At 52.7% G+C, this 72,089-nt stretch overlaps 2 protein-coding genes and 1 pseudogene across 2 annotated transcripts in view; 1 reads left to right on the top strand and 2 right to left on the bottom strand.

Moving 5' to 3' along the window:
• Positions 1-6,667, top strand: part of LOC119109942 (uncharacterized) — a 10,139-nt pseudogene extending 3,472 nt beyond the window's left edge.
• Positions 6,668-13,953: 7,286 nt separating this feature from the next.
• LOC119109941 (neuralized-like protein 4) lies at positions 13,954-45,699 on the bottom strand (the record flags this gene model as incomplete). Its single annotated transcript, XM_037233687.1, is given in 27 exon segments — positions 13,954-14,012; positions 14,751-14,919; positions 15,214-15,393; positions 16,038-16,199; positions 17,736-17,905; positions 18,243-18,414; positions 19,042-19,208; positions 20,241-20,373; positions 21,786-21,912; positions 22,400-22,559; positions 22,785-22,935; positions 24,037-24,066; positions 24,068-24,184; positions 24,687-24,831; positions 25,891-26,015; positions 26,017-26,109; positions 26,754-26,844; positions 28,711-28,887; positions 30,211-30,383; positions 30,888-31,028; positions 34,395-34,595; positions 36,477-36,655; positions 39,840-39,978; positions 40,384-40,455; positions 40,457-40,498; positions 44,061-44,162; positions 45,517-45,699. Coding segments are annotated over 27 exon segments (3,660 nt in total), but the record flags the coding sequence as incomplete, so codon positions are not given.
• A 7,684-nt stretch (positions 45,700-53,383) lies between these two features.
• The window catches only part of LOC119110421 (mitochondrial enolase superfamily member 1), a 23,695-nt gene continuing 4,989 nt past the window's right edge, over positions 53,384-72,089 (bottom strand). The window contains exons 3-10 of the mRNA XM_037234244.1: positions 71,757-71,872; positions 66,119-66,273; positions 65,690-65,808; positions 64,106-64,263; positions 62,639-62,773; positions 61,997-62,168; positions 57,428-57,609; positions 53,384-54,060 (exon numbers count right to left, since the gene is read on the bottom strand). Of these exons, the coding sequence (XP_037090139.1) occupies positions 53,941-54,060; positions 57,428-57,609; positions 61,997-62,168; positions 62,639-62,773; positions 64,106-64,263; positions 65,690-65,808; positions 66,119-66,273; positions 71,757-71,872 (1,157 nt within the window). The 3' untranslated portion in view covers positions 53,384-53,940. The remainder of the gene's footprint in view (positions 54,061-57,427; positions 57,610-61,996; positions 62,169-62,638; positions 62,774-64,105; positions 64,264-65,689; positions 65,809-66,118; positions 66,274-71,756; positions 71,873-72,089) is intronic.

Below are 72,089 nucleotides of genomic sequence, written 5' to 3'. Positions count from 1 at the left end.
TTTTGGGACGTTTATCGTTTCCCCTGTTTTCACTGCCTGCCATTTATTGTCATGCGCGTTGCGTGACCTGATCGAGTGATGCCAAGTTTTATGCATCTCATGCCAGTGATATATGAGTGCGATGTAGCCCGAGTTACGGGAGGGATCTCTTCCCAAGTTGGGGGAGGCAATCTCTCCCAAGTTGGGGGAGGCGATCTATCCCAAGTTGGGGAGGCGATCTATCCCAAGTTGGGGGGGAGGCAATGTCTCCTTAGATGGGGAGATATACTCCTAGTCTCCATCAGGAGTGCCGGGGCTAAATGGGTTAGAGGACAATGTCTTCAGCTTTTTGGCAATATTACAGTGGCCGTATGCGAGTTGAATGGGGAGAAGAAGAACCAACCTACCTGTCTGTTCATCAACTTAGGGGATTCTTGTTTGCCCCTGGACCCGTCATCCATTTTGATCATTTATTCCCTGACAATGCTTATTGGGCCCTGTTAATTTTCCGAAGCCTGCGGGCCCAGTTTCACCCTGAATCTCTCGCCTCTCTCCACAGAGTTTACCGGAAAAGTTTGTTTTTTTGGCTTGCGCCATTTTTTCGTGAAGGCCAACATTCAGTCATCAGTCAATACGGCAAAGAATGATATTCTCAGCTTACCCCAAGGGCGTTTTATTAAGTCGCCATCTACTTCTCCTACGAGCCTAGTCCAGGTGTTGAGGTCTTAGCCGCCGCGTCACCTCGTCCTTGCCTCACTCGCTCCCCTCCTCTGCTCGTTGCCTCACGCAGAAGCGGAACTTCATGATTTGCGGACATCAGCGCCAGTGCCAGGGGCGCGTGCATACTGTCACTTCTACAACGCCGACTCGACCGTGTGCTTCGCCGACGGCAAGGACGGCGCCCACCGCCGCTACGACTGGATCGAGTTCGAGAACGGCCAGAAGCTGGGCCGCGTCGGCCGCTGCTCCGACTCACGCAAGGTGACCGCTCGGGCAGCCGGGGGGAGACGAAGGCGTACTGACCGGCAGGAGTGCGTCCTGAAATGATGCGAATGATGTAGACAAAGGTGATATGGTGGCTGCCCGCGCCTTTATACGGTGCACGCACACGAAAAGTGTGCGTGCAAGCACGAAAGTGAGGTCAGCCTGTCTATTCAGCTGCGTGGTATGAACAGAGTGAATGTGTCATGGGTCAGAGGGGCTGCCAACCTCGCACACCGCACAGACAGACTTTTGTCGAGGCGTTGCTCTCAGGAGTTATGTGCGGCAGAAGAGATAACGCAACTGTGGCCTGAAAGGACTCACGGTGTCCTGTGTGACTCACGGTGTCCTGTGTGACCGCTGTTCCGCGTTCCGCGCCGACCGTGCTGGATGGCGTTGATAGTTATACCGCCAGCAGGATTTCCAATTGGGCAGGGCGTGCAGAACAGTGAAAATGCTAGCGGCGTAGATGTTATTCTGATATGCAGGTGTGGAGTATGCCAGCGCGAAACGAGCGTAGTTGAGTCACGTGTAGCTCATCTACCTGCCACCAGGTGGACAGCTGGTGGCGCAACCTGTTCTGGCACTGCTCGTACTGCTTCTGCCTGTGTGACGACCCCACCAACTCGGAGCGGTACTTCAGTCTGCAGCCAGTGGTGGCCGACGTCGCCCAGAACAAAGTGTTGACCGGGGTCAGGTGAGCCGTGGTGTAGGGCAGCCGCGCACGCCCGCCTTTCACTGGGGATTTGAAAGACGATATTGGGGATATATATATATATATATATATATATATATGTGCGATTGTATATAATATATATATATATATATATATATATTTATATAAATGTATATACATGTATATTTAATCGGTGGAAAGAAAGAAATATCGAGCTGTACTTATTGTGCTCAAGCTATTGCGATTTGTTTGGTCTCTGTGACGTCATTTGTGTTGCCATCTGAGCCTCGTTAGCACACAAATGAAAGCTGGTTTTGTGACGTCTATCACATATGTACATGGTACCTGGGAAGGCTATCTAACTAGGGTATGCTATCTAGGTACCTGGCTGCTGTACGATGAATAGCACGTTGACCTGTGACTGACAATCATGGACATATAGGTGAAGTGTTCTTAATAACAATAGTGTTCTCAATAGACAGCTATCGACCATCCATATACTACAGGTACTGGTTGAACATTACCAAGCGAGCATTGGATATGGTAGGAATACTCGGCGTTCGAAGAGCTGTGCGTAGGATTGCGAATGATCAAGACCAGGGAATGGTAAACAGTGTTTTACATTTTAGGGGCCAAGACAAGTGAAGCCGGAAACTTTTCATAACCTGTGCAGGCATTGTCACTAAAAAATGTCAGAATGATAAATAATCCAAGGCTCTCTCATATAAATACTGGATGCGCGGACGACGCTTTGGGCTGCGTAAAACACGACGGCCAGACCGAAAAGGTTACGATAACCCACACCGAATGCTAGGTTGGAAAATTACTTGCCGCGAATATCAGGCACGTCGAACATTGCTCGAAACCCACAAGGATCCTGAAGTTCAGGGTCTCGGGTCTTAGTGCCCAATATGCGGTGCTGCTGTGGGCTTTCCGGAACACAAACGGCTAGACCGAAAAGTTTGATTACCATTACCGAAAAACAGGACAGAAAATGATTGCCGCCGGTCGTCGATATTTATCACAACGAATATAATATACAATTATTTCTTTATGTGATGTATTTAAGACCGCATGAACTAATCGGTGAAGTTTTGTTGTTTAGAGTAGTGTTTTTTCACTTAAACGCATTACTAGTTACGATTTTTTTCATTCACATCTGATGCTTGTCTCAATGTCTTCAAATGCGGAGCAGTCCCTGTAAGCGACTGTGGAGAAGATTGACCGCAGACATGCCGCACTGCTGTGGATAGAACAAGAGGAAAACTTACAACACAGTTGCCTGCCAGTTGTATGACGTGGGACACGACGCAGTTGACCTACGCAGACACGTTGAGATCATACTGCCTTGGACATGTGCTTTTCTGCTACCTTCGTACACAAAAGTTACTTGATGTTCTCCAATGTAGGTTCGTGAAGAAGGACCGAGTCTTCTACATCCAGATTGAGCAGGGGACAGCGAACCAGTTTGGCTTCGTCAATGCTTCTTCCGTGGTAATGGAAGCCAATCTCCAAGCTTATTGACATCGACAGGTCAGTGTTGGCGTGCCCCCACTGAGGTCAGCCCTTTGTGTATTTTGTTTGGGATCCTTGATTTTCTAGTAGTAATCGACGCGACCGAGTGTGCAGAGTGCGCGTGCATTCAAATGTGATCCCATTAATAACTTGTGGCCATGACCTTAAAGTTTGCTATGATTGAAGTATTGCTACACATCGAACTCCGGGAGTGTCAATTTTTGTAAGTATTGGGGGGGGGGGGGGCGAACCGAAGGTCCGACAACCTACCCTCCTCCCCATTTTTCTCACCGGATTTAGCCCACTTTGTTTTGATTAAACAAGTGGGCTAATTCTTCTATATGTTGTTAAGCATACATTATACGTTTTCAATATTTGTATAACTGATAAGTCTTTAATTTAAGCAGTATAAGTCATGTAGGGTTGGATCCAGGGAACAGGCACTGATCGCACGCGTCCCTTCTGATCGGCACGTGAAGGTACCCCTAAGAGGTCACCTTAGGGCGCCGATGGCGCTCTTCCATGACGGTCATGGGAAACGGCACGCATTTTGGTTGTGGGGGACGAGGGCGGGGCCATCCCCATATTCAAGAGCTTTTCACTTTAGCCTCACAGACCATTGCGTGTCTTGTGGCTTTAGGTATGTGAAGTTTATTGCATCGTTTATCCGCTCAGCTGTTACGATTTGTATCTTGTGGTAAGAGCAACCGCGACTTTTTGTTATGAGAGGTACTACACGCCACGACGCAGAAAGATCCACGGAGATAGCCTTTGTGTCATGTATCATCTTTTACCCACGTTTTGTAGTATTCCAGTCAACATTGGGGGGGGGGGGGTGGGTGGTGGGGCAAGCTCAACATTGCGGGGGGGGGGGCAGGGCCCTCAAAAAGAATACAAATCGACACCCGCGTTGAACTCTATAACATAGCGAGTAATATTGTTCGAGCCATGCAGCATATTATGTGTTAGTTCCGTCAGTCAGTCAATTTTGCTACTTATACAGCTACAGCCAACTTTGTGAAGCTTGGAAATTATGTTTGACGGTCGAAAGCCATCTTTTCGTTTCCTATTTAGAAGGCGCTGGTAAAACTTCAGGTGCCTGCAAGCAGAAGTCCGCCTTCTGCTTGCCAACAGATTAAGGTCACTCCTTCAAACGTGGGTGGCAAAGTCCATCATTAGACAACCAAGAATCATCAAACCGTTATTTTCGAGCCAATGGGGCCAATTTTGAGTCAACAACCCCGTTTGAAACCCTCGTACTTTTAATCGCATGCGAATCAGCTCCTCTGGTTATCATAGACGCAGAAGCCAGTGTGGACAGTGAAAAAAAAATCAGAGCAACGGCATGTCGAGATGTAGGCTCTGGCAATTTTCATAGGTCACATTGACCGCCCTTTTTGTCAGTGTGTCATTAATAAACAATTGGTCAAACCACGTTGACCCCTATATCATTGAACTTGGAATAAACCAAGAAAGCTTTTGCTATCCCGAGAATCTCACTTAATAAAACTTATGACGCGACTTTGTGACCTAATTGTCAAAAATGTTCTTCACGTGTTTGGCAAGTGAAAGTTGTATGATATTTAAAGGCGATTTAAGCTTTACCAGTGCACTCTGAAATCAACAAAAACGTGTTTTTTCGTGTTTGTGTTTATTCGCAATTTGGCTGTCGGGTGTCTAGCTGTTCGTTCACCTATGGCTTGTTCGTGTTTGTTTTATTAAGGAAAATTGACAAATGTCCAACTATACTTAGAACCACTTAAATAAATACTGTGTTGCCATGCAAAGGCGTAATTTCACTTGACGAGTTGGAGCTAAACGGTGAAAAATGACCCGAGCTACCCCAGAATATGCCATCAAACATGTTTCTCACGGAACTTTGCCCACTTCGCAAAGTGAGGGGGCTTCAGCTCCCCCAATCAAATGAGAAATTACACCCCTGCCGCGATGGTGTTCCAGTTGCTGCAATGCGTTTCGCTTCTGATGAGTTCCAAGACATTGTACAGCGGTCACCATTAGTACATAGGCACCATTAGACAGGGCTTCGATGAAACCCGACCCAATATTATCGAGATCAAATGAACGCGATTTGTCAACAAGAACTTTGGTGGAACAACGCGGAGCCAAGGGATTCATCGAAGAGGAAGACAATAATGATGACATTTTTTGGGTGAATGGAGATTTTTCAGAGCCCAGAAATAAAGGCCCTGCGCTCCAACTTGGCCAGTGCAGCCCTGGCGCTCCAAAACATGACCGTGGCAAGGTACACCGCGTTTCGTATAAACATAACAGTAATGGCTGGCTGTGTCACCAGCGTTTGTTTAGCTGTTGTAAGCGGATCGCTTTCGGTAAGTTTTGACACGCTGCTGCCTTCCATCAGGGACATCCCCAATCGCGACTATCTGAAGCTGAGCTGGGCGAGACGCAGCATTGACTTGGACGACCTCCGCGCCCCTGATGGTCACGTGATCACCGGAGTCACGTTCAGGAAGCTGGGCGAACACCTCAATCTGGAAGTCCAGGTACGAGTTGTCATGCATGTGGCTTAAACGCGTCTGGTTGCCTGCTTGGCCTGTGGGCAGGAGTAAGCGTTCTGGTTGATCATCGATGGAATGAATGAGTGATGGTCAATGATTGGCCCAGCTGAGGCAGGTCTTACAGGTTTTACAGACCGGAATGGTCAGCGTTTTGTGCTTTTATCGTCGGGCGGAAAAAGCTGACGATGATGTGCCACCATTTCCGGTTACAAGCCTCAGAATCAAAGTGTTATTGTCACCATGTATCATTTTTAGTCTCTTTTAACGCGGAAAGAAGTGTCGCAGTGAGCACGTGGCTGGCATGTTTTCTCAGTGGCTTCTCCGTGTTGTGTCCTGCGCGTTTCCGGACCCCGCAGGTTGCAACACGACGGCCATCCATGTCGCGGCTGGTAGGACTTTCTGTATGAGGGTCGCCGCCCGACTCACGGTGTCGCCCGCTCAGGTGACCCCGATTGCGGCTCGCACGGCCCAGCTGAGTGTCTCCCGCGCCTACTGGATCTCCAACGACAACACGCCGTCGGCACTGCGCACCCCGCGCGCTGAGCTGTCGCTGGGCCGCGACCCGGACGTGCCGACGCGGACGGGCGCACCCAGCTGGCCCGACAGCGCGCCCGACACGTTCGTTCAGTTCGGCGCCAGCTCGGCGGCGCGTGACGCGGCGCAGACGACGCTGCCGTTCCTGACAGCCAACCGGTGGCACCGCGGCCGCCCGTCTGGCTGACGGGCCTCGGCTTGTACCACAAGGGCCGGCCCGGGCTACGGGGGCTTCCTGGGCCTGCGCGTCGAGACGGTGGACCTGACGTCTCGCGTGGCCGCCGACTTGGGTGGCGGTGATGGGCTCTCGCCTGACGGCACCATCACCTACGAGTCGCACGAGGTTGGGGACGTCAACATCGTGCTGCAGTGACGGAAGGCTCGACGTGCGGGGAAGGCAATATACAAAAAAAAAAACGGCCACAACGCGCGATGCAGGCTCAAGGTCGGGAGTGTCAAAATGTGGGGAGGACACGCCGGGCGAGTGCATTTCACCACAGCGAGCTGAGGGGACGAAAGAGAAAGGGCCGTTTTTGGCCTTAATTGGGATGAAAAGAGGAGCCTGTCTGCCGAATCCAGAATTTCTGCAGAAACGGCGAGTTTTACCTATTCAAGTGAAATGTGTTGAAAGCATAACATTGGTGATGAACTAGGAGCTCAGTGTGGCAATTTTTTCAGCTGTGCTACACGAGGTGGAAGTAAGACAACAGTGTGCGATGTATCTCATACAGTGGAAGCTTGACACCTAATGCGATCTAATGCAATCCACGTCTAATGCGATCCTTACGAAGACTGCAGAAGGATCAGCGAATCGTGCACATTTCAGGAGGACGCGGGTGCTCATTCGAATTGTAGTAACCGCGCCAGCGAGCATTGCTTCCGTGCTTGGGTGGGCCCATTATTAGGCTTTGCGGCTGTAGTAGAGCCGCAAAGTTTGACTGTTTGCACTTTTGCCTGCTTTTGCGTACTGGTTTAAATCCATAACATCGCTTGATCACCATGCCAAGGGGCATTTCACCTGGAATCCAGTGCTATGGCCTTCGCTAGTTTCTGAGATTAATAATGGCGTCTGCAAGACCGCTGACATGTCCTTTTTTAAATGTTGTTAAGCTGTGACCGCACGAATCGGGGTAGGTTCTGACAAACTAAGTATTGTGATCGTCATACATAATATATCGGAACATATTGTCACCGATCCATTCAATCGCAACGGATCTCGTCTGCTTCCATCGCTGACTCGTATGAGTACGGAATCATCTGTTTCACAAACGACTGACTAGAGAACACAGTCGTGTTGTTTGCTCAACTGTATAGCTACTCGAAGCGCCGTTCGTTCTGGACATGATGTCCGAATCAGCAAGGCCAAGACATCGTGCCTCGAGGCGAACGCTCAGGACAGTGAATGGGGGTCGATCGCTTTTGCCACCTAAAACACGGGGTTTCCGGTTGTTTTGTTCGCTGCTGAGGGGCGTATCTTTGGTCGCCTTCACTGGCTATCACCCACTGGTCACCCCGTGAGTGACGCACCTATGGTCACCTTCACCGGCTATCACCCACTGGTCACCACTGAGGGGCGCACTTTTGGTCACATTCACCAGCTATCGTCCGTTGCTCACCTTTGTCACGCTGGTCGCGAATGAGCCAAGTTTTACACGCGCTCCACCTGGGGCCTGATTTAAGAGGGTGTGCGTCCAGAAGACAACGCCCATGGCCTAGGCTTATCTAGGGATTATCTTTCTAACTACATAGATAGCATCCAATGCCCAACTATCTTGGTCATGCGATGTAACCACTTGAAGCGATATTTTGAGCCAAAATGTAGATCTGCCATTTTTTCGTCTTCTGACTGCAGACGAAACAAGCTGTGCGACGTTGGCGCCCCAGCTGTCCGAAATCGTTACTTTTTTATAAATACCAGCATCCTCTCGATAAAGGGGGTCACGGATACAGCCAGATAAAGCCTTCAACCATTGCCTCATAACATGAAGAAAGACCCTTTCCACAAAGTACTGAAGATTCAACCGACGAATTGAACAAAACTGAAGTGAATTCACTTCTGTCATTGCTTCGATAAAGGCATGTTGCTGATGCATCGACCCATCGATATCTTCATTCTCCTGGTTCTTCTCCGAGAAATAAGGCTATCACTGCTGTCTTATCTATGCGAATAACACTCGTCGCAAACGCACTTAACAGCTTGAGTCCTGAAAATCCACGAAGACCCCTTGCGGATGCCGCGTGAACGCTTAAGCTCCCTTAACTCGAAATATAACGGAGACGTTGGCAAAGTTCAACCAAAAGTTAAGCCAAAGTTCAGAGCTCAATTTTGAATGCGACGCGATCTTTAAAAAAAAATATAATTTTATACTCCCATAGGGCTGGGATGACCCTATTGATATTTTCCCTTTTCATATCTGGACTTGATCCGGAGAAACACGGAGAAGTGTTTAAAGAAGGACAGTGCCTTTACCCGGACATCAGCGCAATGGGTCATTGGAAACAGTTGTTTTCAAAGGAAGAGATGCCTGCAAATACGGCTGGACTTAATGCTGTTGCAAACCGGACACAGGGCATTCCATTTGCATTTGCAAATACTATCATCCCATCTCTGCCTGTGCATCATGTAGATGAAGTAGAGAATAAAGTATGCGACGTCGTCCCAAGCTGAGTTAAGTTGCTCTGCAACGGACTAAAAATTCGCAATCTGCATAGGAAACAAGTAATTTAGCATACCGCACTGCATTCGTGACGAAAAAATTCAACTTTGTGGATGAATAGCTTGAACGATATAGTTTGACGATCAACTAGCGAATTTATTTCTCTAGCCTATTCTCACCGGGGTCCATGGCCCCAAAAAGGAGCTGAAATCGTCACGTGTCTATTATGCAGTAAAAATTGGCGAAAGCGCGCGCAGCGCCACCTTCAGCAGACGGCGGCAGCCAACAGCGACAGCAGGCGGCGGGCAGTGGCCGGCTGCAGCGTCGGCGCACAGTGCGGGGCGGCGTCCGAACGACAGCCGCTGGTGGCACAGCCTGGCGGGCCACCACTCACACACGGGCCGGCGCCGTCCACCGGTGGCCGGCTGCAGCATCGGCGCACAGTGCGGGGCGGCGTCCGAACGACAGCCGCTGGTGGCACAGCCTGGCGGGCTGCAACCCGTGCACGGGCCGGCGCGGTCCACAGCCGCAGCGCGTGGTAGGGCTGGAGCCACCTCTGAGCCGAGCACCGCACAGAGTGCTCCGCCCTAGATGGGCTCCAGGCGGAGTAGGAGGGCGGCGAGTGCCGTGGCCGCCCGCTCCTTGGTGGCCCAGCGTGGCCCGTCGCTAGCGCCCGACAGCACCGTGTAAGAACCGGGCCGCACGCGCAGCTCCAGCACGGCGCTGCACGCCACCCGGCCCAGCACCGGCTCCGTGTACCTGGCGGCAACAGGGCGCGGTCAGTGGCGGCGGCGACGCAGAAACCACAGTTGTCACACGTCAGTTGAAATTTACAGACAAGTTATTCGGTGTACGCATACAAGTTATTCGTATTTTATTGTATATCAGTATCGTATTTTATTATATATTCGTATCGTAAGTATATTAAGTATTTACAGCAAGTTATCCGGTGTACGTGTACGACATGTGTAACTGATGTATTTCGTTCGGGGCAAGGGCGCTGCCATGCTGGCCTACCCCCGGGACCGACTGGCCGACCGTCTGTAGGCAGGGGCGCTGAGAGACTGGCCCGCCGCCCGGGTCGGCCGGCCGACCGTCTGTAGACAGGGACGCTGACAGACTGGCCCGCCGCCGGGGCTGGCTGGCCGACCGTCTGTAGCATTGTACTATGAGCGGTCACGTGATCAACAGGTCGCGTTGGAGACGGGCGTTTGGCTGCTTCTGGTGATCTACGTGCAGGCTGGTCATGTGCCAGCTCGCCGGAGATTTGCACGCTTGCTGATGATCTCCCAGCTGGCTGATGGACTGGGTGCTGCTGATGCCGCTGCTGCACGGATGTAGACTGCTGCTGGTGCCTGCTGTACGGATGTTGACTGCTGCTGGTGCCAGCTGTACGGATGTAGACTGCTGCTGGTGCCAGCTGTACGGATGTAGACTGCTGCTGGTGCCTGCTGCACGGATGTAGACTGCTGCTGGTGCCTGCTGTACGGATGTAGACTGCTGCTGGTGCTTGCTGTACGGATGTAGACTGCTGCTGGTGCCTGCTGTACGGATGTTGACTGCTGCTGGTGCCTGCTGTACGGATGTTGATTGCTGCTGGTGCCTGCTGTACGGATGTAGACTGCTGCTGGTGCCTGCTGCACGCATGTAGAGTGCTGCTGGTGCCTGCTGTACGGATGTAGACTGCTGCTGGTGCCTGCTGTACGGATGTAGACTGCTGATGGTGCCTGCTGTACGGATGTAGACTGCTGCTGGTGCCTGCTGCACGGATGTAGACTGCTGGCGGTCGGCTGCATCCTGGCGGCTGCTGTCTGCTGGCAGGTATCTAGCCGCCACCAGGGCCGTTGTATAATGGTGACGGCTCCTTCCCCTGGGGTTGATTTAGCGCGACCGGAGGCTGCCACGTGCCCCTGGCTGCCGGGATCCCTCCTGGTTCTGCAGCTGTTGTGTGCTGCTGGTTGTCAGACAGACTCCGTACACTGCAACTGCTGCATGGCGCGCTGGTAGCCAGAATCTGACAGAGCGTGATCGGCGTCTGCTGCCTACGGGGCTGCCGTCTGCTGACTGCTGCTTACGGGGGCTGCTGCCTGCTGCCTGCTGCCTGCTGCCTGCTGCCTGCTGTCTGCTGCCTGCCGCCTACGGGGGATGCTGTGTGCTGTCTTCTCTCAGTTCTCTTCTCTCAGATCTCAGTACCTTTCTCTTGTATGCCCGTAATTGTCCTTGCATACCCGTTCGTCATGATTTACGTCGTACTTATATTGTCATTTGCTCGCCCTATTTCTGTCATCGAATCTCCTGTTTCTTTTCGCAATGTGCGAGATGTTTGCGAGGTGAAGATGGTCCAAGCTATTAAAATGCGTCGGTGTAATCTCTTAAGTGCCCCTACATACGTACCACGTTCCGACTTCTCATAAAGCTTTGCATTGTATTTTACAGCCCACCATAATATACAAATTTCAAGTCACCTGAAGAAGAAATGCCTGCCGAAATAAAACGAATTTTGCGACTTATTTTCGCATTTCATTTCAGTGTAATACTGCAGTTAGGAGTGTACGGTGTCCTAATGAGCGCAGGTAAAGTCGAAGACCCGCCCGGGATCACGTCAAGACGGAGACTGACCTGAGGGCAGGCCAGGTGGCGCCGAGACCCGCCTGAGATCATGCCACGACGGAGGCTGACCTGAGGGCAGGCCAGGTGGCGCCGAGACCCACCTGGGATCATGTCACGACGGAGACTGACCTGAGGGCAGGCCAGGTGGCGCCGAGACCCAACTGGGATCACAACACGACGGAGACTGACATGAGGGCAGGCCGGGTGGCGCCGAGACCCAACTGGGATCACCTCACGACGGAGACTGGCATGAGGGCAGGCCGGGTGGCGCCGAGACCCGCCTGGGATCACGTCACGAAAGACTGACCTGAGGGCAGGCCAGGTGGCGCCGAGACCCGCCTGGCGGAGGGACGGGAAGAAGACGAGCTCAGCCCGGCCCGAATCGTCGTCCTTGCTGCGGCCCATCACCAGACCCTGCATACCCAGCTCCCCTGCCGGCCAACAGCACCAGATGCAGTCAAGGCACTCACCACAAGGCGGTGAGCGTGAAACCAATGCTAAACAGGCCGATGGGGATGACACGATGAAGTCCGGTACAGTCTGCCTAATTAGTATCGCAAGTCGCATTCAGGTGCGGAACGCGGCGACCAGCCCAGGTTGAGATCCTCAGCACCAGCCACCCTAAGTGGTTACAAGTCAGCGGCGAGAGGTCCACTCGCGCGTTCGCGGAAGGCGGGGGATGCGGCCGAATACAGCGTCCGGATCAGTCCAAGTGTGGTAAACTGGATCTAACCGACTTCAATTTTACTTCTGAGGGAGTGAGACGAGAGCCCACCGATCATTTATCGATTAAATAGTTGCGGTTTCATGGCTCGCTGAAAATATTTCAGCAAGGAGTCTGGCAAAGCCGCCACGCGGGCTCGTTATAGGCCTTCGTCATGATTACTACGCGGTTGCCATCCTGTCAGATCCCTGAATGAATCGTCCGTCCATTCATTTCCTTCGCACGCATTTGCGACCAGGTTTGATCGCAGCTGGGTTTGTAGGCCGTTTAATGTTTTGAACGCATGATTCATTCTTTCGAGCCACTCGTTTGGACAGATCTGTTAACGACGGAGTAGAGCATTTTGCGAAGAATTGTTAGCAGCATCGTTCAGACCTGTTGAAGTCGTCCGAACTTGACCGTGCGGAGAATCAAAACCAAAGCACGCATATGGAGCAAGTTATGCCGAAACCGTTCAGTGAAAAAACCTTATTTGTGACATTAAATATTAGTTGTGCGTAAATGATCGTAGACAACTGACAACCACCGTGTAAATACTTTTTTTTCTGAGGAAAAAATATGCTTAACACTGCCGCACGTTGGTAGCATCTTTGGATGAGCACGTTTTTGCTTGTGAGTGCTTTGGATATCAGCATGTTCTCTGAGTTCGTATGGGCATGACTTCAAATGGTTTTGGTAAGCACTGGTGGTCGTAAACGCAAAAGACACACATGCTTAAGTTATTTCTTTTGATTGCTTGATCGGCAGGTTCGACCACCAACTGTCTCCATATTATCGAGGCATCGCACGATAAAACACCGCCCATGCTGCGTACTGCTGCTGCGCTCTCCACTGCCGCACATGCCACAGAACTGATAACGTCTCTGACAATCCCCCACAGCCAGTCCTGAAGGATTGAGTGCCCTTTGTTAAAGGCTTTCGCCAGATATTTAAAAAGATTTTCCAGAGGCGCTACGACTGACATTCCTTTCAGAGCAGCCCTTCTTTCGCCTGGAGCAACCGACTCTCTTTGGCAAGTTCAGCCGCCCCACCGCACCCTCGTCCCCCGGTCATCCCCTCCCTTCTTTTTCAGGTGGCGCTCAGTTTGGATGCGACGGTACCACCGTCTGCTGAGACTTGCGATACTTATAACAAAGGCTGCATGCTCAAGTGTTTGACCTCATCTGCCACGCTAGCAGCCGCACAGGCAAATGCATTCAAGTCTTGCAACGAATCGATCCACAAACATCAAACGAGATCGTCAAACTCAACATCGAATCGGATGCCACAGAATGTCAGGTGACAAAATCCGGTGTGAGCGCGGGATAGCCATACGGTGTTGTGAACTATCTTTATGGCCGGACGGGCCATCGAACGTAACCCGATGGGAGTCTACGTAAGTATGCTCGCGTGAGACCCAGCATTCCACCGCAAAACACGTTTGTGCCAGATTCCATCCAAAAGCGATGACCGCCACCGCGATCGAGCCCCGGTGCGCCGACCGGCGCCCACCCATTGGGGTGGCGTCTAGCAGCCCTGGCTGCCAGTGGCGCCAGCAGTGGCGCCCGTCTCCCTCTCCGTCGGCGTCGCACCTGGCACCAGCAGCTGGCCGCGGTCCAGTGTGCGTCGCACGTCGCCCAGCCGGAGAGGCGCGAAGGCCGCGTGCCAGCCGGGGTCGACGGCGGCCGCCAGCGGCAGGCGGCACCAGCCGGCGGCGCGGCCCGGCTCGGCCGTCGTCACAGCCGCCGCTGCCGCAGCGCCGCGCAGCCGGCAGCACGGCTCGCACAGGCACTGCGCCGGCTCCGACGAGAAGTACTCGTCTGCCGGCATGAGCGCCGCTCGTCAGGCGGCTGCGTGGACACATGGCCACAACCACGGCATCAGCAGGCGCACACCAACCCACCGCCAGCGGAGGAACGCACTGCACTGCAGCGGGTGCATGCACCTCTGCCCCCAGACAGGATCAGGGGAGAAAGATGATCTCCATCTTTCCAGCCGCAAAACCATGCTCCGTTGAGCAGAAAACAGCTTGATTCAGCTACAAAAGATTTCACGCCAGTATCAAAAACAAATCCGTAAAACAGGTATAAGCATGCTAACAATAGCCCAATGACAAAGAGTACGGCCAAGTACCAGGCGGGCAGCCCGATGACTAACAGTATGGCCAAGTACCAGACAGGCAGTCAAATAACTTAGAGGATGGCCAAGTACCACATAGGCAGTCAAATAACTAAGAGTATGGCCAGGTACCAGACAGACAACCAAACAACTAAGAGTATGGCCAGGTACCAGACAGGCAGTCAAATAACTAAGAGTATGGCCAAGTACCAGAAAGCCCGATGACTAAGAGTACGGCCAAGCACCAGGCAGCACGCCCAACGACTAACAGTATGGCCAAATACCAGGCAGGCAGCCAAACAACTAACAGCATGGCCAAGCACCAGGCAGGCAGTCAAATAACTAAGAGTACGGCCAGGTACCAGGCAGGCAGCCCGATGACCAACAGTACGGCCAAATACCAGACGGGCAGTCAAACAACTAAGAACACGGCCAAGTACCGGGCAGGCCGAGGGCAGCTTTGAAGCGTAGGCAGGCGTTCTGGAAGGTACAGTTCTTCATGACGGCGGGCGCCACGTCGGCAGGGGCGCGCTCGGCGCCATGCAGTCTGCGGAGAGGATCGGCCGAGGGCCACTCCTCCACCGCCCCGTCCGACTGGCACACAGACACCTGGCGGCAGGCGCGCGTCAGCGACGGCGCAGTGCACCGCACGACCGTCGGCCCGGCCTTCCACCACTCCAGGACAGGCTTCACACATTGTCTCGGCAAACTCCTTGATCACACGAGCAGGCAATGACAGCGTTTGCTTCGTCATGGACGGGCAGCAAATCGATACATGGAACTAGCTACGGCTGCGCCCAAAATGTTACCCGCGCCGATCGAATCTGCCCAGCTGCCGGGCGGCCACGGCCCGGCTCCTGTTGGGCGCCGCATCAGACGCGGCCGCCGCCCGGCACCCCTCACCTGCACACACTGGCCGTAGAGATCGAGCAGCGCGTGGCAGGGCGTGCTGACGGGAGCGGCGGCCACGCCCTGGTCCGCGCCGTTGACGTACAGGTGGAGCCGCGCCTGCGCGTCTACCATGACGCCCACCAGGTGGCCCGACGACAGCGTGTCCAGGTCCACACCGTACCGGCTGCGGACCTGAGCAGCCCACGTCCCGTGCGGGTTCAAGGGGGGAGGGAGCGGTACAGTAAGCGGAGCTCTGACAGGGTTCAGCAGACGAATTTCGATTTCGATGGGGGAGGGGGGGGGGGCCGTAGGAGAGAGGGGCCTGTAGCACAGGGGTGTTTGAGACATAAGTTGGCTCAGACAACACACACAAGTTGGATCGAGAGTCGAGACGCGTGACAACAGCGAGAGTCACAGGTGATCACAGATCACAGATCGGGCAGAGATCGCCGGCAGCACACGGCGAACGGCAACTGCGACGTGGCCACTGTTTGATTTCGCCTTTGGGGCACATCGCCTAGTCCAAGCACTGCCTTGCCACAACCAGTGCGTTATACTACGGACAATCAATGGTCACTGCTGGACTGCCACGGTCCTGACCTCTGCCAATGACATGAGATGCCAAATTATTACAATCAGGCCTCGCCCGTTAACTCACTTCAGAAAAGTGAGATAACATGGCGAGGTCGTCTCGCTCAGGTCGTGTCCGGACAACACGATACAGTGGCGGCCCACTTCGAGTACTCGCAGGACAACCACGACATAGCCGTCAAGTTCACGGCATTCATAAGTATCCGTGACGAGTGTGGCGGAGGTTCTGGCCACTAGGCGGATACCTTGACGCCGTTGTGAAAGACGGCATCGGATGCGATGTACCACGCAGCTCGGCGTAGTCCTAGGGCCGACACGGGCAGGCTGGAGGCCCGCTCCGGACTCAGTCGGCACACGCCCACCATCAGCGACGAGCTCCAGCACGGCAGCAGCCGCTCGATCCGCACCTGCCCACCACCCGGCGATGGTCACACCAGACTCACAGAGCACACCTGACGCAGCCGCTTGATCCGCACCTGCCCACCATCCGGTGAAGGTCACACCAGACGCACGGAGTACACCAGACGCAGCCGCTCGATCCGCACCTGCCCACCATCCGGTGAATGTCACACCAGACACAGCCGCTCGATCCGCACCTGTCCACCATCCGGCTATGGTCACACCAGACGCACAGAGTACACCAGACGCAGCCGCTCGATCCGCACCTGCCCACCACCCGGCGATGGTCACACCAGACGCACAGAGTACACCTGACGCAGCCGCTCGATCCGCACCTGCCCACCATCCAGCGATAGTCACACCAGATACACAGAGTACACCAGACGCAGCCGCTCGATCTGCACCTGCCCACCATCCGGCGATGGTCACATCAGACGCACAGAGCACACCTGACGCAGCCGCTCGATCCGCACCTGCCCACCATCCGGCGATGGTCACACCAGATACACAGAGTACACCAGACGCAGCCGCTCGATCTGCACCTGCCCACCATCCGGCGATGGTCACATCAGACGCACAGAGCACACCTGACGCAGCCGCTCGATCCGCACCTGCCCACCATCCGGCGATGGTCACGCCAGATACACAGAGTACACCTGACGCAGCCGCTCGATCCGCACCTGCCCACCATCAGGCGATGGTCACACCAGATACACAGAGTACACCAGACGCAGCCGCTCGATCCGCACCTGCCCACAATCCGGCGATGGCCACACCAGACGCACAGAGCACACCTGACGCAGCCGCTCGATCCGCACCTGCCCACCATCCGGCGATGGTCACACCAGATACACAGAGTACACCAGACGCAGCCGCTCGATCCGCACCTACCCACAATCCGGCGATGGTCACACCAGACGCACAGAGCACACCTGACGCAGCCGCTCGATCCGCACCTGCCCACCATCCGGTGATGGTCACACCAGGCGCACAGAGCACACCTGACGCAGCCGCCCGATCCGCACCTGCCCACCATCCGGTGATGGTCACACCAGGCGCACAGAGCACACCTGACGCAGCCGCTCGATCCGCACCTGCCCACCATCCGGTGGTCACACCAGGCGCACAGAGCACACCTGACACAAACGTACTGGCGGGCGCTGCGCCAGCCGACACCACACTTTCAGCAACACCGGGCGTCCAACAAAACATAGTAACAACTTGAAGGAAGAAGCAGGTTGTAGTTCACAGCAGCTGACAACACAGGAGTATTCACCGTGGAGTGCCTTTTCCGCACGGACGCAATATAAATATTCAAGGACGAGGCTCGCCACACCAAAACTGCATGAAACAAGCGGCAAATTGAGTAATTTTTCCGGCATCGTAAGCAGCATACCGCACCTCCCATGTTGTACACACCATCACATACATACATACCATCACCTCCCATGTTGTACATCCCATACACACCATCACAGCACTGGGTGTTGATGCCGGGCGTGGCCCACCACGGAGTGTGAGCGTCGCTCTGACCCAGCCCTTACCTCGAACAGCTGTCCGGGCCGCAGCGGCTGGGCCGACAGCACCAGGCCCTGGTTGTAGCTGGCCACGCGGCGCGCCACACAGCCTTTGTTGCTGAGCGCGATGTTGCGGCCGTGGCAATCGTGGAAGCGGTCCGCGGCGGCGGCGACCGGCCCGCCCGGCCGCGGAGCTGCTGCACGGGCCGGTGGTGTAAAGCCACGTCAGAACGACCCGGCTCCAAACGAGTAGCACTCAAACAAAAAGGAACACTGTAAGACATCAACAAGAAGGATTTCGAGCAATCAGCATGACATGGCGCGAATTAGCCAATACCTGGTCATTCAACCCCAGGGTTCACCAGTAGGTTGTTCTGGCTACTCACTTGGTGTTTGCCTATGACTCCGACTGGGCCCAAACGCCAGTGAGCTGACCGTGCTGTGTGTCACGTGTGCAGCGGCACGAGCACCACCCAGGTGCATACATCACGCCCGTGAAGCGGCGCGCGCCGATGGCCCGCGCCCCGGCCGTACCGGTGGGCCGCGGTCCGCAGAGTTCCAGCGAGTCCTGCATCACCGAGCCGGGAGAGTCGGCAGCGACAGCGGCCGGCAGAGCGCCGCCGCCCGGCGACGCCAGCGCCCGCGACGTGCTGACCGCCGTCACCGACTGTGTCCGGCCGTACAGCTCGGCCACGCCCCACACCCGCTGTGGCAGGGAGAGAGCGTCTTACAACCCGAGAGCACGCTCTCGCCGGCTAGGGAGCGGTCCCAACGCTCGGGCGTCTCTCTCGAGGGCATTCAGGCAAACGATCGATCAAACAGTCGGATATCTCATGACGGGATGACACTCCGTCCATATCCAACGCCTTCGCTTCACAGTAATTGATGCTTGGACACAACTCAACACAGCACGATTGAACCATTCCCTGAAACATTCCACCTCGAATTCAGAAGGCCCACCACGAGCCGTATTTCCGGGAGCATGACCTAGCGTGACGTAGCCCAGCAGCACGTCAACACGTCAAAGTCGCTGAGGGAGATCACGTCCGGTTCTCAACTGTCTTGCTTCAAGCGTCCGGCATCCGACCCTATTCCGGAACTATAACGCCATAGCATACCTAAGCCAACCGAGGAAAGGGTTTCCGGTCACGTGCCAAAAGCACGATCCGTACCTAGTGTCAGGTGCCAGTGTGAGGCCAGATGCCTCCATCTGGGGGGGGGGAGGGGGGGGGGGGGGTCAACTGCCAATAGTCGCGCAGGGAGCAGTGGCTTGGAAACAGAATCCAGCCGTACTGGCCAGGCCGTGTCGGGGTGCGGGCTCCGGCCGCGGTACCTTGGGGAGGCCGGACGAGGCCACGCCCATGTCCTCGCCGTTGATGACCAGCTGGAGGCAGCTGTCCGAGGTGCAGCGGATGCCGACCCGGTCCCCGCGCCGCAGCCGGTCCAGGCTCGGGCAGTAGTTGAGCCGCACACAGCCGCCGTCCCTGCGCACCTCACTCCCTGCGACAAGCACCGGCCGCCTCACCAACAGGCTACCGCGGTCACAACACGCCACACTGCCGCCGCCCCTGCGCACCTCACTCCCTGCGACAAGCGCCAGCCGCCTCACCAACAGGCTACCGCGGTCACCACACGCCACACTGCCGCCGTCCCTGCGCACCTCACTCCCTGCGACAAGCACCGGCCGCCTCACCAACAGGCTGCCGCGGTCGCGACACGCCAAACACACCGACGGCTTACAAAATATGCGCTGTCAACTGAAGCCCACGCTATACCGTGCCACCATCAAACTAGGCACACTTGGCAGCTTCAAAACCAGAAAACAACGCAGCAGCCACCGAGTCCAGTGCTGTTATGTACTAACTATAACTACGTCAACTGAACGCTAGCAGTCCTATTTTAGGAAATGCCGTGTAAGATCACACGAAATATAATTAAATAGAACTGGATACCGTTAAGCCACATCACAAATACGAAATACCTGAATTAAAAACCCAAATCCACCCAGTTTCTTCTCAAAGTTAGGGATGGTGCTCAGACCCACTGAATAGGATGATACATCTTGCTGTGAATTACTTCATCTGCACCTGCATCCAGCTCAGTCAGTGACTTCAATCATAACTGCCACGCTTAATGGTCACCAACCACATTAAATTTTGACGGTATGTCCTAAGTGCATGGCCTACGGCCAGGACCTTCTCGCAGCCGGACAGATGGCGTACTATACGACCACTGGCCGTGCCGTGTACCGTGTGCATGGCTCCCGCACCGCATTAACTCGTTATTTAACAGAGAGGGCGGCGATCCACGTTGTTTGTTGCCGGTGACGGCTCATCTCTCCCTGTCATACATAGCGTCACCAGTGTGTCCCGTCCTGTATAATGTACCTGGTACCCTGTTCCTGCAGTGTAGCTACGACGGTTCCTGTTCCTATTGCTAGTGTTATCCGTGGGACCAGCCGTACCCTAGCCCAATCATTACCTTCTATCCACTAGAGGCGGTCAGGTATCGCGTCCAGATCCCAATCATTACCTTCTATCCACCAGGTGTGGTCAGGTATCAGATCCAGGCTGGCAGGCATGCAGCCCACGTTGTTGGGCGAGAAACATGTAAGACCCAGTCTCAGGGAACCAGAGAACTGATCACACAGCTGCTCAATCCGCAGCTGAAAACATTCACAGGCGTCAGACTCGGACAAACGTCACCGGACGGCATTGTTGCAAAGATGACATGGCCATAGTTGCACTGCAACTTGTACGCAACATCTAAAGCACACTTAAACAAACTTGCCTCCGGCGAGTCGCACCAATGATCTCAAGCGAGGTCGGCGGAAGGCGCGAGAAACTTGTAGCTGCTCCAGACGAAAGAAGAGTTGTCCTTTTAGCCTCACATCTCGTCGATGGAAAAATCGTGAAAATACAAAATAAAGGCATCCTGATATTTCAGCCCAAGCTTTTGTCGAAACAGCACAATGCATGGACGAGCAGTGATTTAGCCTGCCTACGGCTCCACCCCACCACCAACATTCCGTAATTTATACGGGTAGATTGGCAGCCATCATTTAAAATGGTGGTCCTACGATTCAGTATAGCGAACTAATGGCACAAATGTCACAAATGTCACAAATGTCACAAATACACAACCACGCGAACACATTGTTCAGTGACCACACGTGGGGGATCAAGGCACTTATGACACTCGCAAAATAAAGTATGATAAGCTAAGCACGTTTAAGTCTGGTCGCAGACTTGTCATCCGAGATGCAGTCTAAAGGATCCGTGGCTGCCTCGATTCCGGCTCATTAAAAAAGGTTGTCAAAACAACTTTCTATACCGGTTTGTAAGCTGCGCGCGGGTGTCCAATAAACCTCAAAATAATAGTGCATGGACTAACTGACGTGGGTCCTGTGAATCCCATGGCCTTCAAGGTGCACAGCATATACATATTCATGCACCGTTAAAATATTGAGCTCTACTTCTTGCTTCTCCCCTACGGCATCCAAAAACCTATAAGGATAACTTATCACATTATCAAAATTACACCCATAACGCTCGAGCAAATCGGCATGAAATTTGTATGAAATATGCTTGATAACCCTAAGGCTCCAAACAAATTCACACGGAACAGGAAAGGGAGGACATGTCAGACAAGTCGCCTAAAATGCTTTTGCCCGTCCGATAGCTCAGTTAGTTAGAGCGCCTACCTTCCGATTCATCCACCCGTAGTGGGGTGGGTTCAAGTCCCTCAATGCAACGGCTATTTAGCCTTAACTGGGATAGCCTGCGTCCGCTGCGTTGGGCCACATTGTCCCGGAGAACACTGAGGCACGTTTAACCTTCGTCCAAATTCTTCCGGCGACCCGCACTCTTAAGACTGGATGGTCGTGTCGGAACTCACGCAATAAGAGCGGCGTAAGTGCCGATCATAGTAATCCACCCGAACAACGATTCCGACCAAATTTTCAAAACAATTAATTATACAAGATGTACACAACTTATACGAGGAACTTTATCTGCCGGCCACCAAAGCCCCCGCTAAGTGAGGAAATTTACTGTCAGTCACGCTTCCAACACTTACCTCGAGCAGTTCGTCCGGAAGCAGGGGCGATGACGTGATTACCACGGAGTTCGAAAAGCCCCGCAGACGGACGGCTGTCGTATTATTGTTGCGCAGGTTCACATTCTTCCCACAGCACAGGCTAAATCTGTGAACGACAATAGAGCTAAGAGAAATCGAAGCAGTTATTTGGCAGACGTGCACCATACAGGAGTCATGAAACTTTGCTGAAGCAGCGATTCGTATATTTCAGTAGCCGTCCATTAAGCTTTTCCCCCACCACGTTATATAGCGTTACCTTGTATTCTTCCGGCCACCTATGAAAGTCGCAGGTCCTGGCATGAGTATCATGCGTCCACTCCGTTCTTCCCGCCCAGACAGTGACCCTTGGCCCTTGATTTTCCCGCTGGCCCTAGATGTGCAAATCAGTGGAGGCTGCAAGTTCTGAATTGTACTTGCCGTGATCGCTCACTCAAACCAACATCAAACGCGTGACTTATAAATGTTCTGAGGACCCAAAGATAAACGCCCCCAATTTGTCCTGGCGGCCCTGACAGTGACCCCCCCCCCCCCCCCCCCCCCCCCCCTCCCCGGCAGCCTCGGCCACCGGCGCCCGAGCGTCAATGTCGCGTCACCTGTGTGCTATCTCGTTGCCGAGCAGTATGCTGAGCGCCTGAGAGCTCTCCAGGATCTGCGAGTCGGAGCAGAGCAGGCTGTTGTCCTGCAGCCGGGTCACGTGGTTGAGCACGCTGACCTGGGCGCACTGGCCGTACAGGTCGATCACGGCGTACACGTCTGCAGCACAACGCGCCAGGTCAGCGCGTCGAAAATACGACTCGTCGTTAGTTCGGCCCAGCAATCTTGAATTCTTGGCCACCCAACAGTCAGCCACAGACTCCCCGCATCCCTCTCGCACTCGGCCACGAACGAAGCCAGCAGTTTAACACTGAATACTACTGAAACAGGTGCACTCCACCGGAACTGGCCTTGATAAGGTGCGACAGTGTCGGCGCCACTTACTGGGCGGCACGGCGTCACACGCCACGCCCTGATCCTCGCCGTTGATGTAGACGTGCAGCGTCGAGTCGGCCAGGCGGGCCAGGCCGATGCGCGAGCCCACGCCTAGCGCGTCCAGGTCACACTTGTACCGGCTCTTGATGGTGACACCGTCCTGCCGGCCAGAGCGTTGACGCGACGGTACAGCAGCGGCGGCGGTGACGGCGGCCAGCAGGACGACAGCCGGCCGCCGACACCGCGGACGGTGTGGCGGCGCGGCGGCAACTCTCTTACATAAACTGTCTCTGTCTGTCATACACTTTCTCTGTCTCCCGCGTACTCTATTACATGGGAATCGATTCAAGGATGCCACGCGCTAGAATGGGAGCTAACATTTTTACATAACAATTTGATACAATTTTGCCTGAGCAAAATCCATTTCAAATCGTGTTTACGGGAGGAAAGACAGCAGACATCCAGACATCTGAAAGGAACTCTTTAGCATCAATATATACCAGTCTGGAATAATTACGGACGCAAATGTGGCGCAAAATCACACAGCTATTACTGTCATATTCCTCCACACACCCCTGCTATAATGATCACCCTCAAACATCACTGAGCACAAACAAAACCTCTTGGAAGATGTGCGTGATGGGTACCATCGATAAAGAACAACCATGTAATAAATGATAACACCTTTCAAACATTACTGGGGCCTAATGTAAAGGTATATTATAGCATATTATAGCATATCTTGGGTCTAAGACACAAATCAGCATTCTTTCAGAAACGCAGCGGGAGGAAAAACAGAATGCAAAGTGGTAACATGAATGGAACTAAGTGAGTGTGCCTATGCCCGAAAAGCTCTGCGCGCACCGGGAAAATCCGTCCAGGCTCCGAGAGCTGTGTCACCCCTCAGGCCTGCGGCTTACGTGTGGCTGCCATTGGCAAGGTCAGAAAAATAACACCACGCAAAAATGCGTGTACGCCCAATGACAACTGTCGCCATGATCGCATGCCTTGCGGCCAAAATGGGAGCCACCGGGTACGAAAACGCTCAAACATGATCTGTTTAAATGTGGCAAACCAATCTAAAACGTCTACACTCTACGAGATGGTTACATCCTGAATATATGGCCGTCATTTCCTCCCCAGGCGGGCTGACTGGTGCCTGCTCAGCCCACATCGGCTGGGGCCAAGGTCCACGGGCCGGGGATTATCCCTCAGCTCCAGTGCGGTACAGAGCCGACACTGGTGAGCCCCGGTCGCTTACCTTCATGACGGCCGAGCCGGAGATCATCCAGGGTGTCGTACTCGATGTCGGTCATGGTGCGGGGGAAGCTGAGACTCTCGGGCGGCACCAGGGTCACCCCGGCCTCGATACTGCCGCTCCACCGGTCCACCATGCGCTCGATGATCACCTGCAAACGCCGCCCAAAACCCTCTCATGTAACTGCTACATATTCTACAGCACAAACAGCCAGTGGCATGAATCCCTTCAGCTTTAACAGGGTCACTTTTTTACGCTGAAAACGTAGCATGCAAATAATCGCAGCCTGCAGTTATTTACCACCGCTCGCTTGGAGCCGTATGCACGTAAATACCAATCGGGAAAAGCATGAGACCTTCCGTAACGCCTCGCCCGGGTACCCGACCGATCCGATGTTCTTACCATCCACTGCTCATAAAGCATCTGAACTGTACCACAGTTTTAACACGTAACACCCGCATTCGGAGAAAAGGCATGACATGAATAGCTTGGTGATGATGATTTGGGCTTTGGGGCGCACCGACTACGCTGGTCATATGGCGCCCATAACCTAATGAAAAGCTCGCACGCGCCCCAAAACATCGGCAGCGGCCCCTCATCCGCAGCTGCACGTTCGTCCCCTCGTCGCACACGGGTGAGGGGCGCGGCCTGACCTCGAACACCTCGCCGTCTCGCAGCGGCCGGTTGGACATGATGATGGAGCCGTTGAACTCGCCGTGCGCGTTCGGTCGGCTGGCGGTCATGCCGTTCATGGACACCCGGGCGTTCCGGCCGTGCAGCTGGTGGAACTTGAGGTCGCTGTCGGACGGAATAGACGCTCAGTGGCACGGACGTCCGAGGGCTAGTCTGCCAGCCTTACGTGACGAACATGTAACTCTAATGCATCACACGTCAACCTTGCTAGAGCCGGCCACTCTGTTGTTAGCCAACTGAAATACCATAATCAAAATACTCCCACTTATCTTATCTCACCTCAAACATGACTGCGGAAGTGTGCTCAGATCGATATCATACGCATATTTCCTACTTTCAAGCTTCTTTTAGCTTCATTAAAAAAAAACACCGCTGGCATGACATGGTGCGTTGATGCATGTGTCATGTCCTATATCAGTGTCAGCGTCGAATACACAGAGCCCCACGTCAGCGTCGAATACACAGATCCCAAGTCAGCGCCGAATAAACAGAGCCCTGTGCCAGCGCCGAATATACAAAGCCCTGCGTCGGCGACGGATACACAGAACCCCACGTCGGCGCCCAATGCACAGAACCCTGTGCCAGCGCCGAATACAAAAAGCCCTGCGTCGGCGGCGGATACACAGAGTCCCACGTCGGCGCCGAATACACAGAACTCCACATCAGCGCCGAATACACAGAGCCCCACGTCGGCGCCGAATACAAAGAGCCCCACGTCGGCGCCGAATACACAGAGCCCCACGTCGGCGCCGAATACACAGAACTCCACATCAGCGCCGAATACACAGAACCCCACGTCGGCGCCGAATACACAGAGCCCCACGTCGGCGCCGAGCACACAGAACTCCACATCAGCGCCGAATACACAGAACCCCACGTCGGCGCCGAATACACAGGGCCCCGCGTCGGCGCCGAATACACAGAACTCCACATCAGCGCCGAATACACAGAACCCCACGTCAGCGCCAAATAAAAGAGCCCTGTGTGAGCGCCGGATACACAGAGCCCTGTGTGAGCGCTGAATACGCAGAGTCCTGTGTGAGCGCTGAATACACAGAGCCCTGCAACGGAGACGAATACACAGAGGCTCTGTGCCGGCAACGAATACACAGAGCCCTGTGTGAGCGCCGTGACCGAGCCCGAGGGTCGCTCTGGCCGACAGACCTGTAGAGTGTGGACGACGAGCCGGTGGAAGCGACGGGCGAGGGGGCCGGCGAGCGGCCGCGGTCCACCATAGTGACCTGCGCCGCCTGGCCGTACAGGTCAACCACGCCGTAGACGGCGCGAGGCAACGCCCAGCGCCGCCACGCCCTGGTCCACGCCGTTCACGAAGAAGTGCAGCCGACCGTCTTCGTGCACCGTCACGCCCACTCGGTCACCCACCTGGGGCGCGAGGAACTGGTCACCCGTTTGCCCCACGGCGAGGGCCACCCACCTACGGCACGAGTGAGGCGGCCGAAAGAAGGTCACCCACACGGAGAAAGGCCGAGGGAGAGGGACAGGTCACCCATCTGCGCCATCAGAGAGCGGTGGCCCACCTGAGGCAGGCCGAATGGGGGAGGTGTCGCCGACCTGGGCAGTCACCCGAGCCACGGCAAGGGCGACATCTGGCCGGGTGATTGAGACCGGCTGGCGAGATCTCTGAGATAACAGCAATTGGAGCTGGCAAAGAGCCGCGTGACAGCAGTCGCGGGGTTTCCATGCTAACAGTATATAAAAACACATTTCGTGAGGATGAATCAAATTGACCACGTGAGCCATGACAGGCACACTGTTACACGAACGGAATAACACGGACGCAACTGCATTAAGCTTTCCACGGGGAAGGCACTCGCGATGAAGTTCTCCACATGCTACCTTGAGGTAAGAAAAATACTCAAATACTTATTTTCTACTTCCCTGCCCATCTTACACCACGCTACAAAGATAACGATTTCACTCCGGCAAAATAACATTTAGCCCCGTGGTCAGGCCTAATAAAAGCAGACGACTGCAGGACGCCAATGAGACAAGCGCAACAGACCGACCTTCAGCCGGTCCAGGTTGTGTCCGTAGTCGTCCATGACGGCAGTGCCGTTGTGCATCACGCCGTTGCCGGTCATCATCCAGGTGCCGGACCTGGCGGTGCAACATCGGAACACATCGGACCCGACGACGCGGCATGGGGCTCAGCGCACGCACGACCGGCCCACAATTCAGCAGTCTCATATATCCACTCGACGGGCAGGCGGACGGACACATGAGGGCAGGTGGATGGACGGCAGACCGACCATATGCAACAAAATGGCTTCTATACACTTAAACCGTTTACAGCTTACGCACGAAAGGAGTACAATGTTTGAAATGGTGGACGGGTACTCAAGCTACCGCGTGGACCCGGGCTCTCGAGCTCCCGAGTGGACCCAAACTCCCCAGTGGGTCCGGGCTCTCGAGCTCCCCAGAGGACTCGAGCTCCCAAGCTCCCAGGTGCACCCAAACTTGGTGTACCGTGACCGGTACATATTTAACGTTCAACATGAAGGACCGATACCCGACTCAGTGGCGGCGGATCGAGCTGTCGTATGGCAGAGGGTGTGGCGGGGGGGGGGGGGGGGGGGGGAGGGGAGGAGGGAACTTTTCTGACGTCATTCAAATGCCGTTAAAAACCCTCTGACGGTGGTGTCCCCCATCCCCGGTAGAATTAATAACGCACCAGGAAGCTCTTCCGAAGGAAACTTTTTTACTCCGCTCCAATCCTTCCTTTCGAACACTGAGGAGACTGCTTGCCTTTTTCGGGCAGGGGGCCCAGTGGGCACACCGCTAGGGAGCATATTGTGTTTGCCGGTCAGGGCCTGATGAACAACGTTTGCGTACGAGCTGTGATATAAGGCATGATATAGGCCTTCTTTGAACTTAGCCTGCTCACTTTCTCAAGGAAAAACTGGTCCCTAGCCGACTTGAGAAGAGCCTCTTTTGAGTTTATGATGGACAGTTTCCATATCTGAGAGCACCATTTGTTGTTGATGGGGAGCATAAGGGCGCGCCGACCACTGCCATCATTTTGTGCCCGTAACAGCTAGGTGACTACCCAGGTGTGTAAAAGGCTACAAAATCCTACATTAGTCAGACATGAAAACCGCTGCGTCGTGACAAGAACAAGACAAGAACGCGACAGTCGTCACCAGTGATGTCCGAATAGGTAAGAACTGGAGCTCGTCCGAAATAGCGTAACCACTCTTGGTTGGTTATTTGGGCTTTAGAGCGCACCGACTGCTTGGTTATACAGCACCCGCAATAAATGTGAATCAGAACTTCTCAGCAACCTAAAAGCTTCCTACACGCGGAATGAACTATTTAAGCAGGGGTACATAAAGTGCACACTTGACATGCGATACGGATTTGAGGATCTGTCCGATATATGGTGAGTTGTCACATAGTAAGTCGGAGAGCATCAGGGACGGCGCAACCGGGCCAAAGTACCTCAGACGCTCGACGCGTAGCATGGAACAGCATACGAGCACATGTTCCATTGTGAGCGTGGCGTTGCAGTGGCGACATCGTGGTAGTTCGTCGCGACATAGTAGGTATCGATGTGTGGCATAAGCACGGCCAATCGGCAGGCGATACAAGATAACTTCCGCCCGTCTAGACTTTCGATAGGATGACTACCATTTCTGCGCAACCGGCTTAATGCTTTCTCAGTTTACTGGTGCCCATCGCACCCCATGTGCTCTGCCATTCTCCACGCAAAAAGTTGAGATGGACGAGTATAGGTCTGTAGCGGGGATTGGAACACCCTTCGACAGGGACGAAGAGTAGCACGCTTTGCGGGCTACTCTTCCGAAGGGCGCGGCCAACTGAAGTTATGGGGCCAAAAAATCACTTTGCTCCCCACCGCAAAAGCTCCGGGGCACTTTGCCCCACTGCCCTTTCCCCCTCCCCCCCCCCCCCCCCCGCCATACGCCGCCACTGACTTAAGCTGGCTGTACGGTGGAAACTGCTCACCTGACATTGGTCATGGTGGACGGGTACTCGAGCTCTGTGGGACCGTGCGTGGTAACGCCGATCTCGATGGAGCCGGCCCACTTGGTCACCACCTTGTCGAGCCGCACCTCGAACAGCTCCTGCGGTCGCAGGTGCCGGCTCGTCATCACCACGCCGTTGTTGAAGTCGTCCATGGCGCTGCCGGACAGACAAAGCGGTCAGGGCCGCCAGCGGACCACGGGCCGCGACGGGAGTGAGGCAGAGGTCAGGCACACTAACACCGACGCGGGCACAGCACAGTAGTCCCAGCACAGCACAGTAAAAGCAGTTCGAACCACCTCCCAGCACGCCACGCCAGTCATCCGGCCACCGACTCAGCACGCCACGTCCAGTCATGCCGGCCACCCTCGCAGCACGCCACGGCCAGTCATCATGTATCCGGCCACCTCGCAGCACGCCAACTCCAGTCATCCCGGCCAACCACGAAGCACGCCAGCGCCAGTCATCCGGCCACCTCGGCAGCACAGCCAACCCCCAGTCATTACCGGCCACCACGCAGCACGGCCACGCCAGTTCAATCCGTGCCACCCCGCAGCACTGCCACCCCAAGTCATTCCGGCCACCCGTCGCAGCACGCGCCACGCCAGTCATTCAGGCCACCACGCAGCACGCCAACGCCAGTCATCATCCTCCGGCCACCAACGCAGCACGCCACGCCAGTCTATCCGGCCATCCACGCAGCACGTGCCACCACGGCCAGTCCAATTCCGGCCATCAACGCACACGCACGCCACATCAACCAGTCATCCGGCGCACCGCGCAAAAGCACCCACGCCAGTCATCCGGCCACCACGCAGCACGCCACGCCAGTCATCCGGCCACCACGCAGCACGCCACGCCAGTCATCCGGCCACCACGCAGCACGCCACCCCAGTCATCCGGCCACCTCGCAGCACGCCACGCCAGTCATCCGGCCACCTCGCAGCACGCCACCAGTCATCCGGCCACCTCGCAGCACGCCACGCCAGTCATCCGGCCACCACGCAGCACGCCACGCCAGTCATCCGGCCACCACGCAGCACGCCACGCCAGTCATCCGGCCACCACGCAGCACGTGACGCCACGCCAAGCCACCAACGCTTGGCAACAAATCACTTGTGCTGGATACCTGTTAGAACGAGGGAAGACGGGAGGACGCTTGGTGACAACCGTTCTTACGCTGCTATTAGAATAAGGACGGGCTGCGGGTACGGTCATGGCAGCTCACTGATTACTGACATCTGATGGTCCGCCCAGGGGTGAGCAAGGAAGGCGTCTGATGAGACAATGAAATGGCTCTCGAGATCCTTACAGACAATGACGTTACGAAAAGGGATCCTTACAGATAGGCCACCTCTGAAAGGACAGGTCAGAATGGCAATGACACATAGAGAGAATGGGATGTGTTCAGCTGGGGGCCGCCAGCGCAGCACACTCGGCCACGCCTAGCGCGCCAGCACGGCGGCCGACCGGGCGGCGTACTTCGGCCGGTGTGCGGTGCGTCCGTCGGCCAGCACGGCCGAGTGGCTGCCGCAGCTCGGATGGAAGGTGAGCAGGTCGGACGGCGCTGGCAGCGGCAGGCCGCGCGAGTTGTCCGGCACCAGGTGCGTCGGCGCGCCCGACAACACCCGCTCCTCACCCGCTACGATGCTCACCTGGGGGGAGAGTCGGTCACCCTCGGACGGCGGCACGGGGTTGTCGGCAACGCACACGTCGGCATACTGAGCCCTCACCACCGCCTGGTCATTGGACGACGCATGTGAGGTCATTTGACCCCTGGCAATGTTGGTTCTGAAATTACAGCGGAACAGCCAAAGCGCAATGGCACGCAGCTCAAGCTCATGGCCTCTCCTCCGCAAAGCCAGCGTTCTAACCTCTGACCAACGGCGTCCAGCGGAGCCAGGGCACGGTCATCGATTTAGCTACTTATTCGTTAGCAGACAAAGCAGACACGCCATGGCGTCAATAGGTGGTGCACATCGCACATGAGCAAAACATACTGACACCACATATCGCATATGCACATCGCGCATGGTGAGTGGGGTGGTCTGCAAATGGGGTGGTCCCTTGCTGTCTGCATCACAACCTGACCGGTTTACACTTCACATGTTACGCCAGTGTATGCGTACAGTATCATCCCCCGTCACTACCGAGCATACCTTAACAGTCATACCGTAGAGGTCAACCACGCCCCAGACCGTGCTGGGTGCATTGGTGGCGGCCACACCCTGGTCCAGACCGTTGATGAAGAAATGCAGGGTGTTGTTACTCCGCCGCATCATGGCAATCCGGTCACCCTCCTGAAATGGCCAGCAGGGCGACTTGAGGGACAAGAATGCAATGCTATATGCATGCGACATCGCTTAACCCCCTCCCCACAGGCTGACATTTGCCTTAATCCGAGGGGGGAGGGACAGATCCCCACAGCTTAAGATCTCGAAATAGCTTTTCCAATTAGCACTAGACAAAATTTGTCTTAACACACCATTCGCTATCCGATTTGTCTCAATGATCTCTCCATTTCTATCCACCACAAAAGCCAACAAAGAAAATGAGAGAGGAAGGCGAAAAAACTCGGAAATTCAGTTAAGGTTAGCTTCCCCAACGGTTTATTTTCGGTACAGTTTTGGGAACAGACGAATATCAGGGATCGGGATCGGACCGACACTGGTGACTGGGCGTTACCCGGCGTTTTTCTTCGTCAGCCCCCCTCTTTACTCCCTCATCTTTGAGCGTCTCAGAACGTCTTACCAAATGTTTGTGATGCGTATTGAGCGTGAGGTATTACACGACTGCATAACTGGTTTCACATCTTCACTTGCACCCCTATTTACCACGGAGGTCCACCAGACACACTCATTTTCATTCGGTCTCGAGCAACCCGGACGACCTCCGAAAACACAGGGCCAGGATACGCGTTAATGGATCTGTTTTATTTCAATGTCTGATTCAATATCCCACTAAAGAAAATATTTCAACGCACGCTGGAAACGTGTGCAAGCCGAAAAATCTGCAACCCACGTACCACTGTGGCAATGTGTTCCCCATTTCACAGCCCTGGATATGTCTCCGCCCGAAAATGTTATATATATATATATATATATATATATATATATATATATATAACCAGTACAGTGACGCATATGACTCTGTGAACAAATTTGCCACCTTTTACTGAATGAGGCAACATAAATGTGTCACACAACCTTTGTATGAGCCCCAGTCCGAGAACGCACACAACCCATACACTTCATACCATCCTCGCTCAGCAGTACCCTACCGAAAAGAAAGACTGGAAACCGCCTCGGCGGACCGATTTCTTTGAAATTTAGGCAAGACGTATCCACAAATTCCATGAAAAGCCACACATTTCATGGCACTAAAACGATTTAGCAATCGCAAGCAAAAAAGTGAGGGAGGGCGCGCGCCAGGTCCGTACATGTGAGCGCCTCTCCTACTCCCATGAAAATGGTTCAGGGGCACGGGCGCCTCTCCTAGTTCCACACATATGGGTCAGGGCCACGGGCGCCTCTCCTAGTTCCACACATATAGGTCCGGGCAGTGGGCGCCGGCCCTTCACCCGCCCAGCTGACAAGCCGTCCGCGGAGCCGGCCGCCACCCAGCCGCCAAAACTCATCTAGCTCAGCCGCCACCCAGCCGCCAAAACTCGCACAGCTCAGCCGCCACCAATAGACGCCACGACGCCATTGCCAAATCAGCCGCCGCAAATCCGTCATTTAACTGAACTGTCCTCTGCCAATAATACAGTTTTGGATGGACCCATCCACCTCACCGCTGTAAGTGTCAAAGCTATATATGAACAGAGAAACTTCGTTGAATTAACGTGCCTCAGTGTTTAACTACGGTGGTCGGCGAAGAATAAGGTGTCATGTCTTTTAAGAAGTGTCCGTACTGGCGGCAACGGCCCCACGCGTGCTGGCTGGCGTACGGAAAATGAACACTGAAGATTGAATAAAGCCTGGGATGCACGGCATTGCCAAGTTCGGAGCCCACGGAGAGAAAATAGGTGTATTTGAAACGAAGTGTTGGCGAACATTTTCTAACAAAGGACGCGAGATGAGCCGGACGGGTGCGTTCGTTCGAGTGAGCCGGACGGGTGCGCTCGAGTGAGCCGGACGGGTGTGTTCGGGTGAGCCAGACGGGTGTGTTCGAGTGAGCCGGACGGGTGTGTTCGGGTGAGCCGGACGGGTGCGCTCGAGTGAGCCGGACGGGTGTGTTCGGGTGAGCCAGACGGGTGTGTTCGGGTGAGCCAGACGGGTGTGTTCGGGTGAGCCAGACGGGTGTGTTCGGGTGAGCCAGACGGGTGTGTTCGGGTGAGCCAGACGGGTGTGTTGGGTGAGCCGGACGGGTGCGTTCGTTCGGGCAGCGTAATTTTCAAATCGTTAGTTTACAGGAACCGTTTTTAAGGACAAAATACCATCAGGAGCAAACTAAGCGTTTGATCCGGAAGAGGATGCTGAGTTACAACGGTCGTGTTGGTCACCTTGCTGTCGTGTTCTAGTCGTGGGGTCTGTCATATGGGCTGGCATGGGTGATGACAGGCAAAAAGGTTGGTGAACGAATTTTGTTGTTTGGATTAGCTATCTGGCATCTAATACTTTCCAGTCCGAGTCCTTGTGTACTTTGTCAACTTACGGTCGATGTGGCTGCTCGATAGCTGCGCTGTATGCTGTCATTGGTAGCTGGCCGTTATGCAGTCACAGGTCTCCGGTGTCAGTCATAAGCCTTGCTGCTTGGTTATCAAATTTTTAAAGTCAGGGAGTGTCTAAAATCATCAGGTGTCCACCGTAAACCAGGTCGCAGCAGACAAGGAGCCGTCGGATCCAATCTCAATCCCATACATTTCAGTCAGGGCTTGTCTTGGTAGGAACCTCGCGACGGGGTGCGGCAGGTCCAGGGCTCCATTTTGTTTTGTCAAAACCGCACTGATGTTTCCGTGGAACAGTGATTCAGTTCAGAGCGTCAGATCTAGCTGGTCCAAACATTCCGCCATAACTCAAACACAAGGACAGACGCGCATAACCCAAGCACAAGGATAGGATGGACGATAGCAGCCGACAGCACACAGCAGATTTAACAGCTGGCACCTAATCACGGCCAACAGTGCACACACCAACCAGCCGCAGCCGACAACACACAGCAGATTTAACAGCCGGCACCCAATCACGGCCAACAGTACACACACCTACCAGCCACAGCCGACAGCACACAGCAGCTTTAACAGCTGGTACCTAATCACGGCCAACAGCGCACACACCATCCAGCCACAGCAAACAGCACTGAAGGGCAGAACATCGTGCCTGTCATAACGGTCAGCTACCAATCGCAGCATGCAGAGCAGGTATCAAGCAGCCACATAAACCAGAACACGCAGGAGCAGCGCCATAGCTGTAATGACAGTCCCACCTCGAGAAAAAACGCAAGCTGTCGTCCATGTAATTGTGGCCACCAACTGGACCAACGCATACACGGGCCCGACCCGACCCTGTCGTTATGACGAAAATGGAAACGAAAAGACCAATGAAAAAAACGTAAATCCAGTTTAACTTAGCAAATGTAATGATCCAAGAGGTGTGGGAGGGACCGGGAGGGGCCTAGAAGGGCACGAGGTAAGCCGGGGAGGGAAGATCACCTCCGATGCCTACCTTCAGCTCGTCCAGGTTAAACGTGCCGTACTCGCGGCGGGTGCCCTTGCCGTTGGTGAGGATGCCGGAGCCGGACATCATGATGGTGCCGGTGCGCAGGTTGGTCATGGTGGCCGGGATCTTGAGCGTGTCCGGACAGTGGGTTGTGATGCCTGCCTCGATCGAGCCCGACCACTTGTCCACCAAACGGTCGATCCGGATCTGCGCACGGGGTGAGACGCCGGCTGAGTGGTCTGACTGTAACGGGGGTGGGACGCCGGCTGATGGCCTGACGTACGGGGTGAAGACGCCGGCTGATCGGTCTGACGTACGGGGTGGGACGCCGGCTGATGGCCGGACGTACGGGGTGAGACGCCGGCTGATGCCTGACGTACGGGGTGGGACGCGGCTGATGGCCTGGACGTACGGGGTGGGAAGCCGGCTGATGAGGTCTGACGCACGGGGTGGGACGCCGGCGTGATGGCCTAACGTACGGGGTGGGACGCACTGGCTGATGGTCTGACGCACGGGGTGAGACGCCGGCTGATGGTCTGACGCACGGGGTGGGACGCCGGCTGATGGTCTGACGCACGGGGTGGGACCGCCGGTTGATGGTGCTGACGCACGGGGTGGGACGCCGGCTGATGGTCTGACGGACGGGGTGGACGCCGGCTGATGGGCTGACGGACGGGGTGGGACGCCGGCTGATGGGCTGACGTACGGGGGTGAGACGCCGTCTGATGGTCTGAGCACGGGGTGGGGACGCCGGCTGATGGTTCTGACGCACGGGTGGGACGCCGGCTGATGGTCTGACTGACGGGGGGGGGGGGGGGGGGGGGGGGGGGGGGGTGGGACGCCGGCTGATGTGGCTGACGGACGGGGTGGGGACGCCGAGACTGATGGGCTGACGTACGGGGTGAGAACGCCGGCTGATGGTCTGACGCACGGGGGGGGGACGCCGGCTGTATGGGCTGACGCACGGTGGTGGGACGCCGGCTGATGGTCTGACGTACGGGGTGGGGACGCCGGCTGATGGCCTCCCGTACGGGTGGGACGCCGGCTGATGGCCTGACGTACGGGGTGGGACGCCGGCTGATGGCCTGACGTACGGGGTGGGACGCCGGCTGATGGTCTGACGTACGGGGTGGGACACCGGCTGATGGGCTGACGTACGGGGTGGGACGCCGGCTGATGGTCTGAAACCGGCTGATGGGCTGACGTACGGGGTGGGACCCGGCTGATGGTCGACGTACGGGGTTGGACGCCGGCTGATGGTCTGACGTACGGGGTGGGACGCCGGCTGATGGGCTGACGTACGGGGTGGGACGCCGGCTGATGGTCTGACGTACGGAGTGGGACGCCGGCTGATGGTCTGACGTACGGGGTGAGACGCCGGCTGATGGTTTGACGTACGGGGTGGGACACCGGCTGATGGGCTGACGTACGGGGTGGGACGCCGGCTGATGGTCTGACGTACGGGGTGGGACGCCGGCTGATGGTCTGACGTAAGGGTGGGACGCCGGCTGATGGCCTGACGTACGGGGTGGGACGCCGGCTGATGGTCTGACGTACGGGGTGGGACGCCGGCTGATGGTCTGACGTACGGGGTGGGACGCTGGCTGATGGTCTGACGGACGGGGTGAGACGCCGGCGCTGATGGTCCGACGTCACTGACACAGCGTGGACGGACAAACGCACAGGGCAGCGCACAAACTAATGACCTCGGGTTGTCAAGCCACCTCAGCATAACATCGCTCAATGTACTGGGACCATAGAGTGGGTCCAAGGGTCTTGTGTGGGTCTTGTACGCGTCTTGCGTGGGTCTGCAGCCAACCGATCATGGAAGGCTTGCCGATATAATATCTGACGATGGGAGTTTCTGCCCTGGCGTGCAAGACGCAAAGATGAACCGACAACTCATGATGGTGATCAATATCCGTATGCATGCACAAGTCGCAAAGACTAAAGACGAGATTTACGGTGGTAGTCCAGACCGTATACCACCGACACACGTCTCAAAGTGCGAAGGCTTTGTCAAGGTCACACGCGAACAACAAGCCGCAGCTGCCGGACTGAGAGGCCACGGTCGAGCCCGGCTGGCACCTCGAATAGCTCGTCGTCGCGGAGCGGTCGGTGCGTGAGCACCACGCCGTTGTTGAACTCGTCGAGCGGGCGGCGCCGCTCCGCCGTCCGGTCGTCGCGCGTCAGCAGCACCAGCGCCCCGTGCCGGCCGTGGAAGTGAAGCCGGTCGGCCACGTCCGGCGCATCGCACCGGTTATCGCCTGCCGACGGAGGACCGGATCTGACGCGCACTGAGAGCGCTGGTGAGAGCGGGGCCGACGGGGGACCGGACATGGAGCGCACTGAGAGCACTGGCGAGAGCGGGGCCGACGGGGGACCGGACCTGAGGCGCACTGAGAGCGCTGGTGAGAGCGGGGCCGGCGGGGGACCGGACCTGAGGCGCACTGAGAGCGCTGGTGAGAGCGGGGCCGGCGGGGGACCGGACCTGAGGCACCTGAGAGTGCTGGTGAGAGCGGGACCGACGGGGGACCGGACATGGAGCGCACTGAGACCACTGGCGAGAGCGGGGCCGGCGGGGGACCGGACCTGAGGCGCACTGAGAGTGCTGGTGAGAGCGGGGGCCGGCGGGGGACCGGACCTGAGGCGCACTGAGAGCGCTGGTGAGAGCGGGGGCCGACGGGGGACCGGACCTGAGGCACACTGAGAGCGCTGGCGAGAGCGGGGCCGACGGGGGACCGGACCTGGGGCACACTGAGAGCGCTGGTGAGAGCGGGGCCGACGGGGGACCGGACCTGAGGCGCACTGAGAGCGCTGGTGAGAGCGGGGCCGACGGAGGACCGGACCTGAGGCGCACTGAGAGCGCTGGTGAGAGCGGGGCCGACGGAGGACCGGACCTGAGGCGCACTGAGAGCGCTGGTGAGAGCGGGGCCGACGGGGGACCGGACCTGAGGCACACTGAGAGCGCTGGCGAGAGCGGGGCCGGCGGGGGGACCGGACCTGAGGCGCACTGAGAGTGCTGGTGAGAGCGGGACCGACGGAGGACCGGACCTGAGGCGCACTGAGAGCGCTGGTGAGAGCGGGGCCGGCGGGGGACCGGACTTGAGGCGCACTGAGAGCGCTGGCGAGAGCGGAGCCGGCGGGGGACCGGACCTGAGGCGCACTGAGAGCGCTGGCGAGAGCGGGGCCGGCGGGGGACCGGACCTGAAGCACACTGAGAGCGCCGGCAAGTTCCCAACCTCAAAACCACCAGCTTAGGTTTCGACTTCGACTTCGGCTTCATGCCATTGTGTTGGTTACGGATTCATTGTTTTGGTTAGGGATTCATTGCTTTGGTTCCGGATTCAGCTTGGAAGCAAGAGGCCTGGCTTCGTCCCCATGCCTGGCCGGAACCCCGAGAAAAGGTCCCAGGACACAAAAGATCCTTCAGCCAAGTTATGAAAACGACCGCGGGTACCAAACGGCTGCTCAGCCAACTTGAAAAATGTCCTGGTTCCCAAAAGACCTTTGCCAATATTCCATAAAAATCCCAGGTGCTGGAAGGTGGCGCAGAAAAGATTAAACCAAAAACCTGGATTTCAAAATTTTCACACTTCCTCCTGGATCCTACAGCATCCAAGACTCAGACTCTGGGACTCAAGATTCCACATATCCGACTTGATCCAAGGCTCTATTTCCGGGGTTTGAAATATGCGCATATTCTGTACAACGCCGCGTTTGCCCCCCCCCCCCCCTAATCGAATACTCCTTTGCAACCTGGTCACCACCCAGTGCATATTGGGATTACTCCAACTGTTCTGTCTGCAGTGATCTTTTTTGGAAGTTGTTCTCTATGGGTTACGGGCTGTTGCCAGTCTGATTCCGTTTAGGTTTGTTTGTTTTTGAGCGTGTGAGGCACGGTCTAGGAATCCTCTTGAGCCTCCAGTCGAGCCTCTGACTCAAGCTACTTCGTGCCCGCATCGCAGTTTACCTCGTATTGAAACAGCCGATGGATTTTTAAAATCCAATTTTCTGGAAAAAATCGCCTTTCCCTGTAGCAACACCGACACTAATAACAATCGCGGGGTCTCGTTGACACCAATCCACTGGTGTTTTTCGCAACCTATCTATTACTAGTTTCGAAACCACACCGAAGTTGCATGGCCCGCTCCCCCTCTTTCACTCCGTGTTTCACTCTTTCACTCTTTCACTGTGTTTCACTGTCTTTCACCCCATCTCTGAAACACGGCGTGAATCAGTAGGCGGACCAGAGGGGCGGTTAAGACGGAAGTGGTCCGGATCTGGGAAAAAACCAGTTAACTGGTCGAAACTGCGGGTAGGTGTAACCATTTTTCTCACTTGTCAGCCCCCTCTCCCCCGCCAACCCACTTAGCACAACTATGCCCCAAATGCTATCTGCACCCGACCTTCAGTGTCATCTCTGCAGATTCACCGGGCCTTTCTGGCAAGCTTCCTCACAAACTACGCCCTTGCCCACGTTACCTCAAGTTGTGAAGGCTCTGAAAATTTGGGGGAAAAGCGGCCTGTGGGAAAACAGAGGCCTGAGGCCCAGCAGTGCATGTCCCCCTTCCCCTGCAAATGGCACACATGCAGGAGATTAGTACACACCGCCTGCTGAATTTCATTCTCTTGGACTGGAGCCTCCCCTTGCTTTACTCCGACGTCCATTACAATCTTTTGCGGCTGAACCAACAAACGCGAAGACTTGACGGACACAATGGTGGCCCTCCTGGGACACCACAGTCTTCAACATGGAAAATAGGTGAATGAATATGCATGACATTGGCCAATGCGAAGTAATCATGAAAAACGAACTTATGTCCAAACATTTAAACTGAATGTCGATTTTTCATCTCTTTTTCATGACCTGTCTTTTGTTAATTTTTGCTCTTCTTTTGACGCGTTTTCGTGTTTGTATCCTTTCCAACAGGCTTTTCCAGAGTTTCGTTTTCTGAACACGCTTTATCGTACTTTTCAACACACTTTTTCTGTCCACAAGTCGGAAGGTTTTCAGTTAAGTGGGGATCCCCTCTATATTGCCCGTGCGTAATATCACATTAAATTTCTGTCCCACATAGTTATAACCGTTTCCGTCCACAGGCACCGCATAGGGCATCCTGTGTGTTGCTGTGCGTGCTCGTTAGATGTAAGAACTCACTGAAGCCAAGGCTGTTGTTGGTTGTACGCGCGAACTTAGTCGTGCGGATTGGATGTTGGTCATGTTGGGGGTACTGGTCAGCTGAATCGCAACACTAGCAATACATAGAATTTAATCTCTTCACTTACAATACATCTCTATAATCTATATATCTCAAATAACCCATAGACTTACAACAGTTATGCTTGACTGGCCAGAGGGATTGGCACGAGCAAAGCCGTCACTAGAATAGCTTTCATGCAAGCTGTTAGAAATCTGCTATAAATGTGCCAGATTGAGGCTGGACTCACGCTCGCTGTGCTGGTTGGGATTGGTGACGGACGCCTGCGCGCACTTGCCATACAGGTCGACCACGGCCCACACTTGGGACGGCAGACCGGTGCCGGCAACGCCCTGTGGCGAGCCGTTCACGTAGAACACCAGCTCGCCCTGCAAACGGTTGGCCACCACTGAGGCGTCGTCACTGAAACCGGGCTGTCCGGCGGTGCAGGGCAGTGGTCTTAGCTACGGCATGCACTTTGTTCGTGGAGCACCATAGCATGGAACAGTTCGGGAGACGCGACCAATTTTGATGTCCGTAGTCAATGCTTTCCACGGCAGCCTATTTTGGCAAGGGGCACGATATTGTCCACGAGATGACTGTACCCTCACTTAAACAGCTGGCCTGAGTCCCTCCGCAATTCACAAACTCGTACCTATATGGATACATCCGTCCTGTCGCAGCATGCGGATATTCCTCAGCGTTCCCACTTGGCAACGCAACCCCCGAGACCTCGCTTCCGAACCACAGGCTTCCAAGCGGCAGGGCCTGCTCGTCGTGCGCTGCTGACTCACATCGTGCGAGCGCGACACGGCCACGGTGTCGCCCTCGGCCAGCTGGTCCAGGTCGGAGCCGTAGATGTCGATCAACCGACCGCCCGTCCCGCGACACGGAGATGCCCGACATGATCTGGCGGCCGCGCACTAAGTCAGCACTGGTTATCAGTGGCACGGCCATGGGACTGGTGAGGCAGAATCAGCGAACACACGAAGGATGCGGCTGAACTTAAATTGTACATAACGAGGCATATTGCGTGAGTAAAATGATGATAATCGCAAATAGGGACTCCCGAATACAGAGACTGAGACCAGGCAACGCTGTGTGTACGTCGTGCAAATCATGCATGCCTGCAGCGGACTTGACTGAGGCTTTAGCGACAAATATTGTGCCGTAACATACATTGAGTCAAATATATTCAGACAAATATTGCGTGGCCCATGCCTCCTTCCCCCTACGAAAACCTAAATGTGTTCTTGGGTACCAGTTTGTTAGTAAGGCAAGCACTTTGAGCAACGGCCGACTTTGAATACACGGATCAAATGGCCGGACACATCTTCCCGACAAGTGACTACGGAGCAACGAGCCCGAGTGGCCAGCATGTCCGTCGTCATGAAAGGCGGGTGCCTTTCTACTGTTTACAACTTTGGGACTGATCTCAGGACGCCAGGGGACCACTTCACCAGACGTCCGTTCCGATGGCTCAGTTGGTTAGAGCGCCTGCCCTTCCATCCGCCAACCGGTGGCAGGGTGGGTTCGAGTCGCTTTAGGCGCCTGCTAAACTTGACAGGTATAGCCTTGACAGGTATGGCCTGGAGCCGGGTGGCAGCGGCCACGCTAGAGGTCAGTTGACGTCAGGGGGCAGGATGCGTTGCGTTGTCGAGCGTTGCAGCGAACTTCCAACAAACAAAAAATAAGCGGCACATCCGCCACCAAATTAGGCTGTTGACCTGGCACTGCGTCGTCGTGTGGTTGGGGTCAAGCTACACAAGCACTGCTTGACGTTAGCTCTGATCACATAAATCTAGCCATTCAAAACGCTCAGATAAACACTTACAAACTAAGTCAGTAAAGTTGGCATCAAATTCGGATATCAGTACATTCGAAGTAAACAATAGGTGCAGAATCCTTCCATTTTATTGAAACTAAGGTAACATGTGCAACTGGTGCCCAGCCACATGCTGGTAAAATCAAAAAGTCGTACATCCAGCACTTTGGCAGTCACCGGCTACTGAAAACCCCAACTCGCAGATATCCGATGCCTTCACTGTCGGAGATCACCACCTGTATTTTGAAGGCTTTATGCAAAAGCGCTGATTTAAAAAAAAAAATGACTAAAACCAAAAGCACACCGATAAATAGCACCATATCAACAAGGTCTACGCATGATCATAAAATAATGATAAGCTATCAGACCAAACGATACAAGCCATTGGAAAGTGCCGACCCCTTTACTTCCGTTGAAACTGGTACGATGTACAGCTTTTTGCAACAGTTGAGTCCAATTGAGCCATTGAAAAGGTCCCGAAACATTCATTTTAAGGGACACCACGAACTCTGCTTTTCGTCCGGACCAAATTCTAAATCGGCCCGTTCCGCACAGAGGCACCACAGAACCTTCATTATGGAGCATCGTACACATTATTTAAGCAGACACCTATTTCCGGGGGACCGCCTTGGGTCCTAAAACTGGTATTTTCAGGAGATATCAAAGTTGAGAGGCACCACAATGCTCACCACTTCCCCCATGGGGGAACCCTGGATCGGCTCACTTGGCGATAGGTTACCAAAGCTTTTATCTTGGGTCGTCATAACCTTTTTTTGGCAGGCACTTTATTCAAACAGGTCACATAAACGACCATAACATCTTCATTTTCAAAGCACACCAAAATCAGGGGCTACACAACTTCTGTGCCTTCCACCCGGACTAAATCCTAGGTCAGATCTCTCGCCCAAGAGATACCCGATGGCCTAATCTCGGAGATCACCACCTGTATTTTGAAGAGGTACTCGTTTTGATCTATGCAGGCACTTCGAAGAGCTCCAATCCCTCTAATCTTAAGCGACGCCACACTCCAAAGGGCACAAATACTGTCCCACTTTTTTGCTTTCACGAGGAACCAAGGGCGCCGCTATCGCTGGGACAGGGGTATATAACTTATCTTAGGTCTTCAGGTCCCGAGGACCCGAGAAGCCCTTTGGACGACGAGGGTACGGCAATCCAGAGTCTGATCGAAGGGCCCGAAGGACAAGCCAGAGGGGATGAGGGATGTGATCCAGTATGCAATACCAAACGCTCCGTCCAGTCGCCAGCCTTGGCCCTCCATCCTCTCTAACAAGTAGGGGCAGGTCAGGGACTGCAAATATTAATCCGAAAGGGCGTGCATTGGCCTGGCCACTATGCTGATCAGGGGCTCACAACTCCCAACAAGGGGCCCGGGTCGGCAATAAGCACACAGTCGGCCATGGGCCCGTTTGCTGAACAGGGCCAGGAGCGTGGCCTCGGATGACAAAAGGCCTCTTGCGTCGGCCAAGGCCCTCTTGACAATGACAGGAGACATGAGAAACGATGATGCAATGGTTAGCATTCACGATGAAACAATGACTTGTGCCAGTCAGAGGTCGCGGGACCGAACGATGCGTCCTCCGAGCCGCTTCAACCAGGAGACAGAGGTCGATAAGCCGAATTGGTGTCTCAGTGCCAATTACGCACTGGACTCCATGTGCTGGTAAGGGATTCGTTTGCGTCGGTGACGTGTCCTGCGTCGATCCTGTGTCAGATGCCAAGGTCAGAGGGTCTACCACATCAGTGATGGGACCGATGCATGATGCATCCCACTGAGGGCTTCCAGATCGACCACAGCAACGCGGTCCCAATATCGCCAGAATAGCAGTTTCCGGTTACCCATGGGCTGCAATGAATGGGCCCTTCAGCTCCGGACCAGGACAATTCATCTGTGTGATTTCAAGGTAGATTTTCTGAAGTGAGACTGTGGTTCTGTGCTTGCTAAAACAACATGAAAATATGTAAGCATTTGTGTAAGAAATGCATACATATTGCACCTTGCGTATGATGTGTATTAAAAGACATGCTTCTTTTGCAAGCCACTTCTACATTATACATGACCTGTGATGAATACATGGCTGATAAACAAGCATCATTCCAACATCAGAACTTCAGAACTTCCAACACCTGATGATGGTCAGGGGGTAAGTAACTGGTGAAAATTGTATTCAAGCAACACACCAGCAGAGAACAATCCCCACAATTGTTCCCTACATGATACAGCACTGTTCAAAGCAAACAACAAAAGCAAAAACTTGCTTAGAAGTCTTTGATATGCCATCCCTAAAAATATCACACCATTTTAAAGCACTGGTTTGAGCTGTTTGATGGCAGACAACTTCTAATATAGCCACATTTAGCAGCACTAGTTGAGTATGCTGTGACTTCCACCTCACTCCTCTGATCCGCTGGGTCAACTGAATAATTACGTGTTGAAAGTTTGACACATACCACAATGCTTGGCATAGGTTGTCCTGTCCTCTCATATCACCAGACCTCTTGTGAGGCAGCTGACGCCATCCACAGACTATCCCAGTCAGGGCTGGGATGGACTCTGCCATGGGTGAGCTTGCTCTGGTACCTGAGTCACCACATGGGGCAAACATGTTCATCACATTCTATACTAACCCAAGTGCCATTTCGGAGGTCATTCGCACTGGCAGGAAGCTCCAGCGTGCAGGGGTTGCAGGGAGTCACTCCAATCTGTATGCCACCACTCCATGAGCTGACCTGTGGGATATTGCGCTCATAAATAGGCTGAGCTTGCATGAATTGGCAGAACATACTATTAATCACCAATTCATACAATGGGTATAACAAAATCATACAAAAATCTTGTAAGTCAGTGACACACTTGTAAGTCAGTGACACAGTGACAAGACCATTATAACCACTTTAGGCCAAAAATATGCAGATTGCCAGCATCTTAGGATATGTGTACATCATGCAGCCCATGCATCCAAAAATAATGGCTGATGTATATTTGTATCTTCTTTGTTCCCTCTGCTGCTAAGAAAGGCACAGCTGGGGGGGGGGGGGCTTAAGATCTTCAGCCATCCCTGTCAGAATCAAGCAAAGTTTCACCATATGACAAAACATAATTTTGGCATTGGATTGGATTATCAGGTCACTATTCTTGTTGAAATATTATACACTACTAGAGGCAGCACCATATATAGCTACATTAGACAGGGCTAACACATATTCAAGAAAATTTGTGCAAAACATAGCAGAAACAATTGTTTGATGGTACCAGGGCAAACCAACATTGATAGCTTATTACCACCACATGTAAGTTCCTATTAATCATGGTTGGGGTTGATCAGTTTGTTCACAGTGCTTGGGTTCTATCAATGGGACTGGACCTTACATGTAAAAATCAGTTTTGCTGGCACAAATCATGCATATGCCCCTGGTCATACAATGCTAAATTATACCTCAAGACAAATATGTTATCATTGTTCCATAAATGTTCCCTTCTACACATAATGGAATGCAAGAGGGTTTCATGGGGGCAGACATGGATCTGTCACCAAATTTTGTCAGGCCCCAAAGTACTATGGACCAGTCTACAAAAAACCATCTGTTAAACAAGACACCAATGTAGCATCAGTGGCCTGAGCCCTGCAAAGCACTATTTGCTGTACCAAACTCAACCTGGCCAAATTGCACTGAAATTTCACCTCATTTTTTAATGACACATCTAATTTTAGGTGTTCTCCATCAACTCACCTTTCAAATATCACAAAGCCTTGAAACATTGGTTCTCTAAGTGCTTGTTTACAGTGCTCAGGTTCTATCAAGAGGACTGGAACTTACAAGTTTGGTTCTAACTATGCAACAAATTAATGAGTAAGTTATCAAATTTACAGTGTACATGGACCGAAACTGTGGAAGCAATTTTAGTGATAAGCTGGACATGCCCAGCATCACATGTATAATTGCCATGAACTGAACTGAACTGTCCGGCCTACGAACATGCATGTCATTAAACTAAGCAAATGCGGGCACAAAACATATGAAGCATTACTAAAATATTAAAACATCCCAATCATGCTTCCACTCAGCCAATCGCGACCCTTACCTTCCTTTCTATCACGACTTCGAACAGTTGTTCATCGCGAAGGGGTGAGTGACTAAAAACAAGCCCGTGATTGAATTCATGACTAGCTTGACTTCTTTCTGCGGTCCTACTTCCATTGGACAATATTATCGAGTCGCCACACCTAGAGTGGAACCTATTACCCCCCCATTCCTTTACTTGCATAACGCCGACACACTGAGCCTCGACATTGCGAGGGGGGGGGGGGGGGAAGGGAGATCGGACTGGGAAGCTGGTAGGGACCGGTCGGTTGTCTGACCATATCTGACAATCCCACGCTGACGTCATCATGAGGATGCTCGGGGCATATAAGTGTTGAAGGCAGCACGATGGGAGTTTTTCAATAATAAAATTTGAGTATATATAAGCCGTTTATACCCATCAAGTGAATCTCAAATTATTTCAGTACGTACTCTAGTCAAATCTTGGGTTAAAACCGATGTAACTGGTCATGTATTCCAAGATGAGCCCGTTACCTTGCAGCACGATCTTTTTGCAATAAGGGCGATTTTTACCACCATTCCACCAGACTACCAGCCAACTGTGAACGACAACTTCGGGCTCGCGTCAAAAGACGTATCGGGACTTAAGCCCGATACGTTTTAACAGCGTACAACCAACTGATCAGGTCGGTGGAAAGGGCATTCTAGTGCGTTGGCCATTGCAAGTAACGTCGGAGAGCGGGCGCCGAGCGCGCAGCAACGACCATCGTTTACTTATGTTTCTGAATATTTTTTTCTCAAAATCTATTAGTACAGTTCAAAGACTACACTGGGCGATTTTTTTGCACCTTTGAGGTGGTTCTCCAGATAGATTAGCAGTTACAGCAACGTGGAAAAGTCAATATGTGGCGTTGCGTCAGGTCCTGCGCCAGCTGATAGATGCAGGCCTCGAGAAAAAGGAAAAGGTCTCGAGGAAACAGAAGGAAATGTTGCTTTGAAATGGAGAGTGCGGCATGCTTGGGTCACAAATTTAGTGGGGAAACTGTGGAGATCACGTATGATAAGGTTGTGGCCATTACGGGTGCCCCAAAGCCGCGAGATGTCTCCGAACTTTGTCGTTGGTTGGGGCTTATCAACTATTATGGCAAATTTTTACATAGGCTGGTGACCACGCTCTCACCGTTATATATTTTGCTCCGGACAAATCAGCCGTGGCAGCGGACGGCCACGGAGGGAGGGGCCTTCTTTGGAGAGACACGGCGTCTTCCAAAAAATTATCTCGTCCTAGCGCATTTTGACCCGAAGCTGGCAGCGAGTTTTGCTTGTGACGCTTGTCCAGCCGGGCTGAGCTGTGTCGTCAGTCGGTAGGCGAGGCGGAGGGGAGGGCGGCGGCGGCCGGCAGCTTTTCGCTCGCAGTCACTGAATGAAACCGTGAAACGCTACACTCAGACCGACAGAGAAGGTTTAGCAGTGCTTGCGAGCACTACTAAGCCTTAGAAAAAATTAAGTTACTATCTGGCCAGCCGTCCGTTTTCGGTGTGGCCTGGCGGGCCCTGATGTTGGACGCAAAAGACTATCACTTGGAGTTCGTTCCCGGGGTCAGGGCGCACTGTGATGCACCCAGCAAGCTTCCGTTGCCAGTAGTGGTCGGTTTATTGAACCCTGTGCCTGCTGAGACGGTCCATCTGATGGAGTTCCTGGATGCTTCTCCAGTGTCAGCATATCAGATTCACCAATGGACTTGTTGCGATCCTGTGCTGTTGGTTGTGATGCTCTATGTCAGATATGTCTGGCCGATAACCAGCAACGCACTGTCGTCTTTCCGGCCGTACAAATATTGGTAGTATGAACTGAGTGTCTAGGATGGCGGCGTTCTGTGGGGACCTCGCATGGTTGTCCCACATCAGGAAGTGGATAAAATCAAAAGGTGCTCCATGACGGACGTTTTGCTGAAATCATGGGCTTAGGAACGGGGGGCGGGGAGGGGCAGGGGGCCCTGCCCTCCCACTTTTCAAGGTGGAGGGAGCAGCAATATTAACCCCACTTTTCAGATTAAGGTTGCATTTGGCTTACTTCTGCACTGAATTGAATATGCACGCCGATTTACACAGTTCACCAGCCATCTCTCTCAAGATGCGTCATCTTTTTCTTTTGCTCACCGGCCATTGCTTGGTGTTACCGCCACAAGGCCCGCGCCGCACGGCCTGGAAACTGCAACGCCTGGCGTCGAGGCTGTTATTGCTACCACTTGCGAGCAGGGATGTTCAGTACCATATTACATAGTTTTCTTGTTAGTAATCAGCTTTGACAGGACCTTGAGCATTTTAAGACGAACATGGGTTAGCCATGTTAACACAAGGAACCCCATTTCATCTTCAATCTACAGTCGGTGAGAACTCATTATCTCTGAAGAACACAGAAAAACACGGAAGTGGAGTCTATGTGACAACTATCAGACTACCAGCGGTGATCAGGGATGTTGTGGCGCCAATGAGGTTCCCTGAACTGATCTGGGGCTCACTGCGCGGGTCAGAAGGCCTCCCGTGTCCGGGATGGGAACAATGTGATGTGATATACCCTGCTAATGACCTCCGGATGGACCAGGAGATCTCGCCCCGTGCCACCAGAATGGTAGCCAGAAAACACTTCGCGATGGGACGAAATAGCCCTTCAGCCCTTGACCGGGAATGGCAATGTACCCCTGGTGTTCTACTCAAGAGGCCCCTTGCCCCGAAGGAAATAAGGGGTCTGATTATTGTTGAGTGGAGTGGGGGTCTCACAACAGGAGAGGTTTTACCTTAACTCTTCCAGTTCAACCACCAGATTCCAGTCCCACTTCGGGGTGCTTTAAGGGCCAATCCATTCTTTTCATCAGTCTAAAAATTGCGCACGTGAAATATGCGCTCAGACTGCCTTCTAAATGTAAGATCTGATGTCATGAAGCGTCGAAGGATACTTTTCCGAAGCGCAATCATCGTCGTCCACCCGTTAGCTACAACTTAATATCAGCTGCTAAGCCGACGCCGCGCGGCCCGCGGAGACTGCAGCGCCTGGGGTAGAGGCTTGTGTTTCTAAAATTGTTGAGTGCGCATGCTCAAAATTAAGTCACATGACTTTGAGGTGGCAAGGCAAGAGCGCCGGTGATTTATTACATGCAATCGTTCAACGCCTGATTTCTGCAGTTTTTTTTACCCCAAAATACAAGCGGAATTGAGCTCACGGTAGCTCCTGGTTTCTGTTTTGGTTACAAGGTAAAAGTAGCAATAAAGCGAAGAAAACTGTATCACTTGTTAACAATTGGGCTATATCCGGGGATTTTGGTGCGATCACCATAAGATAAGCTTTTGTCAACCTTGTGTTCTCCCTTGGCAAGGCTCTGGCTACGCCCCCGCCTACACACAAAAGCAGATCAAGTAGTATACGTTGCATGATGGGCAATGAAGTGTCCTTTGGGCCAATCCATACCTAAGGCAGACAGCTTCCCGGAGGCTATTTTTCTGCGATGGTGTGGTGTGAGGGAAGATAGTTCGGAAAAAGGTACTGTTGCAGGTGTCCAACACGTGTTTCATACGCCATGTAGCAGTAACGCTGGTCCAAAAGTATGCAACAATGCAGCCATGGGATCAGTTCGCAGTCAGTCATGCGGGAGACATCCGCGCCAGGGCACTGGCCACCGACGGCGGGCAGGAGCAGGGCCTAGATAAGGAACATATGACAGATGGGCGTTATTATGTGGCTTGATTCTTAAAAAAGAATCTCCAGTTTTATGGCTTTTGTCATATCGTTTTAGCAGTTTCAAGCTCCCGAATTTGTTTCCGCCTAAATTGCTGCGACAAGTCTTATGCCTTGAAAAGCAGCCAGCGAAATGAAGACGCATGAAAAATCTGTCGCACTGTGAGCCATCGATCCACTTTCAAAATTTTCACCAGCCTTCATCCAGACCGCATTTTGGCATCTACACTGTGGAGGCAGATGCTTCCTTAATGACTCAAGATGCCTACCCGCTCGTGGAGTTTCGCCTCCCCAAGAAAGACAATGTTAAAATGGACAAATAATCTAGGGAAGCTGGATAGCCTTATGCGCTAAGTGACAGATAAGTCGAACAGGCAAGATTGTGCACCAGTGATAAACAGCTCTAGATGCATATCTAGCGTATCAGCCATGCCATTTGAATAAAGAGTTATAACAACCTCCATCCCTGCCCTCCCCCCCCCCTCCCTTGGTCACCGGGCTCGCTTTCCAGAAAGTGTTCCTGAAGTACACCCTGAGCTTGCCCCCCCCCCTCATTTTTTGAAACGTTCCTACGCCTATGGCTGAAACTCGCACGAAGTCGTTCGCTCGTTTGTACGCTTGGTGGCCAAATGCTGATGATGACATCACGACCATTTCGCAGAAATGCGGAAAGGGCCAGACGCACCACAGCAGCGTGCCCGCGATTCCTTTGCACCCCTGGGTTTGGCCCGCCCAACACTGGGAGCGCGTTCATGTTGATTAATGTGGTCCAGTCGATGGTTTGATGTTTTTCGACATAACTGGCGCACATTCCGAGTGGCTCGACATTTATCCTTCCCGGACATGAGCATCAGAGGCAAAGTTGATTATTTGCGCACTTAATTTGCTTGCTGGGGGTTGCCCCAAACGTTTGTGTCAGAAATCGCACGATGTTTCATGTCTGGACCTTTTCAGACATTCTGTCAAACGGAATAGTACATCGAACGGAGTAGTATATCTGACATCGCCGGCGCCGTCACCAAAACCAAAGAGCTCAGCAGAGCACAGTGTCCAAACGCTTAAAACGAGTTTGCGGAAACGGGCCGCTGGTAGCTTCCACGCCAAGATAGCACGTTTCGTATTTCGTTACCGTGTTACACCGCATAGGGCACGACGCACATTACCCCAGCTGAGCTTTTTCGGGATAGATTCGTACGTACGCCTCGGGATCTTTTGAAACCTGACGTAGGGGACAGATTGAGGAGAAATCAGAAGAACAAAACAATAATATTTAGATCGGGGTTCTAAGAAGCCGTGTGTGCAAGCGGGAGGTGCGGTGTATGCGCCGGCAGTGGATCTTGTAGGAGGTGCGGAAGGGAGTAGACGGCTTGCGGTGTTGCAAGGGAGCAAAATGGAGTAAAACTGGCTGTTCAATTGCAGGATGGAAGGATCTTCTTGAGGCATGCGGACCATGTGCGCCCTCGTCTAGGCGTAATTGAAGATGAGGTAACATCACGCATTGTCACTCAGTTGGACCGAGAAGCAGCCGATGCCCCGATGAACGCGGGGCCAGCCTCATGTGATCTCCACGTGTACCTCCTAACAAACCGTGGCCGCGGGAAACGCTGCGCCAGCCGGACAGACTGCGGCGTTCGTAATTGTTCAATATTGCATTTCGCGTATGCTTGTGGAAGCTGGGAGCGTTGTTTATTCGCATTCTTTACGTTTTGCTCAGGCGCTTCATGAGCTTGTAAGAACCCGAGGGGGGGGGATTTAATAGCGCGGTGCCTGGCGCCGCCTCTGCTCGGCCGACCACGGCCAGCCGTTCCCCGCGCCGCGGGCTGTGGGGGGCGAGGCCGGGCCTGCCGCCGGACCAAATGTGCAGTTCAAAACGGCACGCTTGCGTGTTTACTTCATTTGCTCCTCCTTTTTATACCAAAATTACTTTTTCAACGAAACACGGTTGGGGCCATGATTGTTGATGGTGTGTCTTTGGAGGTTTTTTCCTGCATACCGCCTAAGAGGCACCTATCATATCCACCCTTCACTTTTTGATAGTGAACGGGAGGTAAAGGTCGCAGTATGCACTATTCTGACGTCATCTGCCATATTTTAAGTTTTTCATTCAGTTTGGTGTCAAAAGAGGTATTTTTTACACCTGCGGCTCGTAGGCATTTTCCTCGAAACAGCCTTGGTTTTAATTTGGCGTCATAAGACGTGATATCGTCACTTCACTTTCTACGAAAACCAATTGATACCGGGCGCAAACTACTATGGGTGAAAATCTGTTCAAAGATCATTGAAAATCCACGCTTCCATATTAAATCTTTGCAACCCTTGCAACCCTCGCAACCCCTGCAACCCCTGCTCCTGCTCCGTCCGAGTGCTCCGGTCTCGTCTCCTCCAATCCTCTACCCCTATAAAGCTTCGCTCTGCCGAGGGTAGGGGCCAGAAGAGGGAGCGGAACAGGACAGTGGAATGTGCGCGAGGACCGTACCGCCAGACTGTTTTCGCAGGGGAGAGGGGGAGACGTACGGGAAAGGCACGGGCGGTGGGATGCGCCGGGCGGTCGGGCCGGCGGAGCGCTCCGTCCCCTCGGTAGCCAAGGGATTGATGGCTCGGTCATGACCGCGGGGAGGAAAAAGATCTTGCTCACGGCGCTCCTGTGTCTCCTTAAACTTTTTGCAGTGTCCCAGAATGCAAAAAGTTCAAGGAGCCGATAGTGCTCAAAAAGTTCATTGTACGGAAATCGTACTCATGAACGCGTAATGTGAACGACTCGATCATGCCATTTTTTCGGCCTTCATCATCGCGTGGCTCATGGTATGGAAGGATTTGAACGGCGTTATTGGTATCATAAATGCTGCGGCGATATTGAGTACTCCCCCTCGCCGAAGTGCTCTCCCCCGAAATACTTCCCCATTTTCGCTGGCGTGTAGATGAGAAACTACAGGGTGTTAGGTCTTTAGAAGGCAGGGTTGTGAACTGCACCAAAGGTATTGGCTATTTCATTTCAAAACCCACATAAATGTGGTCTCCTTAAGACGAAAAGCCCTCCAGTTTCCGAGTGACACGCCCGCGAAGATACACGTACTATTTCGTGCAGACTAATTTAAGATCACCCAGGCATCCATGTCCCCACAATAACGTCCCTAAAATCCTGTCATTCCTTTGGACATGCGGCGATCAATGCCAAGACAAATTTTATTGTCGAATCATTCATATATGGCGTTCATGAGCACGATTTCCAGATAAAACGGCCGCCAATTGGCTCTCAACCAATATAATGCAAGGTGTAATGACGCAATCAGACCACGAAATATTGAGGAGCATATTTACTAAACAGAGAATTGTGTAGTTTAGAGCAGTCCCTTTCAATTAAAAGCATACCGACAGCTATAAGTGAGCCTATTTCACTACACCTGATGCTTATTTCAGTATCTTCAAATGTGGAGCATTTCCTTCAACATATGAAGGAGCTAGCAGGACATCAACATAAAGTACCTGCAGGATACTTCATGGTACAAAATATAGACGATGCTGATAGTGACTTGTTGACGTATTTATTATCTCATACGCCAATAGTTAAGATAACTTTTTCTGCATTTATTTGATGCAGTAATCCCCCTTTCCCTATATGCATTGAAGGCGCGCAGAGGAGCGTTAGTGGCTGCATTGTCTGCAAGTCTGCATTGGGGATGTGGGACTGAGCTCCTCCCCCTCCCCCGAACGCGCATAAAGTGACGTTCCTGCTAATCATTAACTGAGATTATTGCACTGCATCTGATACTAGCTTCCACATACTAAAATATGGATCATTCCATAGGTCGTTATTGCACGTGAGAGAGTCATTATGAATAAATTATGAAATATGAATAGATGAATGATGACGGAGTAAATCCGTGATAGCATGACTGTTTATTACGCCACACGGTGTAATGCACCGCAGCGCCTTTGCCAGATCTGCTTGTGCCGACTTGTTGCGATCCTTACGCCTACCTCGGATGTGGTCCAATGAGCAGATCAATCCGAGATGGCTGGCAGCCGCGTGTGTCTGCGGGGGTTAGGAGTCGGGCCGTGAGACGCGGCATGTTTGCAGTCGACCGTTTCTCAAGATAGGCTTCCACCAGACACCGACGCATAACACACAGTGCGGAGCTTGCGGCGAATTAAACTCAAGATTGGACTCGCTCATATATTTGCATTGTCTGCACCCGCTCTCTAACAGCCTAATATCTCAAGCTGTCATGATTATCTTCCCCAAAACCCCATACAGTCATCTCCACTTCCATGCATTCATTTCAATGATATGATAATTCTCATGGAACTGAGGACAGCCACCAAATAACAATATACAGGCCTCCCCTGTCTGGTCTATGTAGCCACCTCCTGAGTGGTGCAACGTATCTTTGATACCGATTCGTGGTTGGATCTGCCCGCAGTATCCATGAGGTTGTATCCGTCAGCGACCAGCGGTCCCTATACCCCCACGTGGTACTGATCAGGTAACTATTATCAAGTCGTCAGTACCAGGTCATGTCACCAATCCGTAACCCGCTCTCAAAGCTCGCCAGTGAGCGGCAGACAGTCCTTGACTCGGCTTCCCCGCGTTGGCACCCGGCCCCCCGACCCAGATCAAGCCCGGGTCGGCCCCTAACCGGGCCCAGTCCCGAAGGGCCGTAGCCGCGGCCGTAGCCGTAGCCGTAGCCGTAGCTGCGGCCGCCGCAGCCGCAGCCGTAGCCGCCCTAGCTGGCTAGTCGTCGCGTGTGTTGCGAGCCAGGCCGGCGGCGATCAGACGTTTCCACTCGCTCCCGTCCGGGAAGCTGTAGCAGGACAGCGCCGCCTCCTTGAACTGGCAACTGTAGCCGGCGTCCTGCCCGGTGTGACAACACAACGGTGTTAGCTCAACACGCATTCGGTATATGGCTCGGAATGAACCAACGCAACAGGGATGGATGTGCTCTCAAAAGAATGAGGTGAGAGGGCGTCTGGGATTCAACACTTGGCTTTGAGGTACTACCCTTTTACAGCGGCCCGTTCATTACAACCTTTCAAAACAATAGCGGTTTTGTGAAAACTTTTATGCAGACCAGAGAGTGATTGGAAGCCTATTGTGCATTTGAACAAGCCAAAGGTACGCGAAATTTTAGCTTTTGCTTGAGACTTTGTCGTCGTTTGGGCAATGACCTGACATGTGTTCCTACAACTTTTACACTAGCGAATTATTGCTGATTCCAGACGACTCTTTCAAACAAAAACTCCAAATGTCATGCCTTAATGATCTGGACACGCTGAATACGCCCAATTTTTGTTTTGCTTGACTCAGGTGTCTGATACCGTTTGCACAAAACCCTGACATGCGTTCCCCATGTTCAACCAACCAAAGCCGCACAAAACTAAGCATCCGAAATTGGCCTACATCGGTCTTTTGAGCACCTCTTTTCACCAAAAATTTTCTGCACCGAAGGTGAGACAAAGTTTTGGTAAAAACGTCTTCATAGCCAGCATAGTTTTAAATACAACAGTTGCGCTCAAAGTATTTGGACAGGCATTCAGTTGTCCATCCGTACGGTTAAGCTTTCCAACGAAATCTGCAGCAAATCTGTCCTATCTGGCCGCGCTCTTTTCCTCCTCGCCGAAACAGGGCCCTGGCTTATAGACACGCATTTATGCCAGAGACGAATCGGACCAAAAAGGCCAAGGTAACTCGGCAGCTTTGCAGGAAACTCCTTGATAGCTGTACGGAATTATTGGTAGGAGCCATGGATATTGCCGATTGAATAGTTGCTCGCACTATCGTCCTCCTCTGATGAGTGGTATGTACAACGTTCCCCCAGTTAATCATCTGGCTCTTGTCACGTGTTATTGAGTTGCACGGCTCTGGATGGCGTTTGATTTTCAGCCATGCAAGCGTCACAACCATAATCTTATTCCCAGAATTACTGGATTTCGAACGGAGTCTTCTGAAGTCTTCGGAGGGACAATGTTTCGGTGTTAAAACTTCGGCTTATTCATCCCCTGAACATATCGGCCTTACATTTTCTCAGGATCTTTACTCTGGAAGCCACAATGGGGTGACGTCTACGATTGGTTTTCTGATGGGGTTGCAGCACTTGATAACAATCCCATCCGTAAGCCAAGCATGGACATCAACACAAAATAGCTACCAAAGCGGCGAAAGGTCTCCAAATATCCAGGAGGTAATAGGAAAAGGTATTATCACCAAAACATTGCTTTTACCGGTTATCTCAGCGGTGGAACGTTGGACTCATACTCAGCAGAAGTCGGATCATATCTCAGCAATTCTCAGGCGATCATTCGAGTTGCGATGCGCGCATGGCCGAAAGCCAAACACCAGCCACCGTTGAACCTTACAATAACACGTGACGACAGCCAAGGACCTAAATGGTCGAAACGCTGTGTATCTAGAGTACACTAAGCGTCATTCATATGCAAGTGGGGGACTCCTTTACATGCCAGCAGGGCAATGGAAAAAAGGGACCACGGATATTGAGAGCGGCGTTAGGATAAAGAGGGCTCCGATTGCCTAAAGAGGCCCTGGGTGGCCCCGGAGCCCTGAGCACGCAAATAGGCGTCCTAATAGCCAGCTTCAGTGGCCTACAGGGCCCCTTAGTAGTTTGAAAGAACACTGGGTAGCCCAAAGGACCCCTGAACGGACGAAATGCTCTTGAGCAGAAACGGGGCACGGAACGTTTTTATGCAATTTCTGGGCATCCAAAGTGTCCGGGACAGCCGAGGGGCCCACAAGAAACCAGAGGGACCCTTGAGTGGTGAGAGGGGCCTTAGGCAGCAAAAAAGCCCTGGTCAGCTAGAAGAAAACTAGTGTCCAGACGGTTATGATAATGCTGCTTAAGAACTCCAAACGACCCAGTGGGCAACTCAGCTACCGGTATGTCCTCAGAAGCCAGTGGGGCTTTGAAGTATCCAGCCGGACCCTTGAGCGACTAAAAGGCTCCTCAGCGGCCAGAGGAACACTAGACAGACAGATAGCTTTGGGTATTTCCCCAGAGCCCTGGGTGTCCAGAGGGCCTCAGAGCGGTCAGAAAGACCCACGGACAGTCAGAGAGGTTCTTGGGCGACGGAAAGAAACTGAGCGGCCGAAGGATCCCCGGAAGCTCACATGACCCCGATTGTCCAGGAGGTCATGAGGATCCTCTGGCGGCCAAACGGACTGCTGAGCAGCCAGCAGGCCTGCGATAGCCAGACGAGCTGCGAGCCAGACCCATGTAGCCGGAAAGGCCCCTGAGCCATCAGCGGTGCCTTATAGCGACCAGAGAGGCCCCGAGCTGCCAGTTAAGCCCCTGAGTAGTCAGAAGGGAAAACCACCCACGCCCACGGGTTCCCCAGTGACCAGAGAGAACCCCAAGTGTCCTGAACAGCTAAAATGGACCACAAGTGGCCAGATCGGCCCTGAGAAAAATAAGGCCAAGAACAGCCAGAACAGATACGCCCTCCGCGAGACCAAAGAGCCCCTGAGTCACCCCGAGGTCTCTCTCAGCGTTCAAAAGGGTCATTTATAGGCCAGAGGGTCTAAAAGTATCTGTAAGATCCCTCAAGCAGCCAGAGTGCTTCCAGTGACCTAGAAGGGCCCACTGAACGACAAGGATCCCCTAGTGTCAAGATGGGGCCTGATGAGCAACCAGAGGTGGTTTTGGTGCTGTCTGTATTTCTGCTCTGGCAAATGCTCTGTTTTGGCTCTTTTATTTAATAGCGTCATTTTTAATCGCATCATGCTAGCCGGAAAGCGTTTTCACATGGAGCTCCTGAAAGCCTGGGACTTCCCCACGTATGACGTTCACCGGAGCCGGTGAGGTTTGCTGCCCCCCCCCCCCTCTCCCCAAATCCACCCAGGAGCTCCAGCCATGCAATAAAGGCGTCGAGCTTTCGACTGAGACCTCGCACTACATCACTATTACCGTAGGTCATGTGCAATCGCTTAACCGCTATGGTGCAACGGTACTATGGTGCAGTGGTACAGTGGTACAATCACACAATCTCCATATGTTCTTCAGTCATGAACTCGCGCTTTGTGTGAACTGAGGCGCTGAAAGAGCAGCCGGTTTGGATGTTAATGCAAGGTACCACTGGCTCAACGCCGATCAACGGGAGACCTCGCGGGATGAGAGACAATTGCCAGAATTAGCATCCCCAGTCCGCACACAGCCATCTCCGAGCAAAGCGACCATTTTTACACGCAACTGACTTGACACAGAACTGACCTCTGGCGGCATGTAGCGGTTGCGCCGGCAGATGGCGGGCGTCTCGAGATGTTCCGACAGGTGCGAGACGTACTCAACGCGGCGGCCCTCGGTGGAGCCCGACACGCGGATGTAGTCGAACAGCTGCAGGTGCTGCACCATCTCGTTCAGGCATATACCCCCAGCATGCGGGCATACGGGCACTGCCGGACGCAGGCATTCGTGACCATCTCTTGGTCGTTGTATTCCTCGGGTCCTGACGTAATAAAGACATCGTATGGGTGTCTCACGCCACAATTAGGGCTGAAAACAGCCGGCTGAAATGGTTTCTGCCGGCCGGTTTTACGCGTTCAAGACCCTACGGCCGGCTCTATGATGACTGGCTGACTATTAGACGAAACTAGCAAGAAATAAAATGCTACAGAACATGTCTTAAAACGATGATGTAAGCCGAAACAACAAGCTATGAAAGCACTTGTATGTTACCGTGTGTGCAGCAACAGTGTGTGTGGGGGGGGGGGGGGGGCGGGAGGGGCAAAGCCCCTTCACTTTCACTGCACGCTTACAGTCTCTCAGGACAGGCTCATTAAGTTTGATACAGATATGTCGTTGGCATTGGGCGTTGCCCGGCCCGGCGACTGCTCTAGACAACACAATGTCACATTTTGTAAATATCCTCATCAATACGTCAGCGCTAGAGTTCGCCATGGAACATGGGTGTGATATCTAATGGGCTGTCAAACTGGTCACGCAAAATTGCCACTCTGCCGAACAAGCTGAGTCCCTTGTAGTTTTTCAACTCCCCGAGAGGTGTCGTGGTAATGGGAGCGGCGCTTCCAGAAACCAAGTATCGTCTGTCATATTTTGACCCTTCCTAGTGGTGTGCTTACGCATCAATCGGATTTTTTATTTGTAGTTACATTCATATGTTCAACCGAAAGTGCCAAATAGGCCCAAATAGTATCGATATGCCTCAGATGGTGGCCTTTCCTACCTTTCACGAACCATTAGTTCCATAAAAACACAAAAAAGCGCGAACATGATATACATAGGCTGGTCGCTTACTATTTTCCGAAGTTGCCGAAACATGCTTTTATAAAGGGCAGAGCGTAAGTTGCTGTGGACGCTATAACAGGTATTCGAATACACCGCCTAAGGCACCACAAAACATGTGTGGGCACCTGTGCAATGTTCAAATATACACTGCATACTATCACAGAACGGCCGTAATGTCCATATTATGTCTATGTCAGGCCGCTTTTTTACGCCGTTACCCAAGAACAGGTAACCAGGAGTGCCCCTCCCTCAATCCCAGCGACGCAGTAAACCGTACGTTAACACCAGAAAACATAAAATCAAGTCGCGGCACTCCCAGCTAGGAAGATGAAACAAACTTTAAAAAAAGACAGGCGAGGCGGTGGAGCAGACCCGAGGGAATTGTGTTGTGTGGGAGGTAGGGAAAAATCATAGATGAAAAGGCTTAAAGTAGTCATTAGCCAAAATCAGCTAATGACAGCCCGCTACAACCGCCCAATAAGCTACAACCACTCAATTCCCCGTGTTAGTAAGGGTTATACAGTCACAAGTCGGGGGGGGGGGGGGGGGGTGCAATTACCTGGTCATTTTTGTGCTGGGCTTTGAGCTGGATTTCCAGGGAGTCCGCCCAGCTAAGCAGAGCTTGTTGCTGGGAGAACTCCCGGAGCCAGCGCCATGAATTTGGGTATATGTGCATGACTTTATATCAGAAATTGATTATGAAACATGAAGGAGGTCAAATATGAAGTGCGTTGGATATGTACAGCACAAGGATGGCAATGTCTTCAATTATGTTTGTTACGTTAATATGTGTTCACGAAATGCTTGCGGATGATGTTCTTAACGATGGTTTTCGATACAGGGATATCAGCTATTCTTGGAAAATATGAAACCATAATGTCGTTCCACAGCTTGGGGCCAAGACAGGATGCTGTAAATAGTCTATAATTACGATAAAGCTTGTTATCACAAAAGAGATATCGCTATATATCGCTTGTTATCACAAAAGAGACCAGCTGGCCACGTGTTTATTCATGATAGATATAATGTTCCGAATAAACATGGCTCACTTAAGCATTCGTTCGACATGGTCATTGCACATAGTCAATATCTTACCCACAACTGGAACATCCAGGAGCACATCAAAACTATGGAAAGCATGAAAGTGAAGAAATCAAGCTAAAAAAGAGTAGTGTGCGTCTGGCTTCATAAACCACGCTGTTCATCACACAGGTTTTATCGAAGCCAGACGTGCAGGTAATGCATACGCTTCTCTTGATCTCGCGGGTGGGGCCCTGCATATCAGTGAGAACGAAGCGCTCTATTCACATGGTCGGTTATGACGCTGTTCTCAACTTATTCGATTACACGTCTTATTTTAGTTATAACTGGTACAGCTGTCCAACTTCCTGTGCTATGTAACACAAAACGTGCCTTGTATTTGAAACTTGCACTGAATGCATAACTGGTTGGGATTTTGAGAGCGTATGGATGCTCACGAGTTCCAGAAATCGTGCTCATGTTCATGTACGTCAGACATGAATATCTCAACGATAATGTTTGTCTTGGCCTTGAACGCCAGGATGATAGATGCCGGGTAGAACATAACTCAGTTCAAGGAAAACTGCGATGCAACACTAAGAAATATACTGGATGTGCAATGTAGGCTTCATTATCAGTTTATAGTTAACGTGAGAACCCGGTAAGTGAAGGTAGTGTGGTGCAGGTGACACAATAGTAAGCGGATTTAACATCAAGATGAGTGTTAAGCCCAGAATTTTTGCGGGAAGCTCTTACAAAATTTTACGGTATATTACAATGGCAGCATGTATTGGCTGTTAGCAAACAATTCACAATATTCCATGAAAAGTCGTTGAAAATTCTAGAGCACCCGGCTTCAAAAATACAACCTTTGGATTATGGATCGGGCACTAAGGCTGCGAGTTCGTACACGCAAAACTTGTCATGCAATTTGTTTCATAAGTCAATTTTTTTAGAAGGGTTGACGCCCTCAGCAAAACAAGAGCAGGTTTTTTTCATTTTTGGCCGCATTTCGATTCAACCTACCGAATAATTACGAGACCATCGCCTTTTCCAGGCAAGGAGAAGCTTGCTTTAAGTGTGATCGATGCTCTGTTGTCCCTTTATGGGCGCAAAGTGTCCCCAGAAGTCGCCGCGCACTAAAACCCCAATCATCATCATCATCTATTCTCCCTTTCGTTTCCATGATACACGCTCCGTGTGTTGTTGCTTTGAACGCAACCACATCTTCTGGATTTTTGTCTACAAAATACAATTTTCAGATTTATGCGTTAGAAACATGACATTTCTTAGATGCGAAGCTGCTGCTCTTTATATCTTAATGTCTTTTATTCGGAACCTTAGTGTTGTGCAATGTGCAGCGCTAGAAACCGATTCGGTGTTCAATTTGTCTTTAGATACGGTCAAAGTCCTTAAAAATCGCGCTGCCTCCACGCGGTTAGCGTGAGCTGCCAATCATCCTATAGCGATTTTGATCCACCTGCGTATTGACTCAGACACTTCCCGTTTTGAAGCGGTTTCCACAGCGCAGCATGTGATGTGGGCTGGGTAATGACAGTGCTATAAAAACAATAAAGTGAAGTAAAGTGGTGGCGAAGTGAAGCGCATAAGGTGAAGTGCGTCTTGCATTGATATACTCCAGGCGCAAATATTTAGACGATTGTGTATGCATAACACATCGCATAAAGAAAAGTAATGGCAGTGAAGTAAAGTGGTGGCGAATTGTTAAAAACGCTAAAAGCAGGTTTCTTCCCGACTCTGTCTCACTTTCCTCCCAAAGTTAGGCAGCTGTTGACACCTCCAGCTAATAACTGCATCTTAGCGCTGATGTGTTTTCTCGATCTGTCTTGGTGGGAGATGCTGTTGTCGGGCACCATAAGCATTTGTTGGGCATCATGGGTCGAAACCAGGTCACGGCAACCAACGTAGGGGTTAATGTTGTGTGACTGAAGACGTTGTTGGATTCGTATGGCCTCGAGAATAAAGCATGTAAGCTGAACTGGGCGACTATTAAAGACTCCGGCAGGGAGCCGTATGGCGGACTTCAGGCTGCTGCGCAGCACTCGCGTTAGGCGTGTTCGAAACGCCTAGTGTCGTTTGGCTGATCATGGCCAGACGATTACCACTATCGGTTTCGTCGGGTGGTTTCGACCGCCAGGATTTCGTAGCTCGTTCATTGAATATTCACGTCAAAGTGGAGGTAGGCGTGTTAAAATGGTTCGTCCGATGTCCGAACGTAGCGGTTTGCACATGCTTGACGTTTTTGTGGCTACTACCCGACCGGTTTGTTTTCATTCTACGATAATCCGTCCTGGTAGAATATCGCAGCGTAGGCAGCTTGTTGCAGCCTATAGAACTTGAAACTTGTTGCACCCTATCAAAACAACACCTTTGGCCATCACGTTTGTGAAAGCGAGCGAATGGTTGTCTTCCACCATATCTGAATAATCCTGTCTATGACGCAAAATCCTGTATCAGGTAAGCACTGTAAAACGCACATTCGTATGCACTGACCTTTGAATTTGTGGGCCATCAGGTAGATAGGCAATATCTCGTTGATGCTGCCCACGCGGCATGAGTCCACCTGGCAGTACTGCATGCTGCCCGCCTGCAGGAACTGCTTGAACATCACCTTGTTCTGGCACATCTCGCCTGTGGCCACACCGATGCCGTACGGGGCGAGCGCCTGCCGGGAGTTTGCGAACTTATCGTGGGGCCACGGCACGGAGCCACGAAAGCTTTCTGAGCTCATCATCTTGGCGTAAAAACGAGCAAGTACATAGAAAGATCACTACAAAAAAGCATTCGTTGGGAGCGGACACGGAGCGGAACCACAGTGTCGATATCCTCAGTAACCGAGCGCTTTTCTGCCTGACAAACAGGTTGGTTTATCGACCAAAAGCGTTAACAATTTGGAGCAAACGACGCAAAGCTGAATGGGACCGTGCATCTTAACATGTAACAGCTGCGGGTCATCGTGAGTGATGCCGTCCATCTTAACATGTAACAGCTGCGGGTCATCGTGAGTGAGGCCGTCCATCTTAACATGTAACAACTGGAGACCATCCTGACTGAGGCCGTCCATCTTAATATGCAACAGCTGGAGGCCATTGTTTTGTAGCTGGAGTCAACTCAAGCGGCGAGTGGTGACCTGACCTTGGCGATCTGGGCGTGGCCAAGCACGTCGTCAGGCGACGTCGGCTCCTCGATCCAGAGCGGCCGGAACTCGGAGAGCTCTTTCATCCAGTAAATAGCCTCGTTCACGTCCCAGCGTTGGTTCGCGTCTACCATCTGAGTTCGAAAGAATGAATTAGGCACCCTGCAGAGACCAATCCAATCCGTTCACTCGTCGAGGGCAGAAATGTGAGGCTTTCAACCGCTCATACAGGACATTAGCCGGCTTCCATGTTGTAATATCTCAACGTGTGTCTAGCTTAACAGGCGCTCGGGCGGGGAATAGCAGCTTGACCTTTTCGTAAAGGTTTTCCCGGAACAACTCAAGAAGCTGTGGCGTGGCAACGCCAGGCACTGTCTAGCTGTAGACAATTGACTAGCCTAGCTTTTGGTGTAACACATTTAAGATGCCTGTCAATGTCGCTGATCTGAAGAGGGTCAAAATCAGGCCATGGATGTCACTCTATCATCTAGGTCCTCCCAGCTAGACCTCATGCCCCGAAACCCCTGACCACATTGTATGGTCTATGGACCGCGGACCCAAACCTATGGTCTCTGAGATTCTGATCAAATCCTGCGGCCCCCGGCCCACTGACCAGACCCTGCCATACCCGACTCCATGACCACACCGCGCGGTCCGCGGTTCACTGATCAGACCCTGTGGCCCGGTCTATTGGCGCGACCCTATGACTTCAGTCCACTGACTAGCCCTGCCGCCCTTCCAATGACCGGCCCGCGCCATATCCGGCCTCACCACCAGACCCCACGGTCCTCGGGCCGCCGCTCTGACCTTATCGTCTCCACCCCGAGTGGCCAGACCTTGCCGCCTCTGCCCAACTGACCAGACCCTGCAGCCCCGACCCATTGGCCGGACCTTCTGCCCCCAACCCACTGACCAGACCCTGCCGTTTCCCCAACGACCAGACTCTGAGGCCCCGGCCACTGGCTGGACCCCGCTGTCTCTGACCCACTGATCAGACCTTGCGGTCCGGTCTGCTGGCCTTGCCCTATGACTATGGTTCACTGATCACACCCCGCGATCCCCAGTTCACTGATTAGACAATGCGATTCACAGTCAACTGACCAGACCCTGCGACCCCCAGTCCACTGGCCAGGCCCTGCGATCCCCAGTCCACTGGCCAGACCTTGCAACCCCCCCAGTCCACTGGCCAGACCCTGCAACCCCCAGTCCACTGGCCAGACCCTGCGACTCACAGTCAACTGACCAGATCCTGCGATTGACAATCAACTGACCAGATCCTGCGAGCCCCAGTCCACTGGCCAAACCCTGCGATCCCCAGTCCACTGGCCAAACCCTGCGAGCCCAGTCCACTGGCCAAACCCTGCGAGCCCCAGTCCACTGGCCAAACCCTGCGATCCCCAGTCCACTGGCCAGACCCTGCGATTCACAGTCAGCTGACCAGATCCTGCGAGCCCCAAGCAACTGACCATGCGCCGGTTCGGTCCGATCGTCTCGCGGACGACCCGCAAGCGTCGTCGGTCGTCGCTCAGGTCCTGGCCCACTTTGATCTTGAACTCGTCCCAGCCGGCCTCCATGAACTGCAGGCAGAGCGCGCGGATCTTCTCGTCCGGGTAGCCCAGCCAACCTGCAGGCCCAGTGATCTGCCTTGCGCGGTGTCCAGACAAATGGCGGGCCCAGCGGTCTGCCTTGCGCGGTATCCAGACAAATGGCGGGCCCAGCGGTCTGCCTTGCGCCGTATCCAGACAAATGGCGGACCCAGCGGTCTGCCTTGCGCGGTATCCAGACAAATGGCGGGCCCAGCGGTCTGCCTTGCGCGGAATCCAGACAAATGGCGGGCCCAGCGATCTGCCTTGCGCGGAATCCAGACAAATGGCGCGCCCAGCGGTCTGCCTCGTGCCGAATCCAGATAAATAATCCAAGGGTTTTTAGTTGAGTTTCTTTTTACCGAATGCATTAAACTGAACGGTACTGTGTCGACATGTTCTCTTTTTTGTCGCTTTACAAACCGGAGAAATGTCTAACGTCGAAGAGCTATTTGCTGACATGCATTCTTGCCGACCTATCAGATTTGCAAAGTGCTTATAAGCTGAAATGTATATTTACCTCATGCCCATGTCTTGAAATGTCGCTTAGTCGGATGCCAATGTCTCAAACTGGTTTTTTTTTTTTTGTTCTCTTTGGTCGAATGATTATTGCCGGTGCGTACTTAAAGGCGAATGATCACTGAGCCATCCTGCAATACCTACGCTTGCGCAGATGCTAAAGCCACCCTGCGATACCTACACCTGTGCAGAGGTTAAAGAGAATACCTTGATTTTTACGGTCTTCCAAAGATCACCGCCCATTTCAATGCCAAACGATGTCATCTATGGCGGTGTTCAATCCTTCTGAACTTATGAACGTTTAATGACTGTTTTTGGTGATGGACACAGTAACGGCGAAGGCTTTAAGCCTATTTACCAGTTTGGCTCCCAACATGCTGCTTTACCCCTAAGTCAGTTCGTTCCCAAACATGCCTGAATAATGGTTTCACCTGACATGTTACTGGTTGTTGTGAGTCACGCATATTTATTAAATTTCCATCTCCTCCAATCGGTCGGTCGGTTACGGTCCATCAAACTTTTCCCATCAACACGGAGCTTAACTTATGAATGACTCCTTACAGCCTGCAGGGCTACCACTTCCGAGAATTTCGGTCGTCCAATTAACATTATTACAAAATAAATTCGGTTGTTTGGTCATTCGACGCAATCCTCAACACGGTCCCGCCACGGGCGGGTGAATCGAAAGGCAGGCGCTCTAACCAACTGAGCCAATGGGACGGACAAATCTTTGGAGCTAAGTGGGACGGACAAAGCCGGTCAGCATACGTCAGTATCACTTACTTCGCCTGGCCACTACTTTAATTAGGTGGCTGTTCTCCTGACGTCGTTTAGTCAGAGCGGCAAACGATATCAACGACCAACGTTCTCCGGGAGCGGGACGCGTGACGATAGTAGCATAAGTTCCGCGTCTGCCCAGCGGTACCGCATGCCGTCTCGGTGCCGTACCCGCAGCGGTGGTGTAAGCGGGATACCCCTCGGCCACCATGCGTTGCTCCCGCTGCTTCTTCAGGGCGGGGTCGATGGTGAGCATCTCTAGCGCCTCCTCTTTGCTGAGCACGTCCGAGCTGCGGTGGTGACCAGGTGAATTACGGTCAGTACGGGCTCCAACCACTGTCGAAACATTCGATTTCGTGTTTTGTGCCACAGAAGTCAGCAATTGATGGGCGAGTGTTGAAGCCTCCGCGACTGGCACACAATGAGAGATTGAAGATGCTTTCGGAGGACACGGAACACAGGTATCATGTGAAATATGTAGCATATCTTGTGTAACTTAATGCTAGGTAATCGGTCACATGAAACCAGAGGCTAACGCTCTTCTCGGTGTTAGCCTGCATTCACTAATCCGCGACCTAGGCCTCCTACAGCTGCACCTACATGTAGCGGAAGTCCATGACATCGACCAGTTGCTGGGGCGTCATGTCAACCAGCAGGCGCCAGACAGGCTTGCCCTCTCTGCGCGCCCACAGATCCCAGATGGCGTTCACCAGAGCGGCGGTAGCCAGGTGAACAACGCCCTTCTGCGGTCCGATCTGAGGAAGTCACGTCACAGCATCAGCAACTGATCTACGTTGACAACTCACGAATCTGTATCTCACACTCCTATGCTCCGTTTCTGACAATCACGTGTGACGTCTGTGTGCCTACAACACACATGCCACGCTAGGGATGTTTTCATGATGGCAGTGCTTCAGCCAATAGGAATACGGGCCACAATAAACATGATGATGGTCTTCTTTGTAAACAATGTTGCCAACAGCCTGAGCCCGCACATGCTTCAAGCCTTGCAACGGACGTTTTAGTATCACGTTCGTCTGCATAACACAGGCCAGTTGTAAATGAATGCCCAGTATGAATGCTCAGCTTGCAGAGTCTTGCTCTTCCGGAGCTCTGTGCTGCTGCATTTGCGTAGATCAGTTTAAAATAATCTACCTGAATACAGTCAAGATATAATCTCCATACTACATACACATACAACAGTAGTTGGCAAAGGTTTGGTCATGAGATTCTTTGGGATTGGGGTTTTAATTCATTGGTCGCGGGCGGGAGGGTTGAGTCACGGTAACAACGGCGCGCATCATTGCAGCGCCTTGCAGGCTATTGCACTAATTACGCAATGCCCGCGCAATGTCCTTCATGCCAAGGCGAGAGGCGGGCGAAATCATACGACCCCACTAGCTGATCGCGTCGTCAAGTCCCCATAACGACGACGATCATGCAAGGTGACAACCAGGTAGCAATGTGACATTGCAAGACGGTGTGATGGTCTCATTGGCATACATAAATGTAAAATAATATACACAGATGCTCGATACTCTACACAATCTAATTTGAGGAGGCTGTAAAACATAACTTTTAAGTGTCAAAAACCTAAGGAAGCCTTCAAGAATAACTTGCAGGTAAGAACGACGCAGAAGAGTGACCGGCGTCTATTGTTTTTCTCTGACACAGCTTTAGTCAAAGTTTTAGTGATTCACCTAAATCTGCGTAGCGAAATTTGGTGTTACACCCGCTTGGCCGTAATAACATGGGTGTGACTCAACTTTTGTATCTATGTAAGTGATTTAATCGGATTTTATTTAAGAATGAACATGTTGCCTTATGATGTAATAAAGGCAATAGCGAGGCTTTGTTCAGTTCATACAATAACTTGCCTACAGCAATCGGATAAGCAACGGGCGAGAAGGGCTGCCAACGGGGGCTACCAATTTTCGTCACAGCCGTAACGGACCTAAGCCTTGGCGCCACGCGCATAAATTGATTTGCAGATCGGACAGCAATGCGGTTCTTCTGTGTCGCTGCACCTTGGTTTCTCATCGGCTTTGTTGCATGCCAATGTAACAAAGCACTTGTGCACGCTACGCGAACGCTTGTCTCGGGTTAGAATCAGCGATATATCCGTCTCTTCACGTTGTCAGCTTTTAAAGTTGTTAACATGATCTGCCTGGCCAGCCCGTTAGTTTGCCTCAGGCACGAGGGCACGCACGGAGTGGGACGGATGGTCAGCATCACTGCTTTGTTTCAGTTCTAGTGGCAGATGTCTGGTCAATGGCATCTTCCCATGGTTTAGCGGCTTGGCCAAATTAATGTGTAATGCTCCCTTTCTTATGCTATGATGAATTTTATTCAGGTTTTAGCTGAAGTTATCCCAGTCCGCGTGTGACATGAAGTTTCAAAATCAGAGGGACCAGGCATTGAAGCGAGGCGAGTTACCCAGCCTAGCACTCAAAAGTCATGTCATATCAAAGCGAGGGCCGTCTGCTTAAGGCCTTAACTAAAATTGTTCATTTCCGCTTACGGTGTAATAAAAAAGCATAGAATGCGACTGGGGCTATGCACTTTACCCACCAAAGCATGGAAAGTCATTCTCGAAAGGGCAAACGATTATATTGGGTTGTCATAGCATCCATTCACATTTGTTTTCGGTTCAATCGTAAAGAAAGAACTGGTACACAAAGGCGGTTTCCTTCTCCATGTTCCCTACCTCAGCGGGTGACGAGATGCAACAATAAGCTGGCTGATTGGAACGTGTCAAAGTAACAGTCGTCACGCCCTGAAATCATCTCAGACGTCGCCCAGCGAAGCGGGCGGGTCACACTTGTCTAAATAACTATTTGAGGAAGGCGCGTCTATCTGTTTATCCGTCCCGTTTTGTGTACCGTCGTGCACGGGCCGGACCGCAGGTTGCTGAGTGAAGAAATCTGGACACGACGCGCGGGCACATGACGCGGTTTTCCACGGGTAGGTCACGAGCCGGTGTAGTCCGGGGTTCTGGAGTGGCACGTGGCGAAAGGACCGTTTTAGATCCATCAGTTTTCACGGACGGCCCGAAAAGCCGACCGACGGCAAAGCCAACGAGTAGCCGTACGAAATTGTGGTCACATCTCGGCAACCAGGGGTCAGAGCAACAAGAAAAAAGCACTCTATGGTATACAATTCAACGGGAAATCACGTGGTGCCAGATCTGTGGTTGCGCGTGCCACATGTCACGCGCACAGAAGTGGCCAACATGATTTTGGCCGGTTTTTATGTTTTCCAAGTTTTAAGCTGCATTTCGACAGCCAGCGCTTTAACACGCGCCCGAGTGGCCGGTTGAATACCTTTTGTTCGGGTGGGGAATCAATTTTACCCCACTGAGATCTCAGGAACTAAGAGAGCTAGAAATACCAAATTTGCAGAGTGTGTTGGTCTGTACCAGAACTACCTCGGGTTAAATTTTGACGTTCCCGGGCCATGACCTTCGGATCAAACAAGGTCAAACAAGGTCAATTTCCAGTTTGGTCTCCAAATCCCCCAGAACCTAGATATCTGTTCTAAACAAAGGGGCACGTGATCACTTCAAGTCATTGACTTTGTCTGACCTCAAAAAGGTCATGATGACTAAAATCATACAAGACTGCTTTGAGTTTTGCATTGGAATAAGCGACAAAAATTGCGCTAAGCAGCATGTTCCCAAAAACAAAATGCCGACCTGGGTCATTTTAGGTCAGTGAACTATTCTGACCCTTGAGAAGTGCATGGAAGATGTATAATCCGGTTCCTGTTATTAATCAATTCAAAACGAGCACCAAAAACTACCCTATACGGCACACCCTAGAGTAACAAAACAGACTGGCTTTGACATTGGTCTCACGTTCAGAACTGATCTTAGGTCAATGGGTTTGTTTAGTCAGTTGTTGAGCTGCCTAAGAAAAAATCCCAAAGATGTATGGTCTCGTCTAACACTTCATTGTTGCATCAGATTGAACGATCTCCTATAAATTGACTTCGCAGAATCCATGGCCCGACTTTGACCTGCCCTAGGTCAGTGGCCTTATAACGTGCATCTAAATGTTTGATACCAAACGATCCGCTATTCATGTCTCTACAGCTATGCAAAGTTTGGCGTGGCTGCGCCGCGCCGTTCGGAAACCATTCTGGAAAAACCTTCGGGGTGAATTTGGCCCCCACTCGAGGGTGCGTTGAGGTGCGAATCCAATTTTTGCGTGCCGACCGATGTACCGGCTGCAATTTGTTCGCCCGACACAAGTTTGTGCGACGCACGGTTGCGTCAGTAATCGTTGAGCAAGTCGGGAATGTCAGCATTTCCGGAAATGATTAAGCTGCAGCCGGGACCGTGGCGAAATTAACATCACCGCAGGCACTAATCCATTACCCTATTTACCACCCCATTTACCACCGCTTATTCGTCACTCTGTGCACAGCGCACACCAGTCGTCACACCTCAAAATCTATGCCTCGACTTGCCCTGTCCCGTCCATATATTACTTTTACCTAAACACTTGTATTCCACAGTTTTGCGTCGTTCAAGTTCCACCGGTTCATCGCCCCAGTTGTTCGCGGCGAGCATTTAAAGAAATACGACGAAACGAGCACGCGCCGCATGTTGCCGACGTCCGGCAACCGTCATTCATTCATTATTCATTTATGTATTCATTTATTCCTTCATTGCGGCGTTGCGGGAGCGATTTGTTTTTCAGCGAAGATCACTTCTGCGGTACAGTAGCCCTCACCCCGGCCTCAAGAGGTTTGTTTTGGCGGCACTAACGGTCTAACAACACATAAGCATTGCAGTGGCGTTGGCAAGTGGCAGTGGTGAAATTTAGGGGAAGCACGTCGAAGCAAGCGTGCCAACACAGGCAAAAATATATGTAAAACCCGTCCACAACATTTTGATACAAACTTTAGGAAAGCTGGCCGGCACTCAGTGCTGTGTTATCATCAAAGCTGTAAGTATTTCACCCCATGGTGTCACGCGGGAAAGTTGGCTTGCGGATGAAATTCAGCCTTCGATACTACGTGCATCTCCTTCTGTGCCAGCAACACAACATCTGCCCGGTCCTGGTTAGATATCTATGAGAGAGGCTAAAGATTGGCGGAGGACTTACAAAGGTTCACGAATTTGGTGACTTATCATCACGCGTGGTCACGATCGATTTAGAAGACAAGGAAGGCGAAGTCGTTGGCCAAAGGCCGACATGTCCTACTTGCCTGCATACTATTGGCTTGAGCTGCGTCTGTCTGTCTGGCCCGATCTGCGTAGCGCCATGTAAAGGCGGAGCGGCGGATCGATGCAAGGTAGATTTGGACATGACGCGAGGGCTTGCGAAGCGGTTTTTCACGGGTAGCTCGCAAGCCGCTGCTGTCAGAGTTCAGGCGTGGCGTGTGGCGGAGGGGCCGTTTTAGGCCTATCGTTATTCTCGGGTTGCCCGCATAATAACAATGGGCCCAAAACGACCCATTTCTCGGGCCGCCCGTACGATATGTCCAACGACAAAGCAGACGTGCTGCCGTACAAAATCGTGGCCACATCTCGGCAGCCAGGGGTCGGAACGACCAGGAAATGACATAGGTATATAACTAAACGGGAATCGCGAGATGCCAGATGCCCACAAGCAAGTGCCGCCAATCACAGTCACAGAGGCGGTCGAGATGGACCTGTCCAACTTTTACGGTTTTCATGTTTTATGGCGTCGCTGAAAGCCGGAGATGGTAGGATCGCGGATCCAATTTCAAAGCGTCGACCAATGTACCGTCTGCAATGACTTTACCCACACCAGGTTGTAAGGCGCACGGTTGCGTCGATAATCGTCGGCAAGACCAGGAAAGTCGAAATTTCGAAAAACGGCGAACTTTACGTTGCCACGTGCACAAATTCTTGGTCTGTATTTACCATCCATTTGTTCGTTATTATGTGCCCTGTTCCGTCCATACTTCGCTTTTAACTAAAAGGTTGCAATTCATTTTTTCACGTCGTCGAAATGCCACCAATCGATCACTCAGACGCGGCCGGTGAGAATTTCAAGTAAAACGATGAAAAGGTGGTAGCAATAGCCTTATTCCTCAGAGAAAAAACAGGAAATGGGGATATAGATGAGTTGATATTACGGCAACATGCCTTTACATGCCTGGTGGTGTTTTCTGTTAACTGGGAATGCAGCTATATCCTCAACAGCTCACAAAATGGATAGGCTACTCCTATTTCTTAGACATTCTACTTCCGAATCCAGCTTACCCATCGTAGTTGACTTTCGTTCACCATTCCATCCCAAAAAACGGCGAATTTATCGACGATAGAGTCGAGCGTCTTGCCAACCACCAAGAACTTCAAGGCCTTGACGCACTCGCATACTGAAAGATACGATTGGTGTAAACAAACATATGAAACAGCATCACATGCGCACAAGACGCATATACGATCTTTCAGCCAGTCAAAAACACGTCCAGAATAAATCAGCTGGGCCGACAAAGCGCAGTAAACGTGAGGCCTTTATAACAAGTGGCGCTGGCTATCTGCACAAGCCACATTCACCACCACATTCCAGGCAACATTCACGCGTCTTCCGGC

Source organism: Pollicipes pollicipes, unplaced genomic scaffold, assembly GCF_011947565.3.
Source record: "Pollicipes pollicipes isolate AB1234 unplaced genomic scaffold, Ppol_2.1 Scaffold_7231;HRSCAF=8579_pilon_pilon_pilon, whole genome shotgun sequence".
Lineage (NCBI taxonomy): Eukaryota > Metazoa > Arthropoda > Thecostraca > Pollicipedomorpha > Pollicipedidae > Pollicipes > Pollicipes pollicipes.
This window is presented reverse-complemented; position numbering and strand designations above follow the sequence as displayed.